At 44.7% G+C, this 72,089-nt stretch overlaps 3 protein-coding genes and 1 pseudogene across 3 annotated transcripts; all 4 read right to left on the bottom strand.

Moving 5' to 3' along the window:
• Positions 1–17,781: 17,781 nt before the first annotated feature.
• Positions 17,782–18,644, bottom strand: LOC123064247 (uncharacterized). Its single transcript, XM_044487767.1, has one exon. It carries the CDS (start codon positions 18,514–18,516, stop codon positions 18,004–18,006), a length of 513 nt encoding a protein of 170 aa, XP_044343702.1. The 5' UTR covers positions 18,517–18,644; the 3' UTR covers positions 17,782–18,003.
• Positions 18,645–24,542: 5,898 nt separating this feature from the next.
• LOC123068186 (protein WALLS ARE THIN 1) lies at positions 24,543–26,459 on the bottom strand. Its single transcript, XM_044490674.1, has 2 exons — positions 25,535–26,459; positions 24,543–25,159 (listed from the first exon to the last, which is right to left on the bottom strand). The coding sequence occupies exons 1-2, from the start codon at positions 26,336–26,338 to the stop codon at positions 24,791–24,793; spliced, it is 1,173 nt and encodes a 390-aa protein (XP_044346609.1). The 5' UTR covers positions 26,339–26,459; the 3' UTR covers positions 24,543–24,790.
• A 23,738-nt stretch (positions 26,460–50,197) lies between these two features.
• On the bottom strand, positions 50,198–54,382 carry LOC123064188 (receptor kinase-like protein Xa21; annotated as a pseudogene).
• On the bottom strand, positions 54,298–56,204 carry LOC123068185 (60S ribosomal protein L9). Its single transcript, XM_044490672.1, has 3 exons — positions 55,741–56,204; positions 55,073–55,195; positions 54,298–54,644 (listed from the first exon to the last, which is right to left on the bottom strand). Exons 1-3 carry the CDS (start codon positions 56,101–56,103, stop codon positions 54,561–54,563), a joined length of 570 nt encoding a protein of 189 aa, XP_044346607.1. The 5' UTR covers positions 56,104–56,204; the 3' UTR covers positions 54,298–54,560.
• Positions 56,205–72,089: the final 15,885 nt, after the last annotated feature.

Here is a 72,089-nt window from a genome sequence, read left to right as displayed (position 1 = left end):
CTGAACAATTTTTGAAAATTCTGTACACCATGCATTGAAAAATTGTTCGCTGTGTATAAATGAAAGAAAAGGTACAGAAAATCTAAAAATGACAAAAGAAGTGGAAATGAAAAAACCAAAAAAGCATGAAATAACCAGAAAACTAAAACAAAAAACAATAGAAAAAATGAACAAAAAAAATGAAGTACCGAACCCATGGATTGTAAAACAACTGGGTCGGCTCACCCATGGGTGAAGCGAGTTATGTTTGCTACCCGATCTGCTGGATTTACGGGTCTTTTTATTATGAAAGAAAAGATAGGGTAAATGTTGTTGGGTCGTAACAAATGGATCTACCTAATGTTGTAAAGTGTAAAACGAGATGAAGCAAGGAAACATAGAGGAAGTTGGGTCAAAAGGTGCCCACTTCTAGCCCAGGACCACCCATTCCCTCTCCTGCCAGACAAAACCCTAGTGACGCCACGTTATATAAAATATCTCTTCACCTAGTGTACAACTGTCGTGGCCCACACGGCCCAGCACAACCGCCACGCCGCTCCACCGCTGTCGCCCACACAGCCCAGCCCAGCCGCCACACTACTCCACCGCTGCGAAGGAGGAAGAAGAATCATCGAGCGAAGATGAAGACTATTCTGGTGCTGGAGACGATGGAGATCCTGGAGGAGGTCACCGTGAAGGTGTTGGCGAAGATGACCACGATGACGGAGCCACATGGGATGCTGACCCGCAACTTCAAGCACTTACAAATGGGCAAGATTGAAATTCTACCATTGAAGTAGCTCCAAATATCGGGAGAGAAACAACTCACTGAATAGGTGCACTAGTAAACCGGTGCTACGACGGAGATTAGTAATCCCACCAAGTATACCGACAAGGCATATATATACAGACAGACAGTCATGCAGGTATCTTGATCGCATTAACATAACACTAGACCAAGATGACCTTGGTCACATTAACATATATTCCGAAGAAGAACAAGAACAATAACTGATGCTGGGCTGGCGCAGATTGATTCACGCACATGCTGTCATGTGTCGTAAATTCGTTCGGCATATAGAATGATGATTGGCACAAAGATGAGAAGGGAAGCATGGCTCGACGGGGCAACAGGATCATGAAGTAATGATCAAGACGCGGCCTCCTGGAAGCTCCTTTGGAATACGGAAGTGCCTGGCAAAATTTGCATGTTCTTCTGGCGTTTGGCAAAGAAATCTCTTCCTACCGAGGATGTGAGAGCTCACTGGAACATGTCCACGACGAGCACTTGCGGGCTATGTGGTGCAGAAGACTCATGGCTTCATTCTCTATTTGAGTGTTCCATGGCACGGTGCATCTGGGCGTTGGTCGATGGAGAACTGGCAGAACATCTATGTGGAAGAACTGAGCCGAACGCAAAGCAATGTATTTTCTCCATGTTGGACTCGGTATCGCATGCAGCGTTTATCCGGTTGGCAGTGACACTATTGGCAATTTGGTGGGCGAGGAGGAAGGCAATACATGATGAAATATTTCAAAGCCCCTCGCCCACTCACCAGTTCATCACACGTTTTATTTCTGAGCTTGAGATGTTACCAACCAACGCAAAGATAACACGAGGTGTGCAAATTCCAGCAAGGGTCAGACCAAAGGCTTGTCGGCCATGTTTCTTGAAGGTCCATGTAGATGTTGCAGTATCAAGGGCTCATAACAAAGGAGCTGCCGCGGCGGTTTGTCGAGATGACATGGGAAATTGTTGGTAGTTCGGCGCTGGTGATAGAAGGGATAACCAATGTACCAACTTTGGAGGCTATAACGTGTCGCGAAGGACTTGCTATTGCGGAAGATTTGATGATCCACAATTTTCTAATTGCATTGGACTCAAAGCAGGTGATCAACGACGTGGAAAAAGCTAGCTGTGGAGGATACAATGCGATCACTATAGAGGTTAATCAAAGATCATTAGCTTTTAATGTTTCCTTTACTTTCGAAGGCAGCGCAACTAATTGCGATGCCGATAGGTTAGCCAAGTTTTCTCATTCGCTGGATCGAGGTCGATACACCTGGTTGATTGAACATCATGATCCTTTTTGTATTTCACTACACATGGATTTTGATCAATAAAGCTTGGTTTAACCCCTAAAAAAATGTGTCGTAAACGAAAAAAAAGGAGTATTGGGCCAAATCAGGGCCACCCATTCCCTCTCCTCTCTGCCACACCCCAAAACAGCTACATTATCTAGATGCCACGTGAAGAACAAGGACGAAATTACTAATTAAGGAGTAGTCCTTTCAGAAATCACTCCAACTCCCCCCGGTTGCGACAAGTGGCGAGCTGCATGTGCGCCACTTATCGCAACCAGTGAGTTTTCCTTTTTTCGTAGATCCGTTTATTCAAAACGTTTTATCTCTTAACCATGCGTCCAAATCTCAAACCGCTTTCGCCATTGGATTCCACACGTCAAGATCTTCAAAACTAGATACAATGTTGATAGGTTTTGGCGATTTTTTTTCACGGAAAAAACGAACGGAAAAACCGAACCGTGAGCATGGGATTTTTCCCTTTCCGAAAGAGGCACACTCGTGCCTCTGATGAAATCACAACCGTGCCTCTCGCGTAAGCAAAACCGTGCCTATCACGGAAGAAAAAAAAAACAGAAAATGTGTTTTTTTTCGTTTCCGAGGAGGCACAGCCGTGACTCTCGGGAAAGCACAACAGTGCCTCTCGCGGAAGCAAAATGGTGCATCTCTCACGAAAAATAAATAGAAAACGTGTTTTTTTTCGTTTCCAAGAGGCACGGCCGTGACTCCCGCGAAAGCACAACCATGCCTCTCGCGGAAGCAAAACCGTGCCTCTCGCGGAAGGAAAAAAACAGAAAACGTGTTTTTTGTTCCATTTCCAAGAGGCACGGCCGTGCCTCTCGTGAAATCACAACCGTGCCTCTCGCGAAAACAAAACCGTGACTCTTGCAAAAAAATGCGGTTTTTTGCGCAATTCTTTTTTTCCAAAATTTTTTTTTGGTCGAAAAGCTAGGGAAGACCGGCGGAAAACCAAAACGTAAAAAAAACAGTTTAAAAAGCCAAAAACGCATGCGGAGAAATTAAAAAAAATCGGAGGGAGCGCCCAGAGCGCGACAAGTGGCGAATGACTGAGAGCGCGCCAAGTGGCGTTGCTCGTTGCGAGGCTCTCGAAAGAGCGCTCATTACACTAGTGCAGAACCGGCCTTTAGTGCCGGTTCGTAACGGCATTTAGTGCCGGTTCTACAACCGGCACTAAAGAGTAGGGACTAAAGGTCCCCCCCCCCCTTTTAGTATCGGTTCGTCACGAACCGGCACTAAAGTGCGAACACGTGGCACGAGCCAGGCCCGGGTGCGCGTAGGGGCTTTAGTACCGGTTGGTAACACCAACCGGTACTAAATGTTTAGGTGTTTTTTTTATTTTCCATTACATTTTTTTTGTTTGCTGGTATTTCACGATACTACAAATTGTACACATTATGCATATATATATATATATATATATATATATATATCATCGAATGTCTCACAACCAACACCATTATTCACACATACACATGTATACATATACGATTTCTCCTACATATGTTGCCTTGGTGCCTCCGGAGCACGATGACAAGTGGTTCATGGGGTGGTAGCGGGTAATAGTATTCTTCTTCGGGATTTATGACCTGGTCGAGCAAAAATCCGGCTATTTCCTCTTGAAGTGCTAGTATGAGGTCCGATGGTAGGAGCTTATCCCGCACCTCTCTGAACTATTAAGAAGGAGATCAATATGCATGTGTGTTAGTTGTGTGACTAGATATCGATAATGGTGTGAATAGTATTCTGACAAACGTATCCAGTCCTGTCTATCAGATCTGCTCCTTTCGGACGTCATCATGCGAATGTTCTCGCAAACGTAGAATGCACACAAATTATTCCCCGACGCCTGCTTCAGGGCCTTTACGAGAATAATCAGATAATGATTAATCAAGCATGATAATTAATCTCTGTTGGAAAAGGCAGTGCCTAGGAGACGCTTAGGCACGCCTAGGCGCTAGGCAATGGTCAAACGCCTCGCCTAGGGCATAAATGGAGGTCTAGGCAGGGAAAGCAAGGAATTGTCCACCCAAGCAAGAAATCATGCCACATACTGCACTGACATGCCGAACGGGTTATATTTCAATGGTAGTAGATGGTAACTAACTTATTTATATGCCCCAAACTAATATCAACACCCATATAATAATCACAAATACACTACGAATAAAAACTATATTACCGCCTAGGCCGCGCCTAGGGCGCTTAGGCACTGCCTAGGCACTAGGCGAAGGCCAACCGCCTCATTTACGCCTACCGCTTTTTCCAACCTTGTAATTAATTAATGATATTGAAACAAGAATTAAAGAGATGGTAGCTAGCTAGTACTACTTAATTACTTACCTTTGATCGATGTCAAAACAACTTTTGTTTCCATTCGCCTGGAGTCACCGCGATGAACTTTGCCCATGCCCTGCCCGCCAGCAAAGAAAATTAATAAAGGGGTTATTAAATAGTTCATATCAGAAAATGACGAACTAATAATAGGCTGAGATATATATAGTTAATAATGATTGAAATTACCTGTTGACTATCCCCTTCACGATGGTGAAGTCACTTTCTTCTTTAGTTAGCGAGTCCAGTAATTCAACTTTTCCTTCCTCAACTTTAATGTCTATCAAGACCCAGTGCCAACTGCATGCGCACATGTTTGCATGTCTTAAATAAGCGGGCATGTGCATAAAATTAATCAACTACCGTAAACCGTATACACTTAATTATTAATATCTAGCTAGCTAGTAAGCAAAAACAAAATTTGTAGTATAAGACAGTGTGACTCACGGGAAGTTGTAAGGAAGTAGTATATCTTCATTGCTATTGAGGCGCTTCAAGAACTCTACCATGCTTTCCTCTACACCTGCTTGATAAAATGGATACTTCCATATGTCCTCATTAATGGTATTTGGGTCAATGAACCCAATGCCATAGCGTCCAGATTTTTTCATTTCATACATCTTCATCCTGCATATAATACCACAGAAAAAAATATAGTAAGGATAATTACATGTAATGATTGATCAAAATTATCACTACATAATTAGCTTGAGACTTAAATTACAAAAAGAAATCACTTACAGACAATAGCAACTGAAGATAGACTTGTCGAGTGCGTCTTGATTGAATAACTGATATAGTTCTGAATACTCAATGGACAGAGCTTTCTCATGGTAATAATGATACTTCTTGACATTCACCATGAGGGACACTCGATTGGAAATCTTGGTCATGTTCATGTATCATTGATGCAATTCATACATTCTCGTTGGGAGGTCCTTGACCTTGTCTGGATGGACCAAAGGTTGGCCCCAGACATATTTCCATTTTATTTCCGATTCTTTAAGCGGAGACATGGGCTCGATTTCGAGGAGTTGTCCAACAGAGATCTTGAGCATTTCATCCTGCATTATATGCTCCTCCGTTATTACCACATCGCCCTGCTGGCGAACGCTAACGGTTTGCCCACAATAATATTTGGTGCGCGTAGTTCTCTCATGTGTTGTTGGCACAACGAGCGGGGGGATCTCTTGCGCCGCCTGTTCTCCCAGCTGGGGAACAGTTTTCCCGCATTTTTTGCCAGCTGCTTGTTGGCTCGAGCTCGAGCTCGCTTCCTTCCGTAGTCGTGCTCGATGTAGCTTCCTGATTTGACGCTCATAGTCTGAGCTAATAGGCTTGGGAGCTGGTGCTCTAGCCATATGAATGAAGTGGTCAATCATTTTCTCAGGCACTTTCTCCTTTGGCGGCGGTGCCGGTTTCGGTCCAAAATGGGCGTCCACTTGGGCCTGCACTATGGCTGCATTTTGCTCCTCGGTCATGTCGTAAGGCCTCTGAGGAAGAGGAGCGAGGCTTGGACCATATTTATGTCGCTTGTCTCCGCCTGTACTTCCTGAACTACCTCGACTCGTACCGCTACGCACCAAAGCTGCGGCATGTCTCTTCTGCGATTGCTGAGAGGCGGAGACGGCTGACGTGGAGTTGGACCAGGAGAAGTGGCCCGACGATGTGCCGTACTTGAAGCAGGTGGTGTGGCCTGACACGGTGCCGGAGTTGAAACCGGAGAAGTGGCATGACGCTGTGCCGGACTTGAAACCGGAGGAGTCAGCTCACGCGTTCGGGGACTTGGAGGAGGTGGCGGACTTCGAGGAGGAGTCATCTCACGCGTTCGTGGACTTGGAGGAGCGAGAGTCTGCTGACTCAGTGGCGGACTTCGAGGAGTCGGCAGACGACGCGGTGTCGGTGGACTTCGAAAGATGATGCAATCCTTTCTCCATAGGATGATACGATGTATGGCCTGTCCCAGTGTGCGCTCGTCTTCACCTCCAGGAATGTCAAGCGTTAGCCCCGAATATGGGTCCACCACTTCATCAACCATGACACGAGCATAGCCCTCTGCAATCGGGATGCAATGGTAGGTTGCTTCGGGGGTCACTGGAAAAGCAACGCCATCCGCCACCTTCATGGATATGTTCTTCATTTTGGAGTGTAGCTCACAGTTAGTGTTCTCTATGATGTCATCCAGAGGGTATGTATCCAGCAGTGTGTCGCCCGGGGCAGAACCAACACTGCTTCTCGGCATGGATGGGACGGTGCTATCCAATGATGGACGATCATCCGCTTGCTGTTGTCGCTGCTGAGACCCCCTTTCCTGGCTAAGTGAGTCGATCTGCTGCTGCTGCTGCTGCTGGAATTTGAGTGCCAGGTCCGTGTGCCTTGCTTCTAGGCCTTGAAGACGTTCTGCGTCCTGCTTCCTCTGCTCCTCCTCCAGCTTCCTCTTCTTCTCCTCCTCCATCTTCTTTGTTGCACGGGACCTGTAGTCGTCATTCCAGTCCAAAAAGCCCTCATACCAGGGAATAACACCCATGCCTCGTGTTCTTCCCGGGTGTTCAGGATTTCCCAGGGCGCGCGTAAGCTCGTCGTTCTCTCTGTTGGGCATGAACACCCCCGCTCAAGCTTCTTCTATTGCGTCAAGTATCTTTTGTTCGGCTCCTTTTAGACTTGCCTTCTTCGAAACCAGGCCTGTCTTCGGGTCCAACGCCCCCCCCCCATGCGCATAGAACCAAGTTCTGCACTTGGGGGGCCAGCTCCTAGTAATCGGAGTGACCCCTGCACCCTCCATCTCTTGCTCAGACTTATCCTACTTAGGCAATCCCACCGCGTAGCCACCTGGACCCAGCCTATGGAACTGCGTCTTTCTTGTGGCATTTGCCTTGTTTTTCATCGACCGTTTCATAGATAATTCTGAATCCTTGAAGGTCACGAAATCGTCCCAGTGTTCTCTTTGCTTCTCCAGTGTTCCCCTGAAATCTGGAGTCTTCCTTTCATTAGCGAGGTAGTTGGCCCATACAGTTTTCTTGTCAGTGTTGAATGCAATTGCCATCTTCTTAAGAGCAGCGGCCTTGACTTTCTCCACATCTTCTTTAGTGAAATGATCTGGTAGGGTGAAATGTTCCATCAGAGATTTCACCAGGTCTTCTTTGGCTCTGGCATCGACCCAAGTAACACCTGGACGTTTAGTCTTTGGCTCTTTCCATTCTTGAATGGAGATCGGGAGTTTGTCCTTCACAAGAACTCCGCACTAACGAGTCCACTTGTCCGCAACGTTCTTAGGCGTGAGGGGTTCGCCACTAAGTTTGGTGGATTCGATGTGGTACTTTACACCATCCTTCCACAATCTGCCCGGGCCTCGCTTTGTCTTGCTGTCTTTAGAAGCAGATTTGCTCGATCCGGAGGGCTGAAAGAAGAAAGATCGATTCGTTAATATGTCTTCAATAAAAAAACATGTGATGATCACCAGGATGCATGCTTATATAAATATATAACTCGCCGGAAGTCTTTGTTATTTGAAGATCAGCATTGTCTGTGTCATCATAATCATAGTTCATGACTTCATCAGCTCGGTCGTTGAGATCGAATATCTTTTCATCACCCTCTCCGGTATTGTTCAGATATTGGGAGTCGTCATCATTCAGATCATCTAGCCTATGAGGGTTGCGTATGATGTCGAACAATTCCTCCTCTCTCTCTCTCTGCCGGTATTGTCCGCCATAGCTTTTACTTTACTAATTAATACAGAAGAAATATAAAACAATTTAGTATTGAAATTACAATGCATGGATGCAATTAATCGACAAGGAAAAACTGAATCTCGAATATATAATCTCGAATACATCATCGTCTTAATATATATAATCTCGAATACATCGTCTGGAATATTATATATCGAATACATCACTGGCTAGGTACCTAATAAAGATCGAGTACTACAGAAGAATCTAGGGCGCCACTCGCGGTTCCTGGGGCGCGGGCGATGCACACCCAAAGAGAAGGAACCATCACAGGATCATATCTCCGGTCATCTACCCAAAGAACCCGCCAAGTAGTGGAGAACCTGACGTCATCCATAGCAGCCATGTAGCAATGGACGTGTTCATCTTCCTCCCTGACACGGCGACGCACCACCTCCGGCGAGGCCGACTGCCTCTGCACCGAATGTGGCCCACGCGAACGCCACCAAAGAAGATCAGGGTCGACGACGGGACCCGAGGTCGGGTTCCTCACCAAGCGGCGCGCCCCTCCAGGTAGCACCTCCCAGTGCCAGCCCGGCGGAGCCCAATCCCGGACATGGGTCCTCTGAAGCATGACGTCATCGCGAACGGGTCGACGGCGAGGATGCGGGCCGGGCATATCGTCGAGAATAAATACTATATGCCCGCAAAAAGTAACATTTTTTAAATGATTGGATTGTGATAACTAAAATTCTATATATATGTAAATTCTAACAATTTGACATTAATCTAATTCATCTAACTAAAACTAATTCTAAAATTTCCTGATTATATAACTAACATTTCTATAACAATTCTAATATTTATATAACTAAAAAACAGAAAAATTGCTAACTTTCTATAAATATTTCTATAACTAAAAAACAGAAAACATTTATAACATTTCTATATAACTAACATTTCTAATATTTATATAACTAAAAAACAGAATAATTTCCTAACATTTCTATAACTAAAAAATAGAAAAAATTTAACAAACAAACTAATAATGTGTGTGTGTAGTGTGTGTGTGTGTAGTGTGTGTGTGTGTGTGTATAGTGTGTGTGTGTGCGTGTGTGTGTGGACATGGCGGCCGAGGCGAGCTCACCGGCGAGGCGACGACGGGGCGGCGACGACGGGGCGACGGGACGGGGCAGCGACGACGACGGGGCGGGGCGGCCGGGGCGACGGGACGGGGCGGCGACGACGGGGCGCGGCGCGGCGCGGCGACGGCCGGGGACGACGGGGACGGGGACAGCCGGGGCGGCGATGAGAGGCGGGGACGGGCGGGGTCAGCGACGAGGGGCGGGGGCAGCGACGTCGACGGGGACGGCGTCGATCGGGGCAGGGCGGAGCGACGGAGGGAGGAAATAGAGGGAAGAAACAGAGGAAAACTGAATTTTTTTTAAGTGTTGTATATATAGGATGGACCTTTAGTACTGGTTGGAGCCACCAACCGGTACTAAAGGTCTGTTTTGGCCAGGCCAAGCGGCGGGAAGCGCACCCCCTTTAGTACCGGGTGGTGGCTACAACCGGTACTAAAGGGGGGGTCTTTAGTACCGGTTGGAGCCACGACCCGGTACTAAAGGGGGTGAGCTGGCTCCAGGTGGTGCGCAAGTTTAGTCCCACCTCGCTACCCGAGGGGCTACCGCACTGGTTTAAAAGCCCCAGTGCGGTAGCTCTCTCGAGCTCCACTCCTAAGCAGGCCTACTGAGCCTACCTGTCCTCTTCTGCCCTGTGGGCCTACTGGGCCTTTGCGGGCCTGCATCCTGGCCCAACTAAAGGTTGTGTTCCTAGTCGTATGCAGGCCGCTTTGGCCCAGTAGGCGGGCTTTTTTATTTTCTTAATTTTTTCCGCTTTATTTATTTTTGTTTTATTTATTTTTGAGTTGTTTTTTGTTGTATTTAGAGTTTCTTTGTGAATATTTTTGCTTTAGGTACAAAAAATTACAAACTTTCTGTTAGTGCCGGTAGTTTTCAATTTTGAATAGTTTAAATTTTGAATTATTTGAAATTTGTGTGAATCACTAGTTTGTGAATAACTTAACTTTGAAAAAAGTTTTTTCAGTGATTCTTTTTTCTTATGTTTAATATTAGTGTGTTTTATCATTATATTCAATTTGGTAATGCTTAGGTTATTTAAAAAATGAAATGCCTTTGTAACATTTCAGTTTTCGTCGGAAACCCTGATACTTCAAAAAAGATTGTCCATTTTGTACACGAAGTGTATCCAGTTTTTGCCGTAACCCTCTCTACTTTTTTGCACATGCTATTTGTATGAAATTATGAAACCATGCCAACTTTCAACCTTTTCTGAGTTCATTTCAAATGCTTTTCAATTTCAGGGTCATTTAGCTGGAAAAAAATCAGTAAATGCATGAAAAGAATTTGTTTGCACATAAAATTTCTTCGCGTTTCAAATGCCAAAACACATAATTAACTACCCTAACTATTACAGACATTCCCTCCTGGGTGTGAAACACAGAAGAAAGTGATGGTAGTGAAGCCGATCACATCCCAGATCTTTGGGTGTGAAACTTTTTCTTCTCGTGTGTCCCTTTGCGTCGTAGCCATGGAAAATCTTCATCATTTAACTGGATGCTCGGGTCAATATTCACTGTGAATGGAGCAATTTCATCAAACTTTTCATAATCTTCTGACATGTCTGTCTTGTCATCCACTCCCACGATGTTTCTTTTTCCTGAAAGAACTATGTGGCGCTTTGGCTCGTCGTATGATCCATTCGCTTCCTTATCTTTTCTTTTTCTCGGCCTCGTAGACATGTCTTTCACATAAAAAACCTGTGCCACATCATTGGCTAGGATGAATGGTTCGTCTGCATACGCAAGATTGTTGAGATCCACTGTTGTCATTCCGTACTGCGGGTCTTCCGTTACCCCGCCTCGTGTCATATTGACCCATTTGCACCGAAACAAAGGGATCTTCAAATCACCTGATCCATAGTTAAGTTCTCATATGTCCTCTATGTAACCATAATATGTTTCCTTTCCCGTGTTGGTTGTTGCATCAAAGCGGACACCACTGTTTTGGTTGGTGCTCTTCTTATCTTGGGCGATCGTGTAAAATGTATTCCCATTTATCTGGTACCCTTTGAAAGTCATTATATTCGAAGATGGTAACTGGGACAACGAGTACAGGTCATTTTGAATATCGCCATCATTCAGGGCACGTTTCTGCAACCAACCGGCGAAAGTCCTCGTTTGTTCGCGTGTAATCCAGTCGTCAGACTTCTCCGGGTGTTTGGACTGTAGAAAATTCTTGTGTTCCTCCATATACAGAGCCACCAAGGCGGAATTCTGTAGAACTGTGTAGTGTGCTTCAGTGAGAGAATGTCCGTCCATACATATTATTTGATGCCCTCCTAGCGTGCGTTTTCCTTCCAGTCTGCCCTTATGCCGCGATTCAGGAACACCAATCGGCTTAAGGTCAGGAATAAAGTCAATACAGAACTCAATGACCTCCTCATTTTCATGGCCCTTCGAGATGCTTCCTTCTGGCCTAGCACGGTTATGAACATATTTCTTCAAGACTCCCATGAACCTTTCAAAGGGGAACATATTGTGTAGAAATACAGGACCCAACACGTTAATCTCTTCGCAAAGGTGAACTAGGACGTGCGTCATGATGTTGAAGAAGGATGGTGGGAACACCAACTCGAAACTGACAAGACATTGCACCAAATCATTCTGTAACCTTGGTATGATTTCTGGATCGATTACCTTCTGAGAGATTGCATTGAGGAATGCACATAGCTTCACAATGGCTAATCGAACGTTTTCCGGTAGAAGCCCCCTCAATGCAACCGGAAGGAGTTGCGTCATAATCACGTGGCAGTCATGAGACTTTAGGTTCTGAAACTTTTTCTCTGCCATATTTATTATTCCCTTTATATTCGACGAGAAGCCAGACGGTACCTTCATGCTGAGCAGGCATTCGAAGAAGATTTCCTTCTCTTCTTTGGTAAGAGCGTAGCTGGCCTGACCCTGATGTATGTCGTCTTTTCCGTGCATACGTTGCTGGTCCTCCCGTGCCTCTGGTGTATCTTTTGTCTTTCCATACACGCCCAAAAAGCCAAGCAGGGTCACGCAAAGATTCTTCGTCACGTGCATCACGTCGATTGCGGAGCGGACCTCTAGGTCTTTCCAATATGGCAGGTCCCAAAATATAGATTTCTTCTTCCACATGGGTGCGCGTCCGTCAGCGTCCTTCGGAACAGGTTGTCCGCCAGGACCCTTTCCAAAGATTACCTTCAAATCCTTGACCATATCATGTACATCAGCACCAGTACGGTGGCGAGGCTTCGTCCGGTGATCCGCCTCACCTTTGAAATGCTTGCCTTTCTTTCTTACGGGATGCCTGCTCGGAAGAAATCGATGATGTCCCAGGTACACATTCTTCTTACAACTATTCAAATATATAATGTCGGTATCATCCAAACAGTGCGTGCATCCGCGGTATCCCTTGTTTGTCTGTCCTGAAAGGTTACTGAGAGCAGGCCAATCATTGATGGTCACGAACAGCAACGCCTTTAGGTCAAATTCTTCCCCCATGTGCTCATCCCACGCACGTACACCTGTTCCATTCCACAGTTGTAAGAGTTCTTCAACTAATGGCCTTAGGTACACATCAATGTCGTTGCCGGGTTGCTTAGGGCCTTGGATGAGCACTGGCATCATAATGAACTTCCGCTTCATGCACAACCAAGGAGGAAGGTTATACAAACATAGAGTCACAGGCCACGTGCTATGGTTGCTGCTCTGCTCCCCAAAAGGATTAATGCCATCTGCGCTTAGACCAAACCATACGTTCCTTGGGTCACCTGCAAACTCCTCCCAGTACTTTCTCTCGATTTTTCTCCACTGCGAACCGTCAGCGGGTACTCTCAACTTTCCGTCTTTCTTACGGTCTTCTGCGTGCCACCGCATCGCCTTCGCATGCTCTTTGTTTTGGAACAAACGTTTCAACCGTGGTATTATAGGAGCATACCACATCACCTTGGCAGGAATCTTCTTCCTGGGGCGCTCACCCTCGACATCACCAGGGTCATCGCGACTGATCTTATAACGCAATGCACCGCATACCGGGCAAGCATTCAAATCCTCGTACTCACCGCGGTAGAGGATGCAGTCATTAGGGCATGCATGTATCTTTTGCACCTCTAACCCTAGAGGGCAGACAACCTTCTTTGCTTCATACGTACTCTCGGGCAATTCGTTGTCCTTTGGAAGCATATTCTTTATCATTACCAGCAACTTTCCAAATCCCTTGTCAGATACACCATTCTCTGCCTTCCATTGCAGCAATTCAAGTGTGGTGCCCAACTTTTTTTGTCAGCTTCGCAATTCGGGTACAACAATTTCTTGTGATCCTCTAACATGCGCTGCAACTTCGTCCTCTCCAGATCACTTGCGCAGTTTCTCTTTGCATCGGCAATGGCCCGACCTAGATCATCAGCGGGCTCATCTGATGCCTCTTCTTCAGCTTCTTTCTGCATTGCCGGCTCAGCTTCTTCCCCCATTGTTGTATCATCGTATTCAGGGAACCCATGGCCAGGATAGCCGTCGTCGTCCTCTTCTTCTTCATTGTCTTCCATCATAACCCCTATTTCTCCGTGCTTGGTCCAAACATTATAGTGGGGCATGAAACCGGACTCAAATAGGTGGACGTGAATGGTTCTTGACGTAGAGTAACTGTGACCATTCTTACAGCCAGCACATGGACAAGGCATAAAACCATCCGCCCGCTTGTTTGCCTCAGCGGCAAGCAGAAAAGTATGCACGCCATTAATGAACTCGGGAGAGCATCTGTCATCATACATCCATTGTCGGCTCATCTTCATTACACAACACCGAATAGACCAAATTAATACAAGTTCATACATAAAGTTCATATACAACACTTAATTAAATGCAACATACAAATAACTCTCTAGCTAAAGAATTTAAATGCAACAACAAATGCGATGAAGATCGCAACTAAGGTAACAATTGATCCAACAGCATAATGATACCAAGCCACACTATCAATGGCATATTTTCTAATCTTTCTAATCTTCAACCTCATTTTCTCCATCTTGATCTTGTGATCATCGACGACATCGGCAACATGCAACTCCAATTCCATCTTCTCCCCCTCAATTCTTTTCAATTTTTCTTTCAAATACTCGTTTTCTCTTTCAACTAAATTTAACCTCTCGACAATAGGGTCGGTTGGAATTTCCGGTTCACATACCTCCTAGATAAAAATATCTATGTCAACTTGATGGGCATAATTTGTCATAAACACGAAATGCAACAACTAGTTTTAAATGAGAATATACCACATCCGAATCATAACAAGGACGAGGGCCGACGGGGACGGATATCAAAACCATGGCACTATGTATAACAAACAACGTATGGGTAAGATAATTATACGAGTAACTATATATCCAAATCACACAAACATCAATTTGGTAATGTAAAACATTCATGAACAAGAGCCTCACCACAAGGTGGTGCCGGCGACGGGACGGTGCGGGCGATCGACGGTGGTTACGACGGAGATTTAGAAGGCACTAAGTAAACCACACCTACATATGCAAACTAAGTGTTATTTTTGACCTCAAATTGCATATAAATCAAATACTAGCAAATATAATTCCTCCCAAATTAATCACTATACAAAGCATTGCAAGAGCTAATCTAGCAATGAGAGTTGAAAGGACAAAGTTGCTAACCTTTGTGATCATTTGAATGGATGGGGGCCTTCAAATCTTGACAAATTTTGGGCAAAATTTGTGAGGAGCTCGAGGAAGAGAGGGGAAGAACAGAGGAAGTGAGGGGAAAGGGGAAGAACAGAGTGGCTCGGGTGGACGAAGGGTTTATGTAGGTCGACCTTTAGTACCGGTTCGTGCCACGAACCGGTACTAAAGGTGCTAGAGGGGCCCCAAACTGACAACACCCTGCCACCACTCTCTTTAGTACCGGTTCGTGCCATGAACCGGTACTAAAGGTTCGCCACGAACCGGTACTAATGAGAACGGCCGGCTAGCCGTTGGAACCGGCACTATTGGACACATTAGTGCCGGCTCAAAATCAAACTGGCACTAATGTGTCTCATATTAGGTCCTTTTTCTACTAGTGTTAATTAGTTGCTCCGGACCAAGGACATCAGGAAGTTCTTGGACGGTATCTACATCAGCGACAAGGGCGCCATCAAGGAAGAGTAGGGGTGCGAGTGTTTTTTGAGTGAAGAATCACATGTGTTGGCTGCAATCTGTACTGGTTCGATCAGGGATGTCGGGCCAACTCCAGCGCACAACCCCAAACGAACGTACGTTTTGTCCGGATTCTGTCCGTTTGGGTAGGGCAATGGGGTTGTGTCTGGGCATGTTCTGGGATGCGGTGGCCGTGCGTCCAACATGCGGACGCATCCTTTGGCCTCATCATGTCCGCCACGGCCAAAACTGCCCATATATTCATATTTCAATGTTCAAAACTAGTTTGCACGTTCAACTATTAATTGTCTGAAAACAAAAAGAGTTTTACAACCCAATCGAAATTGTCTCTAACAAAATAGTTTTATAACCAAATCAAAATTGTCTTGAATGAACATAATGAACCAATACATCTATTGGTTGTCAATGTGATTCCATATCTATTCAACCAACTCACTTTGAAGATCCAAATGAGAGTGCCAATCACGCAGTACACGATGAAATTGGGCAAATTGTTCAAACATGGCCGGTTCTTGGTGCAGGGGCTCAACATTTTCATCTTAAAAATCAAATCCTTGGTCGAAGATGTTGTTATCTCGCTCGTTCTCGACGATCATGTTGTGCATAAACACACAAGTAGTCATTATCTCCCAAAGCTTCCCTTCATCCCAGGTCAGTGCAGGGTTTCGAACGATACCCCATCGGGATTGAAGCACACCAAAAGCACGTTCCACATCCTTTCTAGCACTCTCTTGCATTTGGGCAAAACTTTTTCTCTTCTCACCCTGGGGGTTCGAGATTGTCTTCATAAAAGTTGACCACTGAGGATATATACCATCAGCTAGGTAGTATCCCTTGTTGTACTGGTGGCCGTTGATCTCAAAGTTGACAGGTGGGGAGTGGCCTTCTGCAAGCCTTGCGAAGACTGGAGAACGCTGCAGCATGTTGATATCATTGTGAGAACCTGCCATACCGAAGAAAGAATGCCATATCCAAAGGTCTTGCGAAGCCACTGCTTCTAATATGACATTGCACGCTTTGACATGCCCCTTGTATTGGCCCTGCCAAGCAAACAGACAGTTCTTCCACTTCAGTGCATACAATCTATGCTGCCAAGCATGCCTGGAAAGCCTCTAGTTGCGTTGGTCGTCAACAACCTTTCTGTATCATCAACATTTGGCTGCCTCAAGTACTCAGGGCCAAACACCGCCACCATGGCCTTGTAGAAGTTGTACAATGACAACAGACATGTCGACTCACTCATGCGCACGTACCCATCCACCAGATCGTCTGGAATTCCATATGCAAGCATGCGGATGGCCGCAGTGCATTTCTGGTAAGAGGAGAATCCAAGCTTGTCAAGGGCATCCGTCTTGCACTCGAGGTATGGGTCATGAGCAACCACTCCCTCTCGGATACAATTGAACAGATGTCTTGCCATCCGAAAACGGTGACGGAATTTATCTTGCTTCAAGAGCAGGGTATTCGCAAAGTAATCGGCATAGAGCAGGACGTGGCCTCTCTCTGTTGGGGTTCAGGTTGGGAGCACGGCCAGGGACTGACCCCCTGTACCGAGGAAGTTGTCATTCAATGTGGTTGTGAATGACCAGTGCAGCCGCCACAAGATCTTCGTCATCCGAGGACGAATTGTCCGATGAATAAATGAAGTGGTGGAAGAAACATTCATCTCCACTGTCCATACCTTTGTGGGCAAAGTGTCAAACACCTTGCGGTCGTGGTGGCAAAGAGGCTGCGATGATCACCTCGATGCAGTAGGGGTGGTTGGCGGCTAGCTACTGGCCGCTCTGGACCACCCGACGGAAGCTGCCGTGGTCCATATCCGTCGTCGGCGGTCGTATCCCCTCTGGCACCGGCTACGACGGCGACGACCAAATCTCCTCCAAGCGACGGCTAAAACTCCTACGAAAGCAGGGGCGTGGTGGCGGCCATGTCGGGACGTGGTTTGGTATGGACGGGCGGGGGGGTGAGCAGTAAGGAGGCGGCCGGAGAATAGTGGCGGCGCCGGCGACGGGGTGGGGCAGGGGAGAGCGGGTGGAGGCGTTGGAGGCGAATGGAGTGCTAGTGTCCCCGACAGGTGGGCCACGGGGAGGACAAGGGCGTGCGTCCAGCCCGTCCGCGTGATGTCCGTTTCATCCCAAACTCGGCACAAGTTTGGGCATGTAATGGGTCGAAAACGGACGAAATCCGGACGTTTGTCCGTTTGGGACCTCGCGTTTGGCCGCGCTATTCGTCCGTTCTACGCTAAACGGACGCATCCGAACGAGATGGGGTCGCGTGCTGGAGTGGAGATGTGTTTGTTTCACAGGTTGATAATAGTCTTGTTATCTGCTGCTATGCTTTGTTTGCTTTGAGCCGGGTTGGCTCCTTTGCCTGCTGTTACTGGTGCCTCGACTACACACCTTCCAAAAGAAGAACAAGTGACTGACGAACGACAGCCTCTTATCGGCTCGTGTTTATATTATTTGCACAGCCACGTAAACTTTGTTCCAAAATGAAGGGCACATGACACACTTTATGTACAACTCACTCACGTACGTGCATACGAGTACACCAAAAATCGAGAAGAAGAAACCGCGACTCGGTTGACTTGATTAGTTGACGCGAACGTCCGTCCACGGGTGATCGAGAACTCGAGATGTTAATTTTAATTCTCGGCGTGGACGTCGGGGCCGGCTTTCTTGATTGCCGCCGGCGGCGGCGGGGGCAGCTGGTTGCCGTCGGAGTCGAAGGCGATGTGCCCGGAGAACTGGAGCGGCCGGCACTTGTCCCCCATGATGATGGCCTTCCGCCACACGGCCTCGTCGTCGTCGTCCAGCCCCAGATCGGCCACCGCCTCCTCGTCGTCGCTGCTGCCGCCCGGCGCCGGAGAGCGCCTGTTCCACGACACCATCCTGGCCGCCTTACCGCCGATCCCGCTCAGCGTGGCCGACAGCAGGCGCCTCCGGTTGCTCGCGCCGACGCTGCTGTCCGATTTCGGCAACGGCGCGGACGAGGAGGACCCGCGCTGCCGCCCCCACAGCTTCGCGTGCGTGCTGCTGGTGCAGAGCGACACGACGACCGCCGCGACGACGAGCACCACGACGAGGACGAGGACGAGACTCGCCGCCCCCGGCGCTCCGGCGGCGTGGTCGGCGGCGAGGAGGAGGAGCCTTGCCATGTCGCCACAGTACTGTGCTAGCTTAGCTTACGAGCCGGGGAACGGAGTGGCCGCGGCTTATATGCACGCACGCGCGCACGCACGCACGATCTGGCACCGGAGACTGGACTGGGGAGAAGAGAATCGTGGCTGGACATGGCGCTCAAATTCCCCGGCCGTGCAGGACCGGTTAGATTGACCGGGCCAGCGGCGACGGTGATTGACGCTACGGGTCGTCGCCCGCCCGCCGGAGACTGGCGCTAGCGGACAGCAGATGCCGCCTGCCGGTCAAGTCCATCGGCATCGCGTGGGCCAGCTAATCACCTTTGAGGTTTGAACAAATGAGGACCATATGCTCTGTTCCTCATTCTTGGTAGATTTTTCTCTTTCGGAAATGATATCTGACGAACATCGGCCAGGGAGCCCATCCAAGGGAACGACTTCCCGGCCGTTGCACGAATCTTGGAGCAAGGCTGAGGCCATGTCGATCACATCGAGTCGTTCGCTGTGACACGTATCCTGCCGAGCGTTCTCCATATTTTTTCTCCAGAAAATCCACGACCAGATCTTCTGCGCACGGGGAAGGGGCACTTACCACTCACCACTCAACTGAGCGTCTTAATTCTAGGTACCACAGAAATTTATTTGCATTTTAATCCATACCATTTTTTTTTCTGTTCCAAATCCTGTTAATTTTTAGGTCTTTTTGCAATGCCCCATGGCAAAAAACTTCGGTAGTTTTTAATTATTCTTGGCAATTCTGGCAATATTTTTTAACTCTCATATGGCAGTTTTCTTATTGAGAGCATGGCATTTTAATAATTGATAAATGGTATTTTTATTATAAGAGGATGGCAGTTTAATTATCAATAACATGATATTTTTATTATTAATAACATGACATTTTTACTAAGAGCATGTCAGTTTTATCGTTAAGAGCATGCCATTTTTATTATTAATAGGATAGTAGTTTAATAATTGACAGGTTGGAATTTTTATTTTTGTTTCCATGACATGTTATTAATCAAGAGGATGACAATTTTATCATTAAGAGGATGACATATTTTTTTCATTGGCAAGGCATTTTTTATGAATTTTCGCGCAGTACACCAATAAAAAAATTACACATGGACAGTTTTTGTTGCTGCCCATGGGGGAAATAAAGAAAAAAATGTTCTCAAAAAACATGACAATTTTTGCACAGCGAAACATCTCCACGAAGAATATCATAAATATACTTTTCATAGATCATACGACACATTTTTTTTATTCATACCATTGTAAATTTATCAATTTGAAAAATGTCAATTTTTTAAAGTAACATGGCATTTTTGATATTTTTAGAATCATGTCGTTTTTTTATAAATTTATGTTTCATCTGCTTTTTAAAGAAATTGTATTTTTTCAAGACATTTAAGAAAACAATTAACTAGGCCTCTGGGCCAATCGGGTTTTGCCCCGGCCTTCCCTAGAGAGAGAATCAACTAAAAAAACAAGAGAGATAATCAGGTGGAGGAGGCAAGGCGGGGTGACAGCATACTATTGAGTTATTAGTGCCCCTAGTCGATGAGAGGCGGGGATGGGTGGAAGCCGGGAGCAGAGACTTGGTGATGTTAACAGATAATGCAAGAACCTCCAGTGGTGTAATCGATGGATGACATTGCACCGTCGGCCTCCATGCATGAGCGTGCTCGTGTCATATGTAGGGGGGAAATATCAGGTGCTCCAGCCCATGCAATGATACGCTGCTCCGAAACATCCAGGTGCGTCAGATCTGCATGAAGGGGCAGGATCAATTGACCGATCTATTTCAATATGCCCCCTTGCAACATTTGCATCTGCCCCTGAAACTTCACGTCTTTGCAACTTACTCTCATGTCTGATCCTCCCCATCGCATCAAAAATTATCTTGACTTCACTCGCCGTCAAGTTGAATTCGCTGATTTGGCGCCAGAGGTAGTAAATAGATGTGTAGATAGTAAACAGATGAATAGCAATTGATATAGATATTACCGAAGCCAGATGTACATGTTAGATGAGGGGGCCAATGCCCCCCCCCCCCAACCCCCTGAATCAATGGAAGCCTTGCATGGAATTTTTTAGCCTTCTACATCCCCCCTCACAAACATTGATGGTTTGTCTTTTCCCCTCTACAAGAAGTTCATGAATTTGAAAATAATTTTTTTAATTGTTCACAAATCTAAAAATAGTGGATGCAAAAATAAGAACGAAGAAAAAGAAAAAAAAGAAAAAAAGGCTATAGAAACTCATCACAAAAAACCACCAAGAAACCAGCCAAAAAATGATGAAAGGTTCCGAAACTGATCCAAAAAAAATGTTGTATCGGCATCACAACCCCATGCTAGAGAGTAGGTGTTCCTTACCACTTAAGCCACTTAATCTGGAACAAGTTTCGGATTTTCGAATTGTTTTCCAATATTGAAATGAATATCAAAATTCTGAAAAATGAAAATTTTCTAGACCATGTATTAAAAATTGCTCACCATGTATTAATGAAAGAAAAAGGGAAAGAAAATAAAGAAAAAGAATGAAAAAACCGGATGGGAAAAAACCAACAAACAAAACCCCCAAAAAACATGAAACAACCAGAAAAGAAAAATCGAAAAAGAACAAAAAAAATGAATAGAAAAACGAACTTGCTAACGGCAGCACGCGTTCACATACTGGGTCGACCCACCCATGGGCGAAGCCAGTTATGTTTCCGCCCGATCTAACGGATTTACGAGTCTTTTAGTTACAAAAGAGAAGAAACAGTAAATGTTGTTGGGAGAGATGAAGGGAGCAACTAGTTGAAGAGCGCACCTTCGGAAGCTTCCAAATGATCACTTGGACTTGGCGCAGTCTCAGCCGCCACTGGAAGAGCTCTGGGCACTCCCTTCAGATATTTTCTTTTTTATTTTTCGTATGCATTTTCAGCTTTTTAGACGGTTTTTTCTGTTTTTTTGTCTTTTTTGTTTTTTCATCGGTCTTAGCTTTTGAACGAAACAAAATTTATATTCTTTTTCTTGCGAAAAACGTGTTTTTTTCTTCCGCAAGAGGCACGGCCGTGCCTCACGGAAACGGGAAAACGCATTTTCATTTTTTTCCTTAGGCGAGAGGCACGACTGTGCCTCTCGGAAATGAGAAAAACACATCAAGATTGTGGTGTTACTTGGGAGCCTCCGTCAAGATTGTGGAGTTGAACCAAGGAGTTTGTAAGGGCAAGGAGATCGTCTACTTCGTGAAGATCTACCCAAGTGAGGCAAATCCTTCATGGGCGTTGGCCATGGTGGGATAGACAAAGGTTGCTTCTTGGTGGACCCCTTCGTGGGTGGAGCCCTCCGTGGACTCGCGCAGCCGTTACCCTTCGTGGGTCTCCATCAACGTGGATGTACGATAGCGCCACCTATTGGAACCACGCCAAAAATCTCCGTGTCAACATTCTTTTGCTCTCTCCAAACTCCTCCCATTTACTTTCTTGCAAGTTGCATGCTTTACTTTTCGCTGCTCATATACTCTTTGCATGCTTGCTTGAAATGTGTTGAGATTGCTTGACTAGTGCTAAGTTGCTAAAATCTGCTAAAAATTAAAATTAGGAAAAGGTTAAGCTTTTATTTGGTCAAGTAGTCTAACAACCCCCTCCTCTAGATATACTTTTGATCGTATAGGATCATCAGTTCCGGGGACCTGATTGATGGTTTTGCCGTCTTGGCTCGCTTTGTATTCAAGAGACTGCTGCTGGCTGGCTCTTGGTAGCTCTTGGAGTGACTGAAGAAGGATGGATCCTCGTGGTCGTGAAGCTTGAGGCCGTGCTGATGGATGGAGCCATTGGTTGATCAGATAGTTCTTTTTAGAATTGTTAGTAATAACAAACAATGGTAGCTTGCTTGGTATATTTTGTTGGCAGCTAGCTAGCTCTTAGAGATGAAAATCCTGGTATTGATGACAGAAGGAGGCAAAGCACACAAGTTGTATTTTGCTCATGTACATGTGATATCTCATTTATAATACCATATATAATTGTTATTAACCTCAATCTCCGGCTCCCAACCGCGTTATGCTGCCAAAATTTCTATCTAAATTTTTCATGACTTGTCAAAATTTTGGCCTTGTTTGTAAGAAAACAAAACTTTGGGCGTTGGCTGCGAAATTCTGGGCTCTTGTTTGTAAGGAAACAAAAGCTCTATGGTGTTGACTGCAAAATGTTGGCATTGACAAAGCTCCTTGTTTTTAAACGAGAAGAGGCGTGCATTCATGCCCGCCTTAATTTTTTTCCTGTATATTTTTTGTTTTTTGCTTTATTTAATTTTTAATGTTTTTGAGTGATTCTTTTTGCTTTAAGTCACAAAAGTTATAAATTTTCTGTGAAACAGGAATTCTATGAAATTTAAAATCCAGAACATATTTTATGAAAATGTGACCAATTTTTGGAAATACGAACAAAATTTTGAAACTCCAAACATTTTTCCACTTGATTTTCTTTGGAATTTCTGAATAATTTTTAACATTGCGAACAATTTTTGAAAATGTGAACAAAATTGTAAAATTATGAACATTTTCAAAAATGTGAACAAAATTGTAAAATTATGAAATATGAATGTTGAAGTTGGGCTCAAAATAATGAATCGGAGCAACGATTAACAAGGGCCCATTATTTTGTTGAGGATAATTTTGTCCGTATACCAATCTTGTGTGTCTGGTGATCTATTATGTTGTCGTGAGATCTTCACGGCGTGATGACGGATTGTAATTTTGTTACCGTGAGAGCTAACTTACAAATGGCCAACTATTTTAAATATCAAAAAGACCCAGGAGCAGCCGCAGAGTCCAGAGGATAATTTTTATTACTGTTTGAAAGACATTTTGTTAATTAAGAGGATGCCAGTTTTATTAATAAGAGAAAGACAATTTCATTTTTAATTGAAATTATAATTTTTTATGAATTTTGCACAGTGGATCAAATAAATCAAAAATTTACACATGGACATTTTTTGTTTTTGTACATGAAAAAAAATAAAGAAAAATGTTCTCCAAAAACATGGCATTTTTTGCGCACTGAAACATCTTCACAGAAAATTGCATACATTTTTTAAGTGTAATTTGTAAGCTATGCAAAAAAAGAAATTCCGGCCCAAAAACGAAAAAGCGGCCCATTTGAAAATACATATTTGTCTTTTCTTTGTACGCCACGTGTCAAAGTAGAATGTTGTGAAATTTTGTACACACGTAGTATACATGTGTATATGTGTTTACAAATAAGTGTCAAAGTAGAATGTTGTGAAATTTTGTACACACGTAGTATACATGTGTATATGTGTTTACAAATAAGTTCAACATTTTTTTGGCCTCGTAGAAAATGATTTTTTTGGAAACGGGCACCTTGGTGCCCGTGCGACACTTGCTGTTTGCACCCCTTCCCACTTCTCTTTCTCTCGGTCCGCATGGCTGGATGGGACTTCTTGGGCTGCCACATGCGCAACAGTTTTTACCAATCTAGCTCCAGCCCAACAATTGTCTTCCTGGCCGAAAAAACAATTGTCTTCCTACATGAACATGGTCCTTTTTAGCTTTACAAAACCAAGATATGTGATGTCGATGATTTACGATGTTGTGCATTCTTTGCTCACCTTATACTAAAGGATGAACATTGTATTGCATGGCTTTTTTTTATTTTTTTTGAATAAGTCATCTAGGTAGAGGATCCCCACCTAAGGGTGAACCATAGGTTCAAGTTACAAGAGTTATAAGCTAGAACCGGTGTGTGAGGAGAGGTAGTGCCCCCAAGACAAAGCGTTTGCCTTTTGACTAGGTTCTTTAAACCTATGACTATGAGTCTGGAGTGTGAAATCGTCAATAATGTTGGAGAAAGTAAGGTGAGCGGGGCGAGTGTCGTTGCCGAAGACTTTTGGCGTTTTTTGAGTCCCAAATTTTCCACAAGATGGTGAGGAGGACCCGCCACAAAGTACTTAATTACTGATTTTTTCGTTGTTGTGAAATTACTTAATTACTGATTGCAAAAACAGTGTAAACACTAAGGCAATCTATAGTGAACAAACCCTATTGTGATAGTAATAATAATTAGATAGGGTACCAATACATCAAGCACAAGTTTTCTGATCTACTCCAATTGACAAGCCTTAATGCACACACCATAATCAAGCACGATCCAAACAACCCTAGCTAGTTTTAATCAAATCCGTCTGCATACTCGCTCACCACACATAGGCGTGCATGCATGCCCGCCTGAATTTAAACGAGAAAACTCCTCGCAGTAGCAAGGTAGCACAATTAAGTTTCAGACATTGTCGGAGGTGGTGGAGGAAGGCGGCAGGAGAGGCTGGGTGATGGAGGAGGCGAGCTTGGCGCTCCGGACCTCGCGCTCGGCGCCGCCGGAGGAACCTGCGGACGCGGCGGCCATGACCGCGGCCTCCTTGCCGATGCGCGACCTCTCCTCGCTCTTGCCCCAGAGCACGAGGTAGAGGCCGGTGATGATGAGCGCGGCGCCGATGATCCCGCCGAGGTAGAACTTCTCGCCGAGGGTGAGGGAGGCCATGATGGCGACGACGAGCGTCTGCACGGGCTGGTACACGGCCACGAACACCGGGCCCCCGCGGTCGATGCACCAGATCTGCACTGCGAACGCCACGCCGGACGCGATGAAACCCTGCATATATATATTACCGTTTTCATTTGACATGTCAGCTGCCACGCCTTACGTCTGCATAATCATTTCCATATCTCTTGAGAGTCAAAAAGCAAGCAGCTTAAGATCTGAAACATGGATCATCATGCCTTCCACTCAGTGACTTGATATATATTTACACTGAATAAAATAATACTATAATTTGCTAAAGGAGTACTGCTAATCGGTGATCCTGACAGAGAGGTGTAAAAGGTTGTTGCATTGCACCACTTTTAATAAATTTGTTTACCTCTAGTCCTTTAGCAAATTATCGTATCATTTGCACCACAGACGGAGAGTACAAAACAACTAACTCTTAACTGCGAAATTATATAGGGTGCTAATAGAAATGCTTACGGCGTAGAGGATGGTGAAGACTTCGGAGCCGGAGTGGAAGACCCAGGCGCCGGCGTCCCTCTCGAAGAAGGCGGCGATGATGAGGAACTGGATGACGCCGAAGAAGCAGGTGTAGGAGGTGACCGACAGCCTCGCGGGGTACTTCTTGAGCACGGGTGCCTGTAGCACCAGCCAGCCGGACCACGAGAGGCAGTGGCCGATGAGGTAGACGCACCCCAGCGTCCAGTTCTTGCCCTCTCCGGCCACGGCCGCCAGAAACGGCACCTCGTGCAACGACGGCTTGTCGTCGCCGGTAGGGGCGAAGATGGTGGGGCCTTGGTAGAGCGTGATGACGGACGCGCCTGCGACGCACGCGAGCGTGCCCAGCACCTTGGCGACGCCGTCGCGGCGGTCGAGGCGCACCTTCTCGATGCGGAGCGCGGCGGCCATGCCGAAGGTGATGGCCGGAACGGAGTTCTGGATGGCGGAGGCGAAGGTGGGGGAGGTGTTGTCGAGGCCGAGGAGGTAGAAGCCCTGGTTGGCTGTGATGCCGCAGAGGGCGAGGAAGAAGAAGTGGACGGCGAGGCCGAGGGTGAGCCTGGGGCGGTCCTTCTTCTCGAGGAAGTAGGCGAAGGGGACGAGGAGGAAGAGCGCGATGATGTTGCGGTAGACGGGGAAGACGAGCTTGCTGATCCCCATGTTGAGCGCGAGGCGGGACACGACGTGGAAGCCGGCGTAGCCGAACTGCAGCGCCAGCATCGCCACGTGGAGCTGCGCCTTCTCCGGCATCCCGCAGACCCGGCGAGCATCCACCGCGTCCGCCATGGCTGCACCCTCTCCTCACTTGATCTCTCCCTAGATCGAGATAGAAGCTGCTGCTGGAGCGAGGTGACGATGAGAGACTAGAGAGAGGAAGGCCTAGGCCAGGGATGAGGTGAGTGAGGAGTGCAACCAGGGGTGTCTAGCTATATAGACGCGCGACATTCCACTTGGACGTCAGTAGGTGAGCATGCTACAGAGAGTGACACTCAGCTAGAGGCAGACAGTGAAGTGAGCCATGGTTGGTCGGAGAAGACCTTGGTGCATGGGCATACGCCGACCGAGCGACCCCTTCATGCATCCCACTCGTATCATGTACTGCCTCAAGATTCCTGAGATCACAGTCGGAAGTATAGTATTTCTCCAGAGCTGTCAATGTCGTAGGTACGATCCACTTTGGTACCTCCCATGGAAATACTCACACACCTTTAGCAAGCTGTAGTTTTGTGCGTGCTGCAAAGTTGAACCACTTGAGTTCTTCACTGGCCAACCAGTACTAAACATCAACCGCTGCTGGCTTTTTCCCCCCGCCGGGAAAACCGGTGTTGGCTTTGTTCAGCTCAACTTTCCAGGCCATGTTTCTCCCAAGCGGAAACTAGCGCACTACCGGTAGGTACCGGCACATCCTTAGCCGTTCCTCTCTACATCAAGATTAGTACTTCTTTTTTCTATAAGATATCAATCTTTTCCTTACATGAATACACATCAATACAAACATGGAGGGGGTCCATAACAACAGTTTTTTGTGTCAGATGAGGAAGGAGAGAAGCGTTGCATGCGCAGAGATTCCCTCTCCAACTAAAGACTTGTATTTTATTTTATTTTTATATCATTTTGAACGGCTCACAAATTTGGTACCGAAATTTTGTTTCTGAAACTTTTTAGTTTTTACATATTTGAATTCTTGGTGAATAGACCGTTAAAAGAAGACCGACCCTGAATATATTTTGGACGAGTTTAAAGTACCGATTTCACAAAGTTCACATATTTTATAATAATATATTTCACTCATTTCAAAAAATATTTCATAATAGCATATTTCACTCATTTAAAAAATCATAATAAGATAGTTTGCTCATTTCAAAATAAATTTCATAATAACAGATTTCGCTCATTCCATATAACATATTTCACAACTTTCATAATAACATATTTAAAACGGATTTCACTTATTCCATGTAACATATTTCACTCATTTCAAAAAGGATATCCTAATAACATACATATTCCAAGATTTCATTAATAACATATTTCACTCACTTCAAAAAGGATATCATTATAACATATTCCACTCATTTCAGAAAAGATTTCGTAAATAACATATTTCACTCATTTCATACTAACATATTTTACTCATTTCAAAAAGGATATCATAATAAAATATTCCACTCATTTCAGAAAAGATTTCGTAAATAACAAATTTCACTCATTTCATTATAACTTATTTCACTCATTTCAAAAAAGATTTCATAGATACTTGTTTTCATTATTCGCTCCGCCTTCCTTTGAGCTGAGCACAGATGTGGCAGTCTCCGCGGCATTGGTTCTTTCAAGCTTGTTGACATCGTCGTCGTTGGAGAGATTGGCTGCTAGCTCATGGAGCGCGGGAGAAGGGTTTGTGCCGGAGGAGATGCCCTGTGGACGAGCGCTGCCAGGGAAGTGTCGCAAAAAATGTCGCGGATCTGGCAACAGGCAAGCAAAAGGCGGCGAAGGTGGGCCAACGGGAGATGAGGCTGTGGAGGGTGAGCTTCGGGGTGAGGTCCATTGGCCCACTAACCATCATTTTTATTAATTCTAAGTATAATGGAGCTGCCCAGTTAGTTATGAAAAAACTGGGTGAAAACCACTGCAACACATGAATCGTGCACACAACATCTTCAAGGTTGCACATTGGCATCACCAGCATCACTTTTCACCGAGCAAGCGACTCCAACTCATGCCGGACGGCTGCCGACAAAGTCCACACAGCAAAGGTCACAATCAGCCACACAAAAACCATATGACATGCAACCGGCCACACGTCAACGACCTGCAAGCATGGTGCCACGAAAGATCACTGAACGGACCACCCGTTGCCCAGATCGTCGCCACCTGAACATAGCCGCCACAACTCCAACTTCACAACAAGAAACAACCGAGGCGATCTTAGCTCATGCTTATGTGGTAGTTGGTTTTGCCCATGTCCTATATGGTATTATGTTCTTGTTGTTGGGACTTCTTGCACATTCGTTGAGATCTTCTTTGAGTCATTAGTTGTCATTTATACAAACCTACACATTTCATTCTTATCCCATGCTTTATGGAGATTGTCATTTGTGTGGCATTAAGCATCTGGAAAGAACAAACAATTTCTTTTTCAATGCTGAGATCCATCTTCCCTATGCTTTCACGTCTGGTTACAAATTGATATTCAACTTCATAGTTTTCTGTGAAGCCATGCCTAGTTTGATCCCCGATTGATTCATTGGTGCAATTTTTCTCTAAATTCTGTGATATTTCCTTTTCATGACCGCTTCATGTAAATATTGTGAACAGTGGTGGAGCTCTATGAGGGCCAACCTGGGCCACCGCCCCCCAGCCCACAAGATTTTCTTTGAGTATCCCTTGTCATATAGGCCATATAATCAATGGAAATCGGCCCAAAAACTGTTCTAGCCGCCCCCAGCCCATCGCCCCTCCAGGAATTTGGCAAGTGCCGCCACTGATTGTGAAGACTCCTTTTTATTCTATAAAGGTGAAGCCTCCTTTCTTAGTCTATGAAATAGGGGACCCACATCGTATTATGGGAAAAAGAAGATAATTATTAGACATACACATTAATGTAGAACCCTCTACTAAGATTTTTTTTTCAAAAACTAAAATGGACACAACAACATATAAAGATATGGTACATTCAAGTGGTAAAAATTAGCATTTAATGTCGTCAATTTTGTATTTTTATTCTTTGTAGATTTAGATGGAATTTAGTGTAGCAAAATTTCCCAAACTATTTTTTAAATAGCATAACTTTCATGAGTTCTACTTTTGGAATGGTGTATTTGTAAACATAGATTCTTTAATTTCATAATAATAAGTTTTGGATCATGATACTAACACAATTATATGGTTAATATTATTGGACACAACAAAAATAAATAGTAGTTGGCATTGTATGTAAAGACTATAAATTTTAGAAATACATAAATTTACTGATAAACTGAAACTTAAAAAATAAAAATATTTAGTATAAACATGTGATGGTCATTTGTTATTAGTGGCCCACTACACAATAATACTAACCAAAAGTTTGGTGGTTGGCTGCGGCTATGAATTGCACGGGCTCAGGCGGGCTCTCTTTGAGCCTGTTGGGGCTCGCGGCTGGAGGTAGGAGATGGAGGCGTTGTGAACAATGAGATCTGATCTGGACAATCATATGTGATGAAGAACGAACTGGTTGTGTAGGGTTTTCGGTGGAAAGGTAGGAGGAACTCTATCTCTCCTCGGATCTAAAAATGGGGGGAGGTCGGGGAAGGTGTTTCGTGGTGCACGAAATATGAGAAGGTGGTCTCTCAAACAAATTAGGGTTTTCACTAATTGGAAGTTGAGACCTTCCTTATGTACGAAGGGGTGTTGGGCTGATTAGGTGGAAAGTTTTGTTGGTATAGGTTTTCAGCATTTTAAAAAAGAGATAAAGGTCAAAAACATTTTTATTTAGGAAAACATGTATATGTTTATAAGATATATTGCCTCCATATTCAACCGTTCGGGTATTAAATGAACTCGAAATCAAGCAAAATTTGATATGTGGCCTCAATATAGTATAACAAGATCACACGCACAAATTTGACTCATTTTTAGAACAATTAATTCCCATTTACTAAATAATTCTTAGATATTGTAACACAACCATGTGCGGGTGAGTCTTAGAGAAACGGACGATAGAAACAAAGAGTATTTATTCATCTTTTTTAGAAAACAGTGAAATAGGCTAGAGGTTTGAACAAACATCCGGATAACCCGGTACAAAGGCAACATGATGCTGATGCAATGCTGATGATGTCATAATGATGAAAAAAAGAACAATCAATTTTCTAATGCTAATGATGCCTACCTCCCCTATGTCGGCTCGTGCAACGCCCAACCACGGCCGCTAGGATACGGGTGCTAGGAGCACGCCCAGACCGTCCACCCAATGATGAGGGCGCCGGAGTGGCCGAGACCCGTCCCCGAAGATGAGCGAAAGAGGTGTCGTGAGCCGCGCCAGAACGGGCACGCAGGCAATGTCAATTGCGCAGCATGCCGCAGTAGATGCGCCCGTGCCACTGCTACATCTTGAGCTTGCGTTGGTTTTCGTTGAAGAGGAAAGGGTGATGCAGCAATAGTAGCGTAAGTATTTCCCTCAATTTTTGAGAACCAAGGTATCAATCCAGTAGGAGGCTCCTCAAAAGTCCCACGCACCTACACAAACAAACAAAGAACTCGCAACCAACGCAATAAAGGGGTTGTCAATCCCTTCACGGCCACTTGCGAAAGTGAGATCTGATAGAGATAGTATGATAAGATAAATATATTTTTGGCATTTTATAACATAGATTGGAAAAGTAAAGATGCATATAAAAGTAGATTGAAAGCTTATATGATAAAAGATAGGCCCGGGGGCCATAGGTTTCACTAGTGGCTTCTCTCAAGATAGCATAAGTATTACGGTGGGTGAACAAATTACTGTCGAGCAATTAATAGAAAAGAAAATAATTATGAGATTATCTAGGCATGATCATGTATATAGGCATCATGTCCGTGACAAGTAGACCGACTCCTGCCTGCATCTACTACTATTACTCCACACATCGACCGCTATCCAGCATGCATCTAGAGTATTAAGTTCATAAGAACAGAGTAACGCATTAAGAAAGATGACATGATGTAGAGGGATAAACTCAAGCAATATGATATAAACCCCATATTTTTTATCCTCGATGGCAACAATACAATACGTGCCTTGCAATCCTTTCTGTCACTGGGTAAGGACACCGCAAGATTGAACCCAAAGCTAAGCACTTCTCCCATGGCAAGAAAGATCAATCTAGTAGGCCAAACCAAACTGATAATTCGAAGAGACTTGCAAAGATAACTCAATCATACATAAAAGAATTCAGAGAAGATTCAAATATTTCTCATAGGTAAACTTGATCATAAACCCACAATTCACCGGATCTCGACAAACACACCGCAAAAAGAGTTTACATCGAATAGATCTCCACAAAAGAGGGGGAGAACATTGTATTGAGATCCAAAAAAAGAGAAGAAGTCATCTAGCTAATAACTATGGACCCGAAGGTCTGTGGTAAACTACTCAGAACTCATCGGAGGGGCTATGATGTTGATGTACAAATCCTCCGTGGTCGATTCCCCCTCCGGCGGAGCGCCGGCGAAGGCTCCAAGATGGGATCTCGCGGATACAGAAGGTTACGATAGTGGAAATTGTGTTTTGGTGGCTCCCTGGATGTTTTCGGGGTACGTAGGTATATATATGAGGAAGAAGTACATCGCTGGCCGCTCGAGGGGCCTAGGAGACAGGGGGCGCGCCCAGGAGGTGTGGGCGCACCCTCCTATCTCCTGGCCGCCTCGATGTCTTATTGACTTGCACTCCAAGTTCTCTGGATCATGTTCGTTCCAAAAATTAGGCTCCCGAAGGTTTCATTCCGTTTGGACTCCGTTTGATATTCCTTTTCTTCGAAATACTAAAATAGGCAAAAAAAACAGCAATACGGGCTGCGCCTCCGGTTAGTCCCAAAAATGATATAAATGTGTAAAATAAAACCCATAAACATCCAAAAGGGGTAATATAATAGCATGAAACAATAAAAAAATTATAGATACATTGGAGACGTATCAAGCATCCCCAAGATTAATTCCTGCTCATCCTCGAGTAGGTAAATGATAAAAACAGAATTTTTGATGTGGAATGCTACCTAGCATAATTCTCAATGTAATTTTATTTATTGTGGCATGATTGTTCAGATCCAAATGATTCAAGATAAAAGATTATAAAACATAAAAATAGTAATACTTCGAAGCATACTAATAAATAATCATGTCCTATCAAAATAGCATAGCCAAAGAAAGCTTATCCCTACAAAATCATATAGTTAGGCCATGCTTCATTTTCATTACACAAAATACTCCCATCATGTACAACCCCGATGACGAGCCGAGCAATTGGTTCATACTTTTTAACGCGCTTCAGCTTTTTTTCAACTCTTACGCAATACATGAGCGCAAGCCATGGACATAGCACTATGGTGGTATATGGTGGTGGTTGTAAGGACAAAAAGGGAGAAGATAGTCTCACATCAATTAGGCGTATCAACGGGCCATGGAGATGCCCATTAATAGATATCAATGTGAGTGAGTAGGGATTGCCATGCAACGGATGCACTAGAGCTATAAATATATGAAAGCTCAACAAAAGAAACTAAGTGGGTGTGCATCCAACTTGCTTGCTCACGAAGACCTAGGGCATTTTGAGGAAGCCCATCATTGGAATATACAAGCCAAGTTCTATAATGAAAAATTCCCACTAGTATATGAAAGTGACAACATAGAAGACTCTCTATCATGAAGATCATGGTGCTACTTTGAAGCACAAGTGTGGAAAAGATATAGTAGCAATTGTCCCTTCTCTCTTTTTCTCTCATTTTATTTTTTTCTTTTTCTCTTTCTTTTTCTTTTTTTTCTTTTTTTTCTTTGGCCTTTCTTTTTTTTCTCTTTTTGGCCTTCCTCTTTTTTTCTTTTCTTTTCTCTTTTTTTCTTTCTTTGTAAAGTCCGAAGTCTCATCCCGAAGTGGGGGATCATAGTCTTCATCATCCTTTCCTCACTGGGACAATGCTCTAATAATGAAGATCATCACACTTTTATTGATTTACAACTCAAGAATTACAACTCAAAGCTAGAACAAGATATGACTCTATATGAATGCCTCCGGCGGTGTACCGGGATATGCAATGAACCAAGAGCGACATGTATGAAAATTATGAAGGTGGCTTTTCCATAAATACGATGTCAACTACATGATCATGCAAAGAGCAATATGACAATGATGGAGCGTGTCATAATAAACGGAACGGTGGAAAGTTGCATGGCAATATATCTTGGAATGGCTATGGAAATGCCATAATAGGTAGGTATGGTGGCTATTTTGAGGAAGGTAAATAATGGGTGCATGCTACCGGCGAAAGTTGCGCGGTATAATAGAGGCTGGCTAAATGGAAGGATGAGTGTGCGTATGTCCATGGACTCACATTAGCCATAAAGAACTCATATACTTATTGCAAAAATCTACTTATCCCTCAAAGAAAATTACTACTATGCATGCCCCTAGAGGGATAGATTGGTAGGAAAAGACCATCGCTCGTCCCCGACTGCCACTCATAAGGAAGACACTCAAAAGCGCACAACAAATCTGTCACACAACTTTTACCATACGTGCATGCTACGGGACTTGCCAACTTCAACAAAAGTATTCCTCAATTTCATAATTACCCACTAGCATGACTCTAACATTACTACCTTTATATCTCAAAACAATTATCAATCATCAAATTGATCCTAGTGTTTAGTGCACTTTCTATGATAGTTTTTATTATACCCAACTTGGATGCTCATCATTCTAGGACCAAATTCATAACCATAGCAAATACCATGCTGTTTTAAGAGACTCTCAAAATAATATAAGTGAAGCATGAGAGACTAGCAATTTCTATAAAATTAAGCCACCGCCGTGCTTTAAAACATATAAGTGAAGCACTAGAGCAAAAACTATCTAGCTCAAAAGATATAAGTGAAGCACATAGCATATTCTAATAAATTCTAATCAAGTAGGCTTCTCCCAAAAGGTGTGTACAGCAAGGATGATTATGGTAAACTAAAAAGCAAATACTAATATAATACACGACGCTCCAAGCAAAACACATATCATGTAGCAAATAAAAATATAGCTCCAAGTAAAGTTACCAATGAACGAAGACGAAAGAGGGGATGCCTTCCGGGGGCATCCCCAAGCTTAGGCTTTTGGCTATTCTTGAATATCTTGGGGTGCCTTGGGCATCCCCAAGCTTAGGCTTTTGCCAGTCCTTATTCCATAGTCCATCAAAGCTTTACCCAAAACTTGAAAACTTCACAACACAAAACTCAAGAGGAAATCTCATAAGCTCCGTTAGTGAAAGAAAAAAAACCACCACATAAGGTACTGTAATGAACTCATTCTTTAATTATTTTTGTGTTAAACCTACTGTATTTCAAGTTCTCTATGGTTCATACGACTTAATACTAGCCATAGATGCATTAAAATAAGCAAACAACACACGAAAAACAGAATCTGTCAAAAACAGAACAGTCTGTAGCAATCTGTAACTAACGCAAACTTCTGGAACTCTAAAAATTCTACCAAAATAGGCAGTCCTGGACAATTTGTTTATTGATGAGCAGAAAAAAAGAATCAAGGCAAAATCACGTTTCTGTGAGTTATTGAATTTTTTCTCGGGAGCGCAAAGTTTCTGTTTTTCAGCAGAATCAAATCAATTATCATCATAGGTTATCCAATAGGTTCTACTTGGCACAAACACTAACTAAAGCATAAAAACACATCTAAACAGAAGGTAGATGCAAAATTTATTACTAAACAGGAACAAAAACAAAAAACACAAAGAAAATTGGGTTGCCTCCCAACTAGCGCTGTCGTTTAACGCCCCTAGCTAGGCATTAAAGCAAAGATAGATCTAAGTAGTGTCATCTTTGGCACTCAATTCCTCAATAGAGCACTTATGATCTTCAAGGGTTTCTCCCTTTTTAGCAATGATTAAACCTTTAGGCAAAAATTCAAGAAATTCGTTTGTAGCAAAAGGTTCCTTAATGATAGAGAGACAATTGGGATGAACACTTATGGATTTGAGATCCGCGTCTCCCTTACTAGAAGATTCACCCTTATTTTTAGGAACATAAATAAACTTGGAAGTTTTGGTAGGGGGGTTTGGAGTGTTTTTCATGGAAGAAAACGCGGAACCTAGGTTAGTAATGATATCCTCAAGTTTACCGATTCTTGCAGAATCTAGATCTATTTTTTCATTTACTATAGGTTCTTTCTCTTTAAGATTTTTCAAAGTAACTCCAACCCTAGATCCATATTGGGTAATGTGATTATGAATCTTTTTATCCAAATTTTCAATCAACTCAACAGTAGCAACTTTATTTTCAATAATATCAAGCCGTTGCATCACATGTTCTACAGTTAAAACCGTTCCATTAACCAAAAGAGGTGGTGGGCCAAACAAATCTAACATAGCATTATAAGCATCAAACGTATGGTTACTCAAGAAATCCCCTCCGGTAACGGTATCAAGAACGCATCTATTCCAAGGAGTAATGCCTACATAAAAATTGTGAAGAAGAACAGAAGTAGAAAGCTTCCTAGTAGATCTATTTTGAGCATTGCAAATTCTATGCCAAGCATCTTTTAAATGTTCTCCCTCCCTATGCTTAAAATTGAGAATTTCATGTTCGGGAGTAATAACAAGGATAGGAGGACCAGCCATAACGGCAAGGTAAACGATCTAACACACGAGCAAACAGAAAAAGGCAAGCGAAAAAGAGAGAGAGATTGGGAAAGAGAGGGCAAATAAAACGGCAATGGTGAAGTGGGGGAAAGGAAAACGAGAGGCAAATGGCAAATAAAGTAAATGCAAGGGAGATGAGTTTGTGATGGGTACTTGGTATGTCTTGACTTGAGCAAAGACCTCCCCGGCAAGGGCGCCAAAAATCCTTTTTTCTACGTCTTGAGCTTGCGTTGGTTTTCCTTGAAGAGGAAAGGGTGATGCAGCAATAGTAGCATAAGTATTTCCTCAGTTTTTAAGAACCAATGTATCAATCTAGCAGGGGGCTCCTCAAAAGTCCCACGCACCTACACAGACAAGCAAAGAACTCACAACCAACGCAATAAAGGGGTTGTCAATCCCTTCACGGCCACTTGCGAAAGTGAGATCTGATAGAGATAGTATGATAAGATAAATATATTTTTGGTATTTTATAACATAGATTGGAAAAGTAAAAATGCAAATAAAAGTAGATTGAAAGCTTATATGATAAAAGATAGACCCGGGGGCCATAGGTTTCACTAGTGGCTTCTCTCAAGATAGCATAAGTATTACGGTGGGTGAACAAATTACTGTCGAGCAATTGATAGAAAAGAGAATAATTATGAGATTATCTAGGCATGATCATGTATATAGGCATCACGTCCGTGACAAGTAGACGGACTCCTGCCTGCATCTACTACTATTACTCCACACATCGACCGCTATCTAGCATGCATCTAGAGTATTAAGTTCATAAGAACATAGTAACGCATTAAGAAAGATGACATGATGTAGAGGGATAAACTCAAGCAATATGATATAAACCCCATCTTTTTATCATCGATGGCAACAATACAATACGTGCCTTGCAACCCTTTCTGTCACTGGGTAAGGACACCGCAAGATTGAACCCAAAGCTAAGCACTTCTCCCATGGCAAGAAAGATCAATCTAGTAGGCCAAACCAAACTGATAATTCGAAGAGACTTGCAAAGATAACTCAATCATACATAAAAGAATTCAGAGAAGATTCAAATATTTCTCATAGGTAAACTTGATCATAAACCCACAATTCATCGGATCTCGACAAACACACCACAAAAAGAGTTGACATCGAATAGATCTCCACAAGAGAGGGGGAGAACATTGTATTGAGATCCAAAAAGAGAGAAGAAGCCATCTAGCTAATAACTATGGACCCGAAGGTCTGTGGTAAACTACTCACAACTCATCGGAGGGGCTATGGTGTTGATGTAGAAGCCCTCCATGGTCGATTCCCCCTCCGGCGGAGCGCCGACGAAGGCTCCAAGATGGGATCTCACGGATACAGAAGGTTACAGCGGTGGAAATTGTGTTTCGGTGGCTCCCTGGATGTTTTCGGGGTACTTAGGTATATATAGGAGGAAGATGTACATCGGTGGCCGCTCGAGGGGCCCAGGAGACAGGGGGCGCGCCCAGGAGGGGCGGGCACGCTCTCCTATCTCTTGGCCGCCTCGATTGCTTCTTGACTTGCACTCCAAGTCCTCTGGATCACGTTCGTTCCAAAAGTTAGGCTCCCGAAGGTTTCATTCCGTTTGGACTCCGTTTGATATTCCTTTTCTTCGAAATACTGAAATAGGCAAAAAAACAGCAATACGGGCTGGGCCTCCGGTTAGTAGGTTTGTCCCAAAAATGATATTAATGTGTAAAATAAAGTCCATAAACATCCAAAGGGGGTAATATAATAGCATGGAACAATCAAAAATTATAGATACGTTGGAGACGTATCAGCCACCGGCGAGACATCGCACGCCGCCCACGGCGCTGCCAGCCTGCCAGATCTGGCCGAGCCCAGACCAGGCCGCCACGTAGCCACGGGTGCGAGCCCGCCCCGTGAAGCCCACCGCGCTGGCACCAGGCTCCCGCGACCCCACCGCTAGAGCCCGTCGCCGCGCTCCTCACTAGCGCGATGCAACGCAGGAAGCCATTGACCCGCGCCAACCACCCTCGAGCGAGGAGTGAAGAAGCCCCGCCGCTACCGGCGCCGGCGTGCTTTGCCCGTTAGAGCCCGCCATCGTGGCCTGGCAGCGGCGACAAAGGGAAGGGAGGAAGGGGGGCTAAGTCGGCGGCTAGCCCCCCCCCCCCCCCCAGGAGCGACGTGGGGGACGGAGGGACTTACCTCCTCCCGGGTGGCCCGAACCTGAGTAAATTGCCTGTCTCGTGCCTTACCATCTCAATCCACCGCTTTCAGGCCGTCTGAAAAGATACGTCGTCGTTCAACGGCACCGCAGGTGTCAAGAACACTGGCACACAATGCAACACAGATATTTGGATCGTACTGGATCTGGGTCATCACAATTGTCAGATATAAGCAGATGTCCTTTGGGTGTCTTTTTTCTAGAAGAAAATAACAACTCTAAAACTACAGTTTGACCGTTTAAAGGGAACTACTAACTATAGTTTGCGCAGTCCTATTTTAATGAGCGTTCACTACTTCGATCATACATTGTCTGGCGTCGTGGTGACGCCGATGGTAGAGAGGTCTGGCACGATCGATGCGTCAGTTTCTGCTTTGAAGATGGATCGATGGAAGACGGTGGTGACGGGCCTTGTAGTGTGCGCATGTGGTGCCCACTGTGAGTGTGCTCGACCCGTGTGTGACCTAGTCCGGGTATGTGCCTAGGTTGGGGCATTCGGCTTTAGATGTTAGGCTTTGGTGCGATGTCTGTTTGATATTAGGCTCGGACATTTGGCACCCCTTCATCAAGGGAATAGGAGTAGCAACATGTGTTCCAAGATGGTGGCTTCAGGCATACCGATGTACTACTTTGTAAGGTCTTTATGATAAGTAATAATATGGATGCATGCCTCGCCTAGATGCGGAAGCCGGGGGTACAACCTCCTTTTCAAAAAAATGATGTGAAAATTGTATGGTTAGCATGCAAGGCATGCTTTTACTTTCTATGGAGGAAGAAGAAACAGGCTGAAGTAGCACTGGTGCTAATGAAATTCACGTTAGTGTTTGTGTGACTAATACGACACATGCAAAGTGACACTCGCTAGTGTTTGTGTGAGCACTGAACTGTGAAGTGCTATGTTATGTGTGTGTCATGTGTCATGTATAGTTACATGTGCTTGCTGCTAGCTCTCAGTTGTCACTAGTCGCTTTAGCAACTGGTGAAGATCGTATTGCCGAAGAGACAGCAGTGGACTGGCTTGTTTAATGGCATATGGTTTGGCGCCACTCCACTAATTGCAGATCGATTGACAGAAAGCGAAGGAGAAAGTGATCGAAATAAATGAGGGCGAGACTAGAATATATATTGGTAATGCTTTTTTGTTTTCTGATAAAGAGAGCTTCCTCTCGGATTTTCTATTGGATAATGTCTTACATCTAACCAGGACCAACAAAGAGCGCAATATATTTGCAATCTATATCTATATTTATACCTACTAATAAAGGAAATAGGTATTCTTTGTCCGTCATGCTATTTTATGGAAAAAAAAACCTGACATTAAACCCACAGTACATATCAAATGTTTTTTAAAATACTCATATCTTCAAAATCGTAACTCCAAATTTAACATGTTATATATGAAATTTGATTAGAAAAATATATAGGAACCTCGCAAAAAGATATATAGAATTTGAATATGATGTTATTTTACCTGTTAACCATTTAGAAAAAAATACTATCTAGGGTGCAATCTTAATCAACAGTGCATTATCCGTCTTTCTTTCATATCGGTACTGATCCGGGTTGTGGATGAACATCTTAGCAAAATCAGGATTGGAGACGAAATTGAAGATCACTTGCCCGTTTCTTTGTACGTATTAAATCTACATGCAAGCCGTCTTTAAATAGAAGACATGTGGAATCTTGAACTTGTGTTTTTGTAGGCAAAGTCCATGTTTGTTTACGACGTAGCTACAAATACTCAGATTATAGACCACTTTTTATAAATTAAGAACGTGTGGTATTCTTTTCTCCCGTTGCAACGCACGGACCCTTTAGCTAGTGATAAATAATTAGACTAACTAAAGCTATCATTTTTGTACCTGCGTATGTTGTATGTCTTCTCCGGGGCATACACCCACCAATACTGCAATACCTTTTTCTTAGGTCTAAAGAATATATTTGAATGCTCTGAAACTGAATCTTCTATATTAAGAAGCAATATATAAATTTATACGCATGTGGTGGTCCCTCCGTTACCTAAGACCGGTTGAGCAAAGCAGGTGAAAAGAGCTAGGGGGTGACACGGATAGTAATTAAGAATGCAAAAGGCAAGGTGAAAAGTTGGAAAAAGAGGATCGGAGGCCGGAGAAATGCATGCTTGAACCTGATCACCGCCCCTTTTTCAGGGCAGCATAGATCGAATCATGCATGCAACATAGATCGAATCATGCATGTTGATCCCACGCACACACACATACAATACAGCAAGGTAGTGCAACGGTGTGCAGGATACACAGAGGGCGGAGACACTTTAGTATATTCGATTCGATGGGTTCCAGTGCATAGTGGGATCGACACATATGCCCTTTAGTTAGTTCCCAGCTTTCCAGGGGCGTGCTGCTTGCCTCTGCAGCGACACACACACACATACCATCATCATCATCATTTGCACCAGAAAATGATTCCACTTCTTCCTACAAAAATCATATATACATTTCTATCTTAATTACCATGCATGCATGTGCTACTACTACGATTACAGCTTGCTAATCTACCAACTTTAGACACCAATGTCTCGCCTTAACAAAGGCAAGGTGAAAAGCTTGCTGATCTAGCGGAGATGCTTAACTTTTGCTGTAGTGCTGTGACGATCGATAGGATGAGCTAGCTAGCTGTTATTTGGAGCATGCGACGCACTCGCCTAGCTACATCTCCCCGCTGTTACCTTAAAAATGTACTCTACTAGTAATGAATGGTCCCCCAGGTGTCGGTGTTTACTTAACTGCGACCCCCACATGCACGTACGCACGCATGCATGTGATAATGAACCAACAGCAGGGTTAATCTGGATCAGCAGCTAGCTAGCTGTGATGTCGACGCTTTCGGGTGACACGAGAATATACACTCTTTTCGTTGGATGGTCCAAATACGTATGATGGAATGCAAGAAGAGATCGAGGGGGATTAAGCAGGCAGCAAAATCTCATCCTGGGAGCAGAGCCGGTCGAGAGGCCGACAAAGGGATGGACGGATGTGCCAGCACTAGCAACCATAGGCACACCGGGGCGAGCGCGCACCATCGATCGTCGCCACTCGTACACCGGTCGCGTCAAATCCTCCTTTGGTCACTTTTACCCTTTTCCTGGCCGGCTGGTATTTGCGTACGTACGTTGGGTTTCCAGGATCAGTTGGCCTTCACTAGTTCAGTATATGTGATGGACAGTTACCCAGATTCTCCCGCACTGTTTCGTGTGTATGGATGTGTTAGAATAAATCTCATGCCACCGTCAATTATCCGAGGACCAAGCAATCACACGAGCACGACATCGAGATTTGTTAACGAGGTTCACCGATATGGCTACATCTCTAGAACCTGACTATGGACGCTCCTCCTCATGACACCGCTACAATAACGCACCCGGGGTCGCCCTCGACACTCGCACATGTCGCCGGCTTCCCCTGCATTCCGGTGTTGTTATGTTGGCATAGATTACATCGTGTGTCTAGCCCCATTATATATGAGAGGCCTAGGATACAAGTGTCCTACTTGCACACGGCTCCATATCCTATCTAAACACAATACAACTACAAGTCCAACTGTAACCTACCTTATACACAATATTCGACACAACTCTAATAGGATGTGTGGATCAGGGTGCAGAGGCCAATATATAGTCTTTTCCTCTTTTCAGGGAAACCTCATGGAGTATTCCCATGAGATGGGCCTTGATTACGTGGAGCCATATATGCTCAAACACAACTTTGCGATCACTTAATGAAATCACTTTGGTGTGCTCACTTTCGTTTAAAAACCTTTTTTAGTTTTGCAAACACTTTGCTGCCGCCGCTCCTGATTAATTACGCTTAAGCTTTGCTTGTGCAATGATGTAAAGGTACATGATGTCTGCCATTATATCACTTACGGCTTTATTTTTATATACGTGCCTTTGATGTTTTCTTTGAGCCCTTGTTAATCAAAGCCGCAGGCCCCATTTTTCATGCCACTATTTTAATCGGATTTTTTCACACACCCCACATTTACATCGATTAGTGCACACATTCATATATTATTGATTATTTAACGATGTCACACAAGCCTACCATCGATGCCGAATGAATTATTTTAAAGACACCGAGGCCATCTGAAATGGATCTGCCGCATGACAAGATCTTCACAATCCTACCACAAACACTATGACATGTGATCAAATTAACTCAAAAATATGCTACTCCCAGACAAAACCTTCAAGAAACGATCGTCATACGAGCACCGATATTAACTAGTTCAACCAAAGGCCGAACATAGAATTTTCAACCACGAAGCCAAGCTTCAAGCCGACACTTTCAACAAGGGCATAATGCTTGCATGCTGAAGTGCCTTAGCTAGCCATAAAGAGAAGATATTGGGCTCTGACCCGGAGAACGGCCATACTTGTCGTCAAATTTTTCACTACCAACAACCTCTCTAAAGACTATGTCATATCGCTAGCCAAATCTTGGCGCAGAGACAACCAAAAGCCGCCCCGCATCGCTCGAGAGACGGTGGATGCACGTTGAGGACCATGCTGTCTTGCTTCTGGTTAATTACTATCGCACCTCCTTCCATCCCTGATGATGGGAGCTAAAAGGGACTCTTGGACATAGGCTGGTCTTCAGATCCAGCCGCCATTACAACCACCATGCAGATTGTCGTTGTTGCAGCCACCTAACGGGTCCGCCCACGATCTCCCCGGGGTCACCACCCCAGCGTCGTCTACCATCAACCCCATCGATGGGATTGGTCATTCTATACAAGGTTGCGCCACCAGATCTAGCCCACACCAGGGCATCACTGCCAAGACCTGCATAAGCCAACCGTTCTCGCAGGCATGCTGGTGCCATCCGTAGGACACTACTCTGGATAAAAAGTAGGATTTGCGCATGCGCACACTGGACCTAACTGTGCCCCAGATAGAAGTATTGGATGTCGACGTGCGCTTGCTCGCATGTCTGGAGCACCCACTAGTGTGTAGTCGTCCTATGCAAACAGTTTAAGCCCACTTTCGCTGACACAGTTTCAACCCATCCCCTTGCTAAGATGGGCGATAGGGGGGTCCGAGCGAAACCGGTGGGGCGAGCCCACCTTAGGCCGGCCCAAGTGATGAAACCCTAGCTCGATCAAGTGTATAAGTTGAGCTTGGGTGGGTACATAGAGACCCAATACATTCTAGATGATCCTAGGGCTAGGATTCTCACCTACCACTAGCTTCTTCCTCTCCACCACCAAAACTGAGAGCTTGGAACCCAAGAAACCAATCTCCCCGATGATCCTCCCGATAGCCGCTAAGTACTCGAGAAATAAAACCACCAAAGGTAGGAGTAGGGTCTTACCTCCTCCCGTAGGGCCCAAACCCGAGTAAATCGCCCGTCTCATACCTTGCCATCTAGACCCATTGCCTGCATTCCCTTCGAAAAAATACGTCATCGCTTGACGGCACTACGGGTCTCAGGAACACTAACACACAGTGAAACACAGAGATTCAAATCATAGTGGATCTGGGTCATTACAATTATCAGATATAAGGTGCCCTTTGGGTGTCTTTTTTCCAGAAGAAAATAACAAGTCCAAACTAGTTGTTTCCTGTTAGAAAAACAACTATTTGAATGATTGTTGGCTACTTCGATCATAGATGTGAAAATTGTATGGTTGGCATGCAAGGCATGCTTTTACTTTATTTGGTGGAAGAAGAAACGGGCTGAACGATCATACCAATCATAAGTACTACCTCTCCAGGGTTCCTCTAATTCCCTCCGCCGCCGGACCGCCTCGTCTCTAGTGGCCTTAGGGCCATGACAGTGTGGTGTGGATCCCGGCCCTTGTCGGTGGGAGGGCTTTGATTTTAGATGTTTCTTCGAGTTTTGTTATGGTTTGTGTCCTGCTCAGGAAGACGAGACGGCGGCGGCTCGCTGAAGATGGAATAAGGTTCTCACCGCCTAGCCCCCGTCCCGGTGGTGCATCTAGCATTGTCGGTGGGCGTGTGAAGGTGTGTCTCCAGTGGATCTTTCCTTGGTGTATTTGCTCAGAACGGGTTGTAGTTCGTATGTGTTTGTGTCTCTTCAGGTTGGATCCTTCCGATCTACGCTACTACTCTTCAACGGCGGTGGTTGTTGTTCTGGTGCGCTGGTTCTATGGGGCCTTAGCATGACGACTTTCCGAGTGTCTACTACAACAAGGGAGGTGCGATCGGCGGCGCGTCTTCGGTCCGCTTCAGTGTTTGTAGTCGTCGATAGGTGGTCTACATATCTTCATGTAATATTTATCATTTTTGGTGTCCGCTTTACTAACAAGATTAAAGATAAATAGCCCATACAAAAAAGATTGAAGATGAATATATTGGAAAAAAATTCGAAGAAAAAAAGAAAAGGAAAAGGGCTGAGGTAGCACTGGTGCTAATGAAGTTCACGTTCAAACTAGGATCTACAACTAGTTGCGAGATTAATACGACGCATGCAAAGTGACACTCGCTAGTGTTTGTGTGAAGTGCTATGTTGTGTGTGTGTGTGTGTGTCATTTGTCCTGTGTGGTTACATGCTTGCTGCCATGCTAGCTCTCGGTTGTCGGTACTCGCTTTAGCAACTACTGAAGTTCGAGTTGGTGAAGGGACAGCAGTGGACTGGCTTGTTTAATGGCATTTGGTTTGGCGCGACTCCACTAACTGCAGATCGATTGACACAAAGCAAAGGAGAAAGTGATCGATCGAAATGAGGGCAAGACTAGAATATATTTTGTAATGCTAAACGATTAGACCAATCGAAGGATGATGTTATCATTTGTGTGCGTGCGTTTGTTCTATGTCTTCTCCGCGGCATACACCCACCAATACTGGCATATATAATGGGAGTGGTAGGTCCTGATAATGTATCTGAATGCTCTGCATTATGTTGAGAAGCAGTATATAAATTTATACACATGTGCATATATATCTGAAACTGACTCTTTCTGGTCTGAGGACATGTAAATTTCTGATATATGTCTATATATCTGCATTATATAAATTTATACGCATGTGGTGGTCCCTCCGTTACCTAAGACCGGTTGAGCAAAGCAGGTGAAAAGAGCTAGGGGGTGACACGGATAGTAATTAAGAATGCCAAAGGCAAGGTGAAAAGTTGGAAAAGGAGCAAACCGGAGAAATGCATGCTCGAACCTGATCAGGGCCCTTTTCAGGGCAGCATAGATCGAATCATGCATGTCGTTCAATTGTTTCGATCTATATGTCGATTCCACGCACACACATACACTAGCTAGCTAGGTAGTGTGCAATGGTGCAAGATACATAGGGGGGACACTTTAGTATATTCAGATACGATACGACAGGCAATAGAGAACCAAGAAGATTATGAACGTGGAAAACCCTCCAATGTGAAGGGAAAAAACCCACTCACTATATAGGAAGAGGTTACAAACCCAGGGGAATCACGACGATAATCTTATCTCATGTGACGGCTTATAAAGGATATATATGCATGCTGCCGGGGCTACCCCCTCCCCCATACGGCCCAAGCCTCTCGGCGAGGGGCCTCCGCTCCACTAAGTCAGAAGTTAGCCATTATAGAATTTAGATCACAATTTAACAAATATTCGGCATTCGATATGTTCCGATGCATACTGGGATCGACATGTAAGCCCTTTAGTTCGCAGCTTTCCAGGGACATGTTGCTTGCCTCTGGAGCGACACACACCATCATCATTTGCCCAGAAAATGATTCCACTTATTCCTACCAAAAATTATACTTCCATCCTGATCACCGCATCTCGCTAATCCACCAACTTTTGACAACAATGTCTCACCTTCTCGATCTCTACCGTACGTGCTTATTAACTTGCTGGAGTGTTTGCGATGATCAGCTGTTCTTTGGAGCATGCGACGCACTCGCTTGTTGAACATATATACTACATAATTAAGCTCTATCACTCGCTAGATCTCCCCGCTGTGACCTGAAAAAATGTAGTGAATGGTCCCAAGGTATCGGTGTTTACTTAACTCCGACCCCCACATGGATCAATGCACGCGTGCATGTGATAATTAATTAACCAAGAGTAGGGCTAATCTGAATCAGCAGCTAGCTGTAATGTTGATGCTTTCGGGTGACACGAGAATACTCTTTTCGATGGATGGTCCAGAAAATACTTACGATGGAATGCAAGAAGAGATTAAGCAGGCAGCAAAATCTCATCCCGGGAGCAGAGCTGGTCGAGAGGCCGACAAAGGGACGGACGGATGTGGCAGCACTAGCAACCGCATAGCCTGCCTGCCTCGGCAACCATCGATGGATGCCACTCTCCACTGGTTGCGTCACATCCACCTCTGGTCACTTTTACCCTTTTCCTGGCCGGCCGGTATTTGCGTGCGTTGGGATTCCGGGAGTGTATTATTTTTCGATAAAGATGGATTTTATTGGCTTGAAGTTGAGCATTAAGAGGATACAAACATAATGACCGCACACTCCACACAATGACTTGAACACTGGGCCTAATGTTACACGCAATGACTTGAACACCGGGCCTAATGTTCCAACCTTTTTGTTTAACGGGCTGTATTACTCCCTTCGTTTCAAAATAGATGACCTAACTTTGTACTAAAGTTAGTACAAAGTTGAGTCGTCTATTTTGGAACGGAGGGAGTACATCAAGTCTTAAAATTCCAGGAATGTTGTGACCGAACCGGTGTCGAAAACCCTCACTCGGAAGCTTCCAAGAGTGCATGACCACATGATTTCACTCCTCATGTCCAAATCACCGTACGTATACGTGGATCAGCCGGCCTCCAGTCGTTCAGTATGTGATGGACAGTCGCCCACATACTTTCACACTATTTCATTTGCATGGATATGTGGATCACTCGGATGCAGAGGCCAAGGGTCACTCCTTTTCATGAAAAAACACAAAGGAGTATTCGGAAAAGCTCCTTGTTGCTAGTTCGGTAAATAAAGGAAGAGTGTCCGACCCTTTTCATAAGACCAACCTTGGTTATGTGCGGGCCCATATATGCTCAAATACAACTTTGTAATCACTGAATAAGATCACTTTGGTGTGTTCATTTTCTTCTAAAAATCTTTCTTAGATATGCAAACACTTTGCTGCCGCTCTTGATTACACTTAAGCTTTGCTTATGCAATGATGTAAAGATACATCATGTCTGCCATTATATCACTTACGGCTTCGTTTTATATACGTACCTGACGTTTTCTACTTTTCTTTGAGCCCTTGTTAAACAAACACCGCATGCCCCATTTTTTGTGCCACTATTTTACTCGCATTATTTCGCATCCTGGCCTTTGCATCGATTAATGTACAAATACTTATATTATTGATTATTCAACAATGTCAACGTAAGCCTAGCATCGATGTTGAATGACTCGGTTTAGAAAAAACAAGACCATCCAAAATGGATTAGTCTTGTGACAAGATCTTCATAATCCTACCACAAACACTATGACATGCGACCAAATTAAGTCAGAAATAAGCTACTCCCAGACAAAACCTACAGGAAAGGATCGCCGAACGTGCGCCGATGTTAACTAGTCCAACGAAAGGCCAGACATAGAATTTTCAACCACGAAGCCAAGCTTCGATCCAACACCTTCAACGGAACGCTTGCATACTGACTTCGCCTTAGCTAGCCATAAAGAGAAGATCTTGGGTTCTCACTCGAAGTACGACCATATTTGTCGGCATATCTGTCATTGCCAATAGCCTCTAAAGATGACGCCGTCTCGCTAGCGAAATCCTAGCACCGAGACAGCCCAAAGCCATCCCGCACCGCTCAAGAGGATGGTGGATGCAGGTTGAGGACCACGCCGTCTTACTTCTGGTTACCGTCGCACCTCCTTCAATCCCCGATGATGGGAGAGAAAGGGTCTCTTGGATGTAGGATGGTCTTCAGATCCAGCCATCGTTATAACCACTATGTATATTGTTGTCATTGCAGCCACCTCATAGATCTTCCCACCATGTCCTCGGGACCACCACCCTAGCGTCGTCTACCATCGCCCCTTCAATGTGATTTGTCCTTCTAAAACAAAGTTGCGTCGCCAGATCCAGCCCACACTAGGGCCTTACTGCCAAGACCTGCATAAGCCCCTCATTCTTGTAGGCATGTCGGTGTCAGTCATAGGACACTACTCCGGATAAGAGTAGGATTCGTGCCTCCACATGCTCAACCTGGTCATGCCCCAGATAGAAGTGTGGGATGTTGACACGCACGACCTCGCATGTCTAGAGCACCATGAAACCCTTGGCGATGAAGACCTCAAGTGTCCTCTGAGTTGGACGGTAGCTCCACACATGTCCCGCCCACAGGTTCCCAAATCGGGGTCATCTTCGAATCGGCGGGCGCCATGGTTGCATCGGCATCCAGTGAGCCAGGGGAGTCAGTACGGGAGATAGAACATGTCCTCCCTTGCTCGGTGATGAAGATGCCACCGTGGTTCCTCCCATCTGTCGTTCTTCCATCTGGGGTCCTACCCCAATCTTAATTGTGGCGGACGCCTTCGCTCCTACCATTGAACCCCCTCTGTCGCTTTTGCTGAATCAGCGACAGGAGGTAGCCACATCAGCATCACTGAGGTGCTGCTAGCAGGGCGGGAGAAGAGGCTTGAAAGCACCACCATGTTCTCCATGCGACAATGTAGGGGACGACCTGTCAATTGTGGATCAAGTTATTTTTTCTCCATCCCCTATTTTGCACACCACTGTACAAGTTTTTTTAGTAGATATACATGATATTCTCGCGGATATGTATTTAGTGTCGGATCTTGTATTGAGTCGAAGAGGATGATCTTCTGGTTGTGGTCAACAACTCCAACTATTTACTGTCTCTATCCCATAGATTAGGTGTTTTTTACTCCAAAATAGACTCCAAGCCTCCTCTTACTCACCTTCCTATTCTAAGAACCTCCGGTCAATCCCATTTCCCCTACACATCTAGGAAGAGAATAGGGAATACCGTTCCTCCACTAACCCCCAACTACTATGAAAACTCCCACCCGCCACAGACCTACACCTCGCCATTTGAATGATCAAAGATGTCACATAAAATCCCTATTTGTTGTGATGAAAATCCTTGTGACTAAGTTTTAACAATCCCTAAAAACATTTTCGGTGATGGTGACCGTCTGTAGCCCCCCCCCCCCCCCTCCCCCTCGTCAGCACTTTTAGTGACCGTTTGCTCTGATTTTAGGTGACGCAGGTTCAGTATCACAAGATATGTACTTATTCAATGACGATTTTCAGTGGGGCGGAGTATCTTGGACGGGTTAATAAAGGAAATATAAATAGAAAATTAGTGATTATTTGTAGCTGAATTATTCTGTGGCATGTCCATTGTTAATAGACAAAAATTGCATGGAATATGGATGGTTCAGTTACCTTGTAAAGAAAGGAATTGGGAACGTCCCCATAGCAACCTAGGCAAAGACCAACGACCATATCCTTGACGAGGCGAGGCGATGCGTGAGGGCGGCACGGCAAAGCATAGGCGATTTCAGGTGTGATCTACTCCCTCTGTCCCATAATGTAAGACGTTTTTTGACACTACACTAGTGTCAAAAAACGTCTTACATTATGGGACGGAGGGAGTAGTTATTAACAGACAATGTAGCAAAATTGTTCGATTTGATGCACATTGTTATGCACAAAAATGTTTTGCAGGCAATGGATCGAGATTGAATGGTTAAATCAATCAAGTTTACCGAGCCATAGATAAATGGTGTTATTAAGAAGTTTATGAAATTCACACGTGAACACAACAACAAAAGTGATTCAATCTTATGCCCATGCATCCAGTGCCAGAATTTGGTGCGGCATAATTCAAAGGTAGTTGAGACTCGCCTAAACAATGGTTGTCCCGTACCTATACAAGGTGGTTCTATCATGGTGAATCAGTTACTGATAGTGAAAGTAAAACAAGAATAACAATAAGGGCCTGTTTGGAAAACGGTAATATCAAAACTTTACCAAGAAATACTGATACCATTCTTTCCCAATCGGTTACATGCTTAGTTTCTCATTTCGGGCAAACAAAGGACCAAATATAGTAAGAGAAGGCAAACACTCGTTGTTATATTTGCCATATAAATTATATAGACAAATCCTTATTTAGCTTTCGTCTCAATCTTGTGTAAAGAGATACGCATCTCTGATCCCATGCAGCTTGGCAGCCACTTCCTGCATGCTGATGCGCTCACTTGGGGACGACCTGGTGCAACACAACCCAATACTAATCACAGAAAGGAGACTTTGCGCTCCATTTTTCTCGACAGCATCCATCTGAGTTTCCCGGCAGAGATTCGGCTCCTGCAACAGTTCTGGGTCAAGAATCTGCATTACTTTATGGGGGAAGTTGATCTCTGCAAACTTTGCAATGCTCAATCCGTCCTTGAACATGGCATCCGTTGGCCTCCTTCGAATGAATACTTCAAGGAGGACGACTCCAAAGCTGTAAACATCTGCAGCAGTTGAAACCTGACCGCCCCCTGCACATTCTGTAAATCCAGCAAGAGTTTACTTTCGATTCATTCACATGGGCGAACTGTCAAGTTTAATATGAAGAAAGAAAAACCAATGCGAGGATGGACGGTACCTGGAGCAACATATCCTATGGTTCCCTTTATTGCAACGGAAGACGTCGAAGTTGATTCAGAAGACGATGTTGTGGTATGAATCGGCAACCTTGCCAGCCCGAAGTCCCCAACATGAGCTACCATATCATCGTCTAAGAGAATGTTGCTAGGTTTCAGATCACAATGAACAATACCCTCTTGGTGAAGGTACGCCACTGCATCTGATACATCTGCCACGATGCTCAACCTTTGAGCCAGTGAAATGCAGTTCGAATCTGAAGAGCTTTCGTCACCCCGAGCCGAGTGTAGAAATTTATTCAAGTCTCCTCGTGGCATGAACTCATAGACTAGTGCTTTGAAGTCGATTCCTCTAGAATCAATGCTAGAGCATGCAGTAAGGATATGGACTAGATTGCGGTGCCGCACGTTCCTCAAAGCTTTGCATTCTGTGATGAAGCTCTTTTATGCTCCCCTTGTCCCGAGAGCAAAGACTTTCACAGCAGCCACATTTCCATCTCGAAACAGTTTGGCTTTATATACCGAACTGTACCTTCCACTGCTGATTACGTTGGACAAGGAGAACCCTTCAGTTGCTTTGGCGATATCATCATAAGAAACTTTGGGGAAATTTCTACCAAAAGAAGGTAGAGACATCGATTCTCTCCTTTGCTTTTTCCTCCAGAAAAGTAGCATGGACACGAAACCGGCAAGTAGCACCATGCTAGCTAGTGGAATCATCACTTTGAAACATAGTGGCCAAGTGTGCTTGGACGGGCTTGAAATTGTAACAAGGCATGCAGGTAGCTGTAGCTCTAGGACTCCACTGCAGAGCCGATGATTTCCGCCGATGCGTATGGCAGTTGTGTTCTTGAAGACACCTTCTGGAACTTCACCATCAAGACGGTTGAATGACATATCTAGTTGTTGAAGGTATTTCAGAGCACTAATGGACTTTGGTATGGATCGGATCCAGATAAGTGGTTGTGAGACACAGTAAGCACTTCCAAGTTGCTTATGTTTCCTAATGAAGTTGGAATTCTTCCACTAAGAGAATTCTGATCTAACTCAATGACTTCCAAACTTTCACAGCCATCGAGTGTCTCAGGGATGACACCGGACAGGTTATTTGATGAAATTAGCAGATACAACAGTTGCTTGGCATGTCCTATTTCTATAGGAAATGGCCCATCTAGTTTATTGGAAGATAATCCAATTCGAGTTATTGTAGGAATGCTGAAGATCTCTTTTGGTATGCTGCCACGAAGATTGTTATTGGAAATGCTCAATTTTTCAAGGACCTTAAGGTTTCCCAAACTTGGGGGTATATTTCCATATAACTGGTTAGATTATAGAAGGAGTTCTGTCAGCTGAGATAAGTTTGTGAGGGATGATGGAATAACCCCTGTAAAGGAGTTGTTAGCTAGCTCTATTCCTTGTAAATTGTGTAGAGTTCCAAGCCATTCTGGAAAAACACCTGTAAACTGGTTTTCTTCTAACCCTAAACTGAATAGGCCTCGAAGATTTTCTATGCCAGAAGGAAAACCTCCTGATAATTTATTTGTTCCCAAAAAGAGATGCTGAAGCTGATCAGAAAGGTTTCCCAATGAACTTGGTATATTTCCTTGTAGGCGATTCCCTTTCATTGAGAAAATCTGTAACTCGGTGCAATTCGCTAAGCTGCTCATAAACTCCCATTCTTGTTTGTTACGAGCATGGAATTGATTGAATTCAAGATTCAAGTAAGACAGTTTGGTGAGTTTGCCGATAGCACTATGTACTACACCAGTAAAATTATTACTTGATATATCTATTTCGTATGGCTTGGAAGCATTTATCAATGAATAGGGGATATGGCCATGAAAGAAGTTGATAGCCAATTGAAGAAGTTGGAGGTCAGGAAGATGGTTACCAAGGTCGGATGGTACCTCCCCACCTAGACCATTGAGAGCAGACATATTTAAGATGGCATGTGGGAACGCACCTGTCAACTTGTTAGCAGCCCCGTAGAGGAACTGCAGCTTGTGCAGCTTTGCCAAGTCATTTGGGAGATTGCCCTCAATGTTATTAAACGCGAAAATGAGCATTCTCAGTGTTGTGATATTGGCAAGAGAGGAAGGAATGGTTCCAATGAGATCATTGTGGGAGAGGTGCAGCTCTTGCAGATGACTAGGTAAACTAGGAAATTGACCGGCTAGATTATTCTTACCCAGCCGAAGCACCATTAGGGTGGTACAGTTGGCAAGATTAGGTATCTTTCCTTGCAATCTGTTACTGGTCAAGTTGATGGTTTTGGAGGTTATGCATATGACCAAGGGATGGAGGGATCTCTCCGTAGAATGAATTATTTGGTAGGAATAGAGACTGTAGGAATGTAAGGTTTCCAAGAGAAGGAGATATTTGCCCTGCTAGACTAATTGCAATTACAAACACCTACTGCCGATGGAGAATATAGGCTGCCATCATTCCATCAGCTAGCTTTTGACATTTGGGCAACAGCTATAGGCAGGGACTCTAAAATTAGACAGTGTGAGCATGTCATCCTATTTGCACAGCAAACAATACATTTCTCTTCCCCTTTACGAAAATGCTTCAGCAAATAAATGGTACAGTACCTGAGTATGCAAACTCGCAGTGCCGGTGTACCTCTTGTATGAGGAAGAACGTCGTGCGCTTTGGTTGGAGAAGGGCGGCAGCTTATACACTTTGGTCTCCAAAGCATGAGCCTTATATAGGCATTTCGTCTGCCGACCTAAAAACACTAGTTAATTCAGTCAACTTTAATTTACCGTTGAAAATGAAAGGGCCAGATAACCTCCAAATCCAAAAAAAAACAAAAAAAACAGTATTGTTGCTATTATTGGAAATGGAAAGCGCCACGCGCCGGTAAAATTGACTAACTTCGATTTCGAGGATGACATGACAATGACATGGGACTTTGTGGATCGCCGACAATAGTTGAATTATACAATGTGTGCTTCACCCACTGTCCATGATGTGGCGCTGTAGTCGTAGTTGACAAAGATAAGATACTACCTATCATAGCCCACTGAAGGAGAAAAATTAACTGTAAATAGGTCTTCCATGTACTGCACAATTTCGCATTGAGAAGATACTGGTTGGTTTATGAAGGTGGTTCCTATTGCTCAGTTTTGCCACAGGAATCAGTGCGCCCATATAGTTGAAGCTTACACGCCTTGGGGAAATGCCCTTTGGTTCCGGGGAGGGGCGACGGCGACTGACACTACACGCCGTCGCCCGCCCGCAAGCCTGCTCTTCATTCTTGGCTGCAAAACACTCCGACGAGTCAAATTCCCCGGCTGGGCAGGGACAACGGCGGCGACTGACGCTACAGGTCGTCGCCCGCCCGCTGGAGCTGGAGACTGGCTAGTTTCACCAAAGCAGGACCATGCTCTGCTCTTCATTCTTGGCTGGAACCTCGCGCCAGCCCATACAGCCCAACTATACGGCCCATGATTCCTTGAAATAAAACTAGAGGGCCGACAAGCACCGATAATACCCACCAACCTACAGATTATCCTCGTGAAAATCTCAGAGAAAAAAAGAACCAGGAGCCAGTGACAGGCAAAGCAGACAGCATGAAGTCCAAGCAGAACCAGCATAGATAACAAGAGGTCTTATCAGCAGGTAAAGACAGCATCTCCAAGCTCCAGTTCCATGACATCCCTGATACATCGATCCGGTACAAAACTACAGCAAACTTTTCGTTGATTCACTCAAGCCAAACAAAAAGAAGAAGAAGAAACAGCTTGTAAATCTTGGTTTCGACAAGCTCCAAGAACTCTAGGACAGTTTCTGCTACCAGCTACAAAGGGGCTGCGGATGGATAGGTCACCACAACACTACTCTTCCTTGATGGCGCCCTTGTCGCTGACGTAGATGCCGTCCAGGAACTTCCTGATGTCCTTGTTCTTCACGTGGCATTTCTGGTTCAAGGAAAACGAAACAAGGGTTGGTCAGGATGGGGATGATCGGCGCTCATATATAGAGAACCACATGCTGCCAGTGCAACGCCGGTAAATGTTATGCATTTGTTGTGTTCCAACGATACATGGACATTCTGCACTGTTATAGCTGGTTTTCCAGGTTAGGTTAGGCTATGCACTCGTTGCATCTAATCTAAACTAGTAGAATAGATGCATCAACAATCAGTGCAGTAAGAGTGGAATATACGATCATTGCAAGGCATGCTACAATGCCTAGATGACTACAGCCATAGGTTCATCCGTAGTAGAGAAAAGTTCTGCCATTGTGAAGCATACAACCTCATTCAGAGATAGGCATCACAGGTAAAATGAAGGCAACTTATTATGCTAGTTTTCAGTATGAGAAGCACGTAGGCCAGGACTCTGACCTGGTTGATCAGGGCAGCAGAGCGAGAGACTAGCTCGATGTCGTTGCCATCCAGGACAATCTCATCCTTAACTTTCTCGGACCGCAGGATCGTCACACCGTCAAGCATGTCTACTTTCCTTACCTGCTCAAGGAAAGGAAAAACATCAGTACACTTCATACATGACTTGGAAGTTGGAACAATAGACATAGTGGGGGCACAACAGATAAAAGTCAAACCGGACATCACAAACGTTCAATGTCATAAGTGGCATAGCACACTCAAGTTTGTTTTAGGCAGCACTATGGGTCAATCACCCTACAAACACTAGAGTAAACAATGCTACTGACTCCTGTTCTGAGAACATTGGCATTGAGGGATCAAACATCTCAAATAAGCTTGACAGAATTGATGCATTATTGGCATCAATGATCCCCCAACCCAAGGTGAACAAATTGCATTCATTCATATACCTATACATGGTTCCAATTACACACAGAGGTGGATTGATGGGCACATCACATATACAGAATGGTTCATGAACAGAGATTTGACTGCCTATAAACTAGTGCACTCAATAATGTTTCTGCTGCAGCTAAGTCAGAAGAACACATTTTCTATGCACAGGACCAGCTAAATCGAGCTCGCCGATCTGACTGTTTGGTCAAGGAAAAAGAAAAGAAATTTACCTTCTTCTCGCCGAGGAAGTTCCTGATCTCGATGCCCTTGTTGGCGGCGGTGATGGAGGCGTTGATGGGGAAGTGGGCGTAGACGAAGCGCATCTTGTAGCGGAAGCCCTTGGTGACCCCGGTGATGAGGTTCTGGACGTGGGAGATGGCGGTGCGGATGGCGGCCATGGTCTTGCGGGTGCCGAACCAGGCGTCCACCTTGAGCTTCCGCCCGCCTTCCTGCAGCTGGAAGTCGAGGTTGAGGTGCTTGAAGTTGCGGGTCAGCGTCCCCCGGGGACCCGTCACCGAGATCATCTTCGCCGACACCTTCACCGTCACCTCCTCCGGGATCTCCATCGTCTCCGACGCCAGGATCGTCTTCATCTTCGCACGCCGGGTTTGCTCTGGTCGCTTCCTCTTCTTCTTCCTCGACGGCGGCGGCGGCGGCGGTGCTGGGCTGTGCGGGCGGCGGCGGCGGCGCGCGAGGTGGGGAGAGGTATTATATAGGTCCCGTCGCTAGGGTTTGGTTTTGCTCGTGGGAAATGGGTGATCATGGCCTAGAAGTGGGCCGGATTTGGCCCAGCACCCCTCTTTCTTTCTTTTTTGAGAGCATGTGTATCAGTGTAGTAAGTCAATCTGCTACGGCCCAGCATCAGTTACTGTAATTTTTTCTTTCAGCATCAACGTCAGTTATTGCTGTTAAATACTTACAAAATAAGAAATGCAGTACAAAGATTACACCAATGATGATTAACACGGAAGAAAGATTATCAAACCCTTTTCTCTTTGAGTACCTAGGTAGCATACCAACGGTGTGTGCAGAATGTATATCTAACTACATGTGTATCTTATATGGTTAGGTTCCTTGTGATGGAACCAACCCACAAGGGTTCAAGTCCTAAACTTGATACCGCTGCTCGTATTTTTTTCAAATTATTTCCAGGCTTATCAACGATGTTCATTTAGTGGGAGGAGATGTCTCCATCGACTACGAGGTGCCTGTGGTGAATTCGTCAATCTCAAGACGTGATGTCGGTTCAGTATCTCGGAAGTGCTCATAGGGGATATGCATGTATTCACACGGAATAGTGTATGTATATGTATATAGGCAGCTGCAATTATACTATGCTAAGAAAAACTACAATGTGTATCTACATTTGTACATAAATTTAAAATACAAGCGAGAACCAACATCACATCTTGAATTATTAACATGATATTGAAAATGTTCATGATATTGAAAAATTATTAACATTTATAAAAAATCATGAATTTGAAAGAATACACCGATCGAATAATGTCCATGAACATTTAAAAATGTCCAAAAAGGCAAAAACAAATGCAATTTTTGTTAATAGTTCCCAAATTTCAAAAAGTTCATTGATTCAAAAATATCCGTTGCTTCAAAAAAATTCATAAATTCAAAATTGTTCATTCATTTCAGAAAATATACATATTTTTTAATAAATTTCAGAAATTGTTCCAAAATTTAAAAAAATATTTGTCGATTCAAAACTTGTTTACTGATTTAAAAAATTGTCGAGTTTGAAAAAAATGTTCACGAATTGTTAAATTGTTATTGATTTAAAAAATTCTCGGGAATATTTTAAAAATGTTCGTGAATTTCAAAAAATATTCAAATTTCATAATAAATATTTAAAAATTCAAAAAAGGTTCATGATTTAAAACAATGTTCATGAATTTTAAAGTTGGACGCAAAATGAAAATAAAAAATAAAACTAAAAATCAAACATGAAAAAAGGAAAAAGACAATACGAAAAAATCAGAAATGAAAGAATAGCAATGAAAACAAAACACACACACACACACACACAGAAAAGCTGGTCTGACTTTTCCAGAACCGGAAAGAAGCTAGTTGGGCCGGCCAAAGTGTATACAGCGGTGGAGGGGGGGGGGGGGTACGCGGTACGTCACAAACGCGCGACGTATGCGCCAAATAGGATTGGCCGTTTACGAGAATGGTTGTACCCCCCACCCACCAAGGATCAAATCTTAGTTTGACACATATGTGTCTCATAAAGGTAGAATGGTTTTTTAGTGGGAGTTGATGTTCCCACTCATTGTGATGTGCCTATTGTGCCTTCTCCAGTCTCAAGATTTGTCGGTTCAGTCTTTCAAAAGTGATCATCCGGATATGATGTGAATGTGCATGTTTATCGGGGTGAGTGTATGTGAGAGACCTGCGACCGTATTATGTTTCCAAAAAAGTACTAACTCAATGGGAACTGGAGTATCTACTCCTGAGCTCAAATGCTCTCCGATGAACAGTAAAATAGAAAATAGTTAAAATGTTCTAAAAAAAAATTTTTGCGGTAAACTTTGACAGGTATTTTGTGTGCTTACAAATTTTTATCATGAAAGGACATTCATGGAAAAAATCAAAAATCAAAATGATGCTCCAAAATGCTATTTGTGAGTGTTGATTTTGAAAAAAAAAATCCATGACTTCAACAAATGTCATTTCATGATGAAAATTTTCAAGCATGCAAAACTTATAGCGAATTTTGTAAAAAAATCAGAATTTTTTGAATTTGATTTCAATTTTTTTACTCTTCACCCCGAGCTCATTGAGCTCAGGGGTAGAAGAGGACTTTCGAACATAGTGCCCGTATGTAGGTCTGAAGCCCAAAAAAGACCAAGAATTAGCCCACCGGCTTAAAAGATCATGGAATTTATTGTCCAGTTGTTGTTTCGCAATTTATAATTAGAAACAGAGGAAAATATTAATTAGAGGTTTGCATGAGGAAGTCATCGAAAAATCTTAATGATATACATAAGATAAAGAGGACATGGCATTGCAAATACCCACTAGTATAGGGACCGTATCAAGACAATATTCCTTAAAAAGTATTTAACCTTAATTTATATTCTATTTTCACACCAAATATAGAAATTTACAATTCATCATAATAAGTCATTTGACAAAAACCTCAGAAAAAACAAAATAAAAAAAACTCACCTTATAGCCCACTCTTCTTAGTTCGTTTTGTTGCCTATGACTCTCTGATGGACACTCTTTTGCCTGTTCCGAATGCAACACATCTTGACCCAGTCGTAAAACAATAAAAAAAACAAGCTCAGTTTTTTCTACATTTCATCCTCGTCGACAAACCCCAACTTACAAACCCCATCTAGGTTATTGTTTTCTAATTCTTCATGCAGTTAAACAAAATTAAATCGACAACTAGCCCAAGTCACACCACTCTCACTCGTGTTAAACAAAATAAAGACTAGTCGCATGCTGGAATATATATTTTGCATATTATACAAACAAATGAATAACCTATCGTAATATTACAAGACATTCATTTTGAAGCCTAGTTACTTAGTAAAATTTATAACAAACAATTATATACACGGGGACAATTGAAAATGCGGACAGTCGAGATAGAAAATATGGACATGTTCTATTTATACTAAACACTTTTACTTCCCGAGAACTCTTTTGTCACTAGACTTTAGTTAGTTTTCGACTAATGAAACTCATAACATTAATCGATGTAGTGTTTATTCTAAAAAAGCCTTTGCTACTATTATTTTTCCTTTATATCTAGCGACAACAACCACATAAATGCATTGGTAATATTAAATTCAAAGTTTCTCAATACATAGCTTATTATATATACACATGGGCAAGTGGTAGGAGACATTTGTTATAGATGTTACGTTCTCAAATTGTTGTTTGGCATTTTACCAAGCTATACGTCCCAATTTAAGGAAGTGTTTGTTTGGATGCTCCAGTATGTCAATATATGTTTATGTTTGGTTTACCATCTCTAAAACTATTGGTAGAGAATTCTACAATGTGCTTGTCTACCAAATATCCTAGTGTAGGTTTGTATATTAGGATGGACTAACTTAGTTCTGACTAAAATAGGTTCATGGCCCACATGTATAGGGACTGGACAAGACATTTTTAGTTCAGAAGTACTTGACCTAAATTTACATTAGATTATCATATCAAATACAGACTTTTACCACTCTTTTTTTGTGGGAATCATAGGGTATTTATTCCAAGGTTATAGAACTACAATCTTCAGCGACTAGCTCACTAACAAACGGAGGGGGTGGTTTAGCCAGCACGGAGTGCTATCCCCGTTCCGTCCAAATGTCGCTAAACAATGTGCAACTCTATTTTGAAAGCAAGAAATTTTGACTGGAACAACTACACTAGTAGAAAACCACCCATTAGTCCCGGTTCGTAAGGGCCTTTAGTCCCGGTTCATGAACCGGGACTAATGGGTCGTTACTAATACCTCCACCCATTAGTCCCGGTTCAAACCAGAACCGGGACCAATGTGCCTCCACGTGGCCCTGTGCGCCCACCCCAGTCAGGGGGCCTTTGGTCCCGGTTGGTGGCTCCAACCGGGACCAAAAGTAATTTTTTTTAAAAGTGGCTGCTTTAGGGGTTATTTTTAGGTTGTTATTATAGCTAGCTAATAGAGAGAAGTGTCCTCTCTTATATCTTCGTCCTTGGTTTATCAACGCTGCTGCTATGTTCATTGCACCCGCAGATATAAAATGCTCATGCATGCTTGCATTATACATCATCATATATATATAATAACAAGTCCTACTAATCATGCATCATCATATACAACTTCTACTCGTTATTAATAATAAGTCATACGATCATCATCCTCATAGTCATCGAACCCAACCCTACATAATTGTTCTTAGCACATGATCATCAGTATCAGGTAGGACCTAAACACTCTTAAGGTAAAATAGCATAAAACAATATAGACCCTGACTCTCCATTATGAAGAATGGCGACCATCCTGTCTCCAATTTTTGCCCTTCGCTGAATGTTGCTTCCAAGAAGCTCCTTACGACTGTCCATACATTTTTTCCATTCTTTGATTATCATGTCTCCACTTCTTTTAGAAACCCGGTATGGACAGTTGAGATTCGTAGGACGACCTGGTTGTATGTTCAAAACATGAAGGCTACCCCGTGTATACATCAGATGAGGCACACAATCATTTGGGATTATCTGTTGAAAAACATAGTAATAACTTCGTAGTTAGCAATGATATGATGTACTAGTTTTAGAAGTGTGCAAAAAGATGCACAAATGTTGTAATAGTAAAAAATCATACCAGGGTATCTCCATGGTAGTTACCGTAGTTCGACACGTGCACTAGTGGCACGTATTGACCATAATGTTGAGGAGTTCGATTGTAGACATTGTAATTCTCAAGATCAGTACAAAATCCGACCAGATGATTTTTCTCCTGATAAGTTAGTTCGGAGCCTTCGGTGTAGTAGGTTCTGTCTACCATCTTCCGCACATTCTTTGAAGAATGAAAATAAGCTGTCAATGGAGAATAAGTTGTCAACTATTTTCAAATAAACAATATAAATTACTTAATAACTATGTTAAGCTCACATGGGGGAAGAATTGGAGGTGTATCCACAAGGACGAAAATCGTAGGTCTCTCTTGCTCGATTGTAGGATCACCAAGATCCATGGTAACAAGCATACCCTCATCAAAACCATACATCTTGCAAAGTGCTTCCCAATTTTTGCAACCAAAATGGGTTACACTCTGAGCATTGTACAGCTTTACTTGAAAATCCACACCATGATGGGTACTTAGGATAATTTTTTTGGTTTCTAAACTTTCATGGTCTTCAAAACCCATCCTCTCCAAGACATAGCGTCTTGCAAAGCATGGGATAAGCTAGTCGAATTGGAAAAGATGAAAAATTGTGACGCCCGGGGAATTAAGCTACAGTGATCCTCTGCTAGTGATGCCACGTCACCTCAATTATAGTTGCTAATCTTGAGTTAGTTCAAAACCGGTCCAAAATTCAAAATTCAGATTAATGATAACGATAAAAGTTTTCAAACATTAAAAATAAAATGTTCGGTTTGTACTAAATATTACATAGATAATTATGGTGTAGAAGATACAGTTTTATAAAATGCATAAATATTTTAAATTGAATTAAAACAGAAGGGAAAAGAAATAAAAAAAAGAATAAAAAAAACCCCCACTGGCCCAACTGGGCCAAGCCCCCACCTGGCCCAGCCGGCCAGCCCCCCTGGCCCGGCCCAAACCCCCCCCCCACTCCCTTATCCACTCCCCCCCCCCCGTCGGTGGAAACCCTAACCACCTCACTCTCCCCCCCCCCGATCCCCTCCTTCTCCTCCCCCGCGCCGTCCGGATCGGGAGCTGCCCGATCCCGTCGCCCCCCCCCCCGACGCCGGCGACCCCCGCCGCCCCGTCCGCACCTCCCCGACCTGCCGCGCTGGGCGCAAGGCCCCCTCGCCGCCGCGGGGTCGTCCCCGACCCCCCCACCTCGACGGATCCCGTCGCCGTCGGCCGCCTCCCCGCCCTCCTCCTCAACGGTCGACCCCGACCGCCCCCGAGCAGCTCGCATAGACCCCACGCTCCCCCCCCGTGAGCACTCCCCTCCCCCATCGGTCCCCTCTCTCCCCCTAGTCCCCTCCCGAACGCCGCCGACGCCCCTGGCCTCCCCGTCGCCGGCTCCGGCCGCCCCCTCGCGGTCACGCGGTGCGCCGCCCGCGGCCATGCCGTTCCCGGCCTCCCTCTCTCCTCTCCTCGCCCGAGCCGCTCGCCGGCGAGCACGCCGCACCCGAACATCCCTCCCCCCCCCCGCCGTGGATCTCGTCGCCGGCGCCCCCCGGTGACCAAATGGTCACGGGGCCGAGCCCGTGCTGCTCCGCGCCGCGCAAGCCCCCCCGGCCCCCCGTAGCGTGCTCCCGTCGAAGGCCCGAGGCCCTCCGCCGCGTTTTGGCATCGCCGGCGTCAAGCCGCCAGCCACTGCCGACGTGGCACGAACCGGGGCCACGCCTGGGCCACTGACTGGTGGGCCCAGGGCCCCCCCCCCGCCGGTCTGGTTGACTCGGTCAGCTGGGCTGACCGGTCCACCCCCCCCCCCTCTCTGTCTATGACATGCAGGCCCCACGCCCAGAATGTTTTAAAAAAAAGGAAAATAAAATTAAAAAAATAATTAATTAATTAATTAATTAATTAGTGGATTAATTAAGTTAATTAATCATATTTAGATTAACCTAACTAACTAACTAACTAATTTAATTAAACAGTAGTTAGATTAGTTAAACAATGATTAGACTAAATAGTCAATGACCAGTGGGTCCCACACGTCAGCGACCCAGTCAACACCTCTGTTGACTGCTGATGTCATGCTGACGTCATGGTGACGTCAGCAGACACTATTCTGGATAATGTTGATTAAATTAAATAAATAAATCCTAAAAATGATTTAAATCTTTTAAAATTAATATAAAATAAACCGTAGCTCGGATGGAAAAACTTTGTACATGAAAGTTGCTCAGAACGACGAGACAATTCCGGATACGCAACCCGTTCGTCCGCCACACCCCCCTAACCTATCGAACTCGCAACTTTCCCCCTCCGGCTCCTCTGCCCGAAAACACGGAACCCCGGGAATACTTTCCCGGATGTTTTTCCCCCTTCACCGGTATCACCTACTACCGCGTTAGGGCACACCGAACACCGCGTATTGCCTTGTTATATTTTGTGATGCTTTGTTTGCTCTGTATTCATTATTTCTTCCCCCTCTTCTCTCCGGTAGACTACGAGACCGACGCTGCTGCTGACCAGTTCGACTACGGAGTTGACGACCCCTCTCTCTTGCCAGAGCAACCAGGCAAGCCCCCCCCCCTTGATCACCAGATATCGCCTATTCTACTCTATACTGCTTGCATTAGAGTAGTGTAGCATGTTACTGCTTTCGTTAATCCTATTCTGATGCATAGCCTGACATTGTCGCTACATCTGTTGATACCTTACCTGCAATCCTATATGCTTAGTATAGGATGCTAGTTTATCATCATTGGCCCTACATTCTTGTCAGTCTGCCTTGCTATACTATCGGGCCGTGATCACTTGGGAGGTGATCACGGGTATATACTATACATACATACATACTATACAGATGGTGACTAAAGTCGGGTCAGCTCATTGAGTACCCGCAAGTGATTCTGACGAGGGGGCTGAAAGGACAGGTGGCTCCATCCCGGTAGAGGTGGGCCTGGGTTCCCGACGGCCCTCGACTGTTACTTTGTGGCGGAGCGACAGGGCAGGTTGAGACCACCTAGGAGACAGGTGGGCCTGGCCCTGTTCGGCGTTCGCGGATACTTAACACGCTTAACGAGATCTTGGTATTTGATCTGAGTCGGCTACGAGCCTATACGCACTAACCATCTACGTGGGAGTAGTTATGGGTATCCCGACGTCGTGGTATCAGCCGAAGCACTTCAGACGTCAGCGACGGAGCGGCGCGCGCCGGAATTGGACTGGAACGCCTTACTAGGGGCTAGGTCTGCTTTCGGCCGCCCTCGCAACGTGCAGGTGTGCTATGGGCGATGGGCCCAGACCCCTGTGCGCTTAGGTTTAGACCGGCGTGCTGGCCTCTCTGTTGTGCCTAGGTGGGGCTGCAACGTGTTGATCTTCCGCGGCCGGGCATGACCCAGGAAAGTGTGTCCGGCCAAATGGGATCAAGCGTGTTGGGTATGTGGTGCACCCCTGCAGGGAAGTTAATCTATTCGAATAGCCGTGATCTTCGGTAACAGGACGACTTGGAGTTGTACCTTGACCTTATGACAACTAGAACCGGATACTTAATAAAACACACCCTTCCAAGTGCCAGATACAACCGGTGGTCGCTCTACCTCAGGGATATGAGGAGGGGATCGCCGGGTAGGATTATGCTATGAGATGTTACTTGGAGATGCTACTTGGAGGACTTCGACCTACCCTCTTCTGCCTGTTGCAAGACGAAGGTGACCAGAAGCGTAGTCTTCGACAGGATTAGCTATCCCCCTCTTATTCTGGCATTCTGCAGTTCAGTCCACTGATATGGCCCTTTACACATATACCCATGCATATGTAGTGTAGTTCCTTGCTTGCGAGTACTTTGGATGAGTACTCACGGTTGCTTTCTCCCTCTTTTCCCCTTTCCCTTCTTACTGGTTGTCGCAACCAGATGCTGGAGTCCAGGAGCCAGACGCCACCGTCGACGACGACCCCTACTACACCGGAGGTGCCTACTACTACGTGCAGCCCGCTGACGACGACCAGGAGTAGTTAGGAGGATCCCAGGCAGGAGGCCTGCGCCTCTTTCGATCTGTATCCCAGTTTGTGCTAGCCTTCTTAAGGCAAACCTGTTTAACTTATGTCTGTACTCAGATATTGTTGCTTCTGCTGACTCGTCTATGATCGAGCACTTGTATTCGAGCCCTCGAGGCCCCTGGCTTGTATTATGATGCTTGTATGACTTATTTATTTGTAGAGTTGTGTTGTGATATCTTCCCGTGAGTCCCTGATCTTGATCGTACACATTTGCGTGCATGATTAGTGTACGATTGAATCGGGGGCGTCACAAGTTGGTATCAGAGCCAACTGCCTGTAGGAATCCCTCTTCCAACTCCTTGGCCGAAGTTGAGTCTAGACATTGCAAAACTTTTACTAACATGGTTGTGTGTCTTACGGGCACACGTCGCCATTGGGTGGTACTAGGATCTTTTACTCCTCGACCTTTACTCTGGGACTCTGATCTCTCTTCTATTCGGGTTAAATGAATTTTGCTAAATCTAACATTAGGATCTCGTTATCACTTTCACCCGGAGAGCCCCTTATTACTGATGATCGTCTGCTGCACGTGAAGACCCTGAAGATACTTTCCGCTGTTAACCCGAGAACTTGTGTTCATCGCGTTTGCAATTCCCCTTCCACCGTCAACCCTTATGGGTAACTACTTACAGTTGTTATTCTTATATCATCCCCAGTGGTCTTGTTATTACAAGATACCCTGAAAAACTCGTCGTGGTTTCGATAATCCCTTGAGCTTACTGCCTTGCGGTTCTTGTCACTTGAATACCCCTACGGTTAATTCTCGCATTTATCGAGTATCCGCCCATCCCCCAGTTGTTCATGTGTTACACAAAAGTCTTCGAAATACCACCCGATATTCCGAAAATCCTCAGCAACCTATTGCTCTGGAATTTCTTGTTTGCTTTCATTATGATTAATCCCATAAGTATAGAAATCTTATTGACATTCCTTGTCATTATCATTTTGAGTCTGTTGACTCAATATGTTGCGAATACACGCAATCATCATTGATCCTTATAAATTACCTTTCCGGCTGAGCTTCCATTCTTTTAACTGGAATTGGTTCTCGACCAATCCAATTGTCGTTGATTGTACCCTAAGGCTATTCAACTTATCCATCCCTAATCAGAGCATTGCTTCTGATCCCTTGATTTGGAAATCATAATTCCTTTGCATTTGACAATTGAGTTAGTCAGTTATTTCTATAATCTGATCCCCTTGCATTCTTCTTCCTCTAGTTGAGTACCGATACTCGTATCAGATCCTTTGTGGACCATCAAGTCCTTTGTTGGATTGTTATCCGACAGTGTCCTACACATTTGATCACCTTGTGAGTTCTTCCCCTGATACATAATGCCTTTGTTAAGTTGTATCCTCTGCTTGGCCAACCATGCTCTGCTTTCGGGCTTGTGTTATTTACTCTTGAAAATTGTGGTATATGTTTCTAAGAGGCCACTAAGGGTTGAACATATGCTTTCTCTAGACCGTGTGAACCCGAAAGTTTTCACGAGTCATACTCTTCTGGTGCTTCGCCAGATAAAATTTCAACACTGCAACTTAATCGAACGCGAGAAGTGGATGAAAGGTTATGCATTGGAGAAGTGGGAGTCGACCTTGAACTTTGTGTTCATGCCCATGGACCCGATGTACATCTTCTCATCGAAGCTTCTTTTAAAATTAATTATTCCCTTGATATAAGTTCATCTTATATCTGGGGTATGGCCTTTTACAATCGTGGTTCCGACCATGTTCTCCTTTAAATACCATTTTCGATGCAAGTGTAAGCACTTGTCTTCTGTGGATCAATACCCCGGTACAACCTCTACTTTGATCTGTCGTCGAGTATTACCCCATGGTATCTCGAGATTATCTTGGAACTGCATAACTTCCTATGAGTTCTTCATCAAGTACTACATACTCACTGATTACAATTTTTCATTGGGCTCTGAGTTATTAAACACTCAAAGACACCGATAACTAAACCGAGTCCGCATTACGGTTCAACAACTCTTACTAATATTCTTTAAGTACGAGTTTGTTACCCGATCACGCCATTCCTAGCCTGTTTGGCTATATCGTTGTCGTGACGAATTCTAACGGGGCTACCTGGTCCTTATTTTCGGAGCACCAATTTTCGACGATGAACTAACCTTACGTCGATTGTCCTCGTCATACCCTTTCACCTTAAACAACAAGCTTGAGTTCGAGTTTGTGTCGTAACGGTGGTTCCAATAACCTCTTGCTTCATCATTCCTTTGACTTGATGTCGTCGCTGATTGACTACATCTGCATGAAATCTCTCGACAATTGTGTCGTGATCATCATCAACCTTATGAGCTCTTCCAGGAATTCAATTGAATTCATGATGGGTAATACCATCCTTGCCCCTCGATGATTCCTGTTCTCATCGACCACTTTATTGCCTTCCGTTCAACACAACTTGTTCGTGTTTGGTGTAAACCTTGAGATCACTGCTAACCAGCAGTCGATCTTCCTTACCTCGGTAGTATTACCATCTCTTTTTGTCAAGAATGTGGTGAGAATTTCACCACCTCTTAATAATTCTTCATAACATAATACTTCTTGCCATCTTCGTTCATTCCTTGGTCCCCGTATTGTTTTCAACCGGAATACCGACAATGGAGCTATGACGTGTGAATTCAAAACTTCTAACAACCCTATTGCTTTGAAGTGAATGGGCAATAGTTCATTCTAAGTCCTTCGCTAATTGAATCACCATTCTGACATTGGTCGTGCAACCCAACCCATATTTCGGGCGCACCTTTCAACCAATGTTTAATTGTGTATGTTTTCCTCGAGCATACTTCCTTATATCATTTGATCTGACAAATGTTATCTCCTTGTTCACTTAATGGTGGAAATCCATCTTTTGGGAATCTCGGTGAATTGCCGTTGAGTTCACCAGACACCTCCTTGTCCTCTCCTTGGGTTAATGATGGACTCTTGTTAACGGAAATCACTTCGTAGTTCATTTCCCCGAGAATCTTACAATGTCATCTCGTCAATTTGCGTTGCACCTTTTCTTCTCAGGTATCCTAAGTCTGAGGTATCCTGACACCAATCGGATCTGAATCTTGGTCAGATATGATGGTTGGGACAATTTTCCAAGAGTCATGAAGTTGATCCTTTGATGACCCGGTAACATGATGTCATGCCTAGCACCCCCCCCGGCTGGAGGACCTATCATTATAGATTCCTTTTCAGCAAGGTTATCCATTCGTCCATGAGGAAATTGTAAGACTTATTCTACAAGTTATTCCTGATGGATCCTTCGTGTTTCCAAAGTCTGATCTTCACCTGAAGACCATGTCAATGCTATCTCGAAGCATGTCAATGGTACTCCGATTTTCAACAGGAACATTTGAAGCACGATGCTAAATTTTATTTATCACTTATCCTAACACCGTTGTATGGGTAATATCAGGAGATTCCTTCCCCCTTACCTAAATGGTTTTCTACTTTATATCCTGTCATGGATATCATGCTCTGCTTGTTATTAGGAAGGATATACCCCTGAAATATGTGTTTAAACACATTTTCCTTTCCATTGTTCTGTTTAATCTGATGATCATATTTTCCTTCCATTGTTGGTTTAACCTTTCTTGTGATCTATATGATCTGAGAAGTAATATTTTCCGCTTATGTAAACACCTTGTTGTACAATTCTGTCAGTAAGACCCTGTTACTTTTGTTGATGACATTCCGGTAACCACCGATGGACGAGAACTTTGCCTACTGGTCCGCCTCGTTCAACGAGCAGGAAAATGGTTCTCTTCGTCCCTCGCCCTTGGTACCGACATTGTTGCCGACATAACTGGCATGCTACTCTCTGACATGCCTTGCTATCGTGATCGTACAAGATGTCAGCCCCCCTTTCTACTTTTAACCCACATGGTGGGCCCATAACCCACAGGTCCCAGGAACGAAACCTGACTCTCCTGTACAACTGTTGTCAAAGTTATTCCTCGTGCTTGGCTTTGTATGTAATTCACGGGCCACTTGCCTGTTGATCTATTCTGGTATCAGACACAAAACTTATTACCATTGCTCTGGACCCCTTTTACACTTTGTTTCAGGCATCGGATGATTGCCTACCCGCTTGAAACTTCTCATGGTACCTTCTTACTTGCTCTCGATATTTTCTTGAGTTCCAGTTCGAGAGTTACTTTCCGCCACCTTCCCCTATGTTAGCTACCAGATAGTCAACCTTGCATAGGTTCGTTCTGCCGGAATACCCCCTTACCTATTCGTAAGTACGTTGGAGTTCCCGAGAAAAGGGCGGCATCACCATGATGACCTGTAGCAGAGAAATGATGATGTCAAGGTAATGGATCGACCTCTTCAAGAAGAACAACCAAGACTGAGAAGATTCGTTAGGATTTCGTAACCAGACCTTTCCCCCTTACTCCCCTCTTAAATCTCGGGACGAGATTTCTTGTAGTGGAGGAGAATTGTGACGCCCGGGGAATTAAGCTACAGTGATCCTCTGCTAGTGATGCCACGTCACCTCAATTATAGTTGCTAATCTTGAGTTAGTTCAAAACCGGTCCAAAATTCAAAATTCAGATTAATGATAACGATAAAAGTTTTCAAACATTAAAAATAAAATGTTCGGTTTGTACTAAATATTACATAGATAATTATGGTGTAGAAGATACAGTTTTATAAAATGCATAAATATTTTAAATTGAATTAAAACAGAAGGGAAAAGAAATAAAAAAAAGAATAATAAAAAAAACCCACTGGCCCAACTGGGCCAAGCCCCCACCTGGCCCAGCCGGCCAGCCCCCCTGGCCCGGCCCAAACCCCCCCCACTCCCTTATCCACTCCCCCCCCGTCGGTGGAAACCCTAACCACCTCACTCTCCCCCCCGATCCCCTCCTTCTCCTCCCCCGCGCCGTCCGGATCGGGAGCTGCCCGATCCCGTCGCCCCCCCCCCGACGCCGGCGACCCCCGCCGCCCCGTCCGCACCTCCCCGACCTGCCGCGCTGGGCGCAAGGCCCCCTCGCCGCCGCGGGGTCGTCCCCGACCCCCCACCTCGACGGATCCCGTCGCCGTCGGCCGCCTCCCCGCCCTCCTCCTCAACGGTCGACCCCGACCGCCCCCGAGCAGCTCGCATAGACCCCACGCTCCCCCCCCGTGAGCACTCCCCTCCCCCATCGGTCCCCTCTCTCCCCCTAGTCCCCTCCCGAACGCCGCCGACGCCCCTGGCCTCCCCGTCGCCGGCTCCGGCCGCCCCCTCGCGGTCACGCGGTGCGCCGCCCGCGGCCATGCCGTTCCCGGCCTCCCTCTCTCCTCTCCTCGCCCGAGCCGCTCGCCGGCGAGCACGCCGCACCCGAACATCCCTCCCCCCCCCGCCGTGGATCTCGTTGCCGGCGCCCCCCGGTGACCAAATGGTCACGGGGCCGAGCCCGTGCTGCTCCGCGCCGCGCAAGCCCCCCCGGCCCCCCCGTAGCGTGCTCCCGTCGAAGGCCCGAGGCCCTCCGCCGCGTTTTGGCATCGCCGGCGTCAAGCCGCCAGCCACTGTCGACATGGCACGAACCGGGGCCACGCCTGGGCCACTGACTGGTGGGCCCAGGCCCCCCCCCGGTCTGGTTGACTCGGTCAGCTGGGCTGACCGGTCCACCCCCCCCCCCTCTCTGTCTATGACATGCAGACCCCACGCCCAGAATGTTTTAATAAAAAAAAGGAAAATAAAATTAAAAAATAATTAATTAATTAATTAATTAATTAATTAATTAGTGGATTAATTAAGTTAATTAATCATATTTAGATTAACCTAACTAACTAACTAATTTAATTAAACAGTAGTTAGATTAGTTAAACAATGATTAGACTAAACAGTCAATGACCAGTGGGTCCCACACGTCAGCGACCCAGTCAACACCTCTGTTGACTGCTGATGTCATGCTGATGTCATGGTGACGTCAGCAGACACTATTCTGGATAATGTTGATTAAATTAAATAAATAAATCCTAAAAATGATTTAAATCTTTTAAAATTAATATAAAATAAACCGTAGCTTGGATGGAAAAACTTTGTACATGAAAGTTGCTCAGAACGACGAGACGATTCCGGATACGCAACCCGTTCGTCCGCCACACCCCCCTAACCTATCGAACTCGCAACTTTCCCCCTCCGGCTCCTCTGCCCGAAAACACGGAACCCCGGGAATACTTTCCCGGATGTTTTTCCCCCTTCACCGGTATCACCTACTACCGCGTTAGGGCACACCGAACACCGCGTATTGCCTTGTTATATTTTGTGATGCTTTGTTTGCTCTGTATTCATTATTTCTTCCCCCTCTTCTCTCGGGTAGACTACGAGACCGACGCTGCTGCTGACCAGTTCGACTACGGAGTTGCCGACCCCTCTCTCTTGCCAGAGCAACCAGGCAAGCCCCCCCTTGATCACCAGATATCGCCTATTCTACTCTATACTGCTTGCATTAGAGTAGTGTAGCATGTTACTGCTTTTGTTAATCCTATTCTGATGCATAGCCTGACATTGTCGCTACATCTGTTGATACCTTACCTGCAATCCTATATGCTTAGTATAGGATGCTAGTTTATCATCATTGGCCCTACATTCTTGTCAGTCTGCCTTGCTATGCTATCAGGCCGTGATCACTTGGGAGGTGATCACGGGTATATACTATACATACATACATACTATACAGATGGTGACTAAAGTCGGGTCAGCTCATTGAGTACCCGCAAGTGATTCTGATGAGGGGGCTGAAAGGACAGGTGGCTCCATCCCGGTAGAGGTGGGCCTAGGTTCCCGACAGCCCTCGACTGTTACCTTGTGGCGGAGCGACAGGGCAGGTTGAGACCACCTAGGAGACAGGTGGGCCTGGCCCTGTTCGGCGTTCGCGGATACTTAACACGCTTAACGAGATCTTGGTATTTGATCTGAGTCGGCTACGAGCCTATACGCACTAACCATCTACGTGGGAGTAGTTATGGGTATCCCGACGTCGTGGTATCAGCCGAAGCACTTCAGACGTCAGCGACGGAGCGGCGCGCGCCGAATTGGACTAGAACGCCACTAGGCTAGGTCTGCTTTCGGCCGCCCTCGCAACGTGCAGGTGTGCTATGGGCGATGGGCCCAGACCCCTGTGAGCTTAGGTTTAGACCGGCGTGCTGGCCTCTCTGTTGTGCCTAGGTGGGGCTGCGACGTGTTGATCTTCCGCG

Source organism: Triticum aestivum, chromosome 3B (genome assembly GCF_018294505.1).
Source record: "Triticum aestivum cultivar Chinese Spring chromosome 3B, IWGSC CS RefSeq v2.1, whole genome shotgun sequence".
NCBI classification, from domain to species: domain Eukaryota; kingdom Viridiplantae; phylum Streptophyta; class Magnoliopsida; order Poales; family Poaceae; genus Triticum; species Triticum aestivum.
The sequence above is the reverse complement of the archived record's forward strand: the minus strand, read 5'-3'. Positions and strand labels throughout refer to the sequence as shown.

Coding starts and splice junctions, on each gene's coding strand:
- LOC123064247 (XM_044487767.1), bottom strand. CDS start 18,516: ATGGCAAGGCTCCTCCTCCTCGCCGCCGACCACGCCGCCGGAGCGCCG.
- LOC123068186 (XM_044490674.1), bottom strand. CDS start 26,338: ATGGCGGACGCGGTGGATGCTCGCCGGGTCTGCGGGATGCCGGAGAAG. Junction 25,160..25,534: donor TCTTCACCATCCTCTACGCC/GTAAGCATTTCT, acceptor ATATATATGCAG/GGTTTCATCGCGTCCGGCGT.
- LOC123068185 (XM_044490672.1), bottom strand. CDS start 56,103: ATGAAGACGATCCTGGCGTCGGAGACGATGGAGATCCCGGAGGAGGTG. Junction 55,196..55,740: donor ACTTCCTCGGCGAGAAGAAG/GTAAATTTCTTT, acceptor TTCCTTGAGCAG/GTAAGGAAAGTAGACATGCT. Junction 54,645..55,072: donor CTGCTGCCCTGATCAACCAG/GTCAGAGTCCTG, acceptor TCCTTGAACCAG/AAATGCCACGTGAAGAACAA.